The sequence below is a fragment of the Phaethon aethereus genome (genome assembly GCF_964289735.1).
Source record: "Phaethon aethereus genome assembly, chromosome: 8".
In the NCBI taxonomy this organism is placed as follows: domain Eukaryota; kingdom Metazoa; phylum Chordata; class Aves; order Phaethontiformes; family Phaethontidae; genus Phaethon; species Phaethon aethereus.
In genome coordinates, this window is record NC_138584.1 from 25,602,956 (window position 1) to 25,673,708 (window position 70,753).

The 70,753-nt window shown below is 47.4% G+C and overlaps 3 protein-coding genes and 1 pseudogene across 4 annotated transcripts in view; 2 read left to right on the forward strand and 2 right to left on the reverse strand.

The window, feature by feature from the left end:
* Nucleotides 1-12,906: 12,906 nt before the first annotated feature.
* ATPAF1 (ATP synthase mitochondrial F1 complex assembly factor 1) lies at nucleotides 12,907-21,678 on the reverse strand (the record flags this gene model as incomplete). Its single annotated transcript, XM_082003216.1, has 9 exons — nucleotides 12,907-13,338; nucleotides 13,887-13,994; nucleotides 14,550-14,645; nucleotides 16,373-16,420; nucleotides 18,189-18,239; nucleotides 19,627-19,689; nucleotides 20,434-20,484; nucleotides 21,014-21,122; nucleotides 21,488-21,678. The coding sequence occupies 9 exons, from the start codon at nucleotides 21,676-21,678 to the stop codon at nucleotides 13,144-13,146; spliced, it is 912 nt and encodes a 303-aa protein (XP_081859342.1). The 3' UTR covers nucleotides 12,907-13,143.
* Nucleotides 21,679-24,541: 2,863 nt separating this feature from the next.
* EFCAB14 (EF-hand calcium binding domain 14) lies at nucleotides 24,542-39,320 on the reverse strand (the record flags this gene model as incomplete). The annotated part of the gene is made up of 11 exons (XM_082002634.1): nucleotides 24,542-24,831; nucleotides 25,696-25,827; nucleotides 26,822-26,933; nucleotides 28,111-28,191; nucleotides 28,884-29,075; nucleotides 29,918-29,998; nucleotides 30,856-30,966; nucleotides 33,809-33,907; nucleotides 35,779-35,924; nucleotides 38,051-38,199; nucleotides 39,139-39,320. The coding sequence occupies 11 exons, from the start codon at nucleotides 39,318-39,320 to the stop codon at nucleotides 24,656-24,658; spliced, it is 1,461 nt and encodes a 486-aa protein (XP_081858760.1). The 3' UTR covers nucleotides 24,542-24,655.
* A 666-nt stretch (nucleotides 39,321-39,986) lies between these two features.
* Nucleotides 39,987-52,520, forward strand: LOC309407201 (cytochrome P450 4B1-like; the record flags this gene model as incomplete). The annotated part of the gene is made up of 12 exons (XM_082002668.1): nucleotides 39,987-40,924; nucleotides 44,870-45,014; nucleotides 45,683-45,727; nucleotides 46,264-46,391; nucleotides 47,942-48,066; nucleotides 48,184-48,335; nucleotides 48,916-49,022; nucleotides 49,373-49,563; nucleotides 50,148-50,285; nucleotides 50,914-50,974; nucleotides 51,510-51,592; nucleotides 52,352-52,520. Exons 1-12 carry the CDS (start codon nucleotides 40,745-40,747, stop codon nucleotides 52,518-52,520), a joined length of 1,524 nt encoding a protein of 507 aa, XP_081858794.1. The 5' UTR covers nucleotides 39,987-40,744.
* An 11,251-nt stretch (nucleotides 52,521-63,771) lies between these two features.
* LOC309407528 (cytochrome P450 4A25-like) overlaps nucleotides 63,772-70,753 on the forward strand; it is a 7,782-nt pseudogene continuing 800 nt past the window's right edge. Inside the window, exons 1-12 of the transcript in view lie at nucleotides 63,772-63,834; nucleotides 64,057-64,288; nucleotides 65,151-65,292; nucleotides 65,985-66,029; nucleotides 66,713-66,841; nucleotides 67,318-67,449; nucleotides 67,544-67,696; nucleotides 67,850-67,956; nucleotides 68,751-68,941; nucleotides 69,193-69,326; nucleotides 69,795-69,859; nucleotides 70,582-70,664. The product of the transcript in view is annotated as a cytochrome P450 4A25-like (transcript). The remainder of the gene's footprint in view (nucleotides 63,835-64,056; nucleotides 64,289-65,150; nucleotides 65,293-65,984; nucleotides 66,030-66,712; nucleotides 66,842-67,317; nucleotides 67,450-67,543; nucleotides 67,697-67,849; nucleotides 67,957-68,750; nucleotides 68,942-69,192; nucleotides 69,327-69,794; nucleotides 69,860-70,581; nucleotides 70,665-70,753) is intronic.

A 70,753-nucleotide genomic window follows, 5' to 3' on the forward strand; every position in this document is an offset into this window, starting at 1 on the left:
TGAGGCATCCAGCAGGGTCTGCCTGTATGGAGGCAGGTGTGATGGGGCTGAGCAGTGCCCAGCCCCGCAGCCAGCGTGGGAGGGAGGGGGCCAGCAGCACCTCTAGTGCTTTTGCCACCCACCCCCCACCCCCCCCGCCATCAAAGCGCTTTGTCACTAACTGGCTCTGCCACCAAGCCAGGACGTGGGACTGTCCCTGCCTTGCTGCTGTCCGTATCCTCATACATGGATTATTTTTCCTCTTTCTCCTGTCACCAGGCAGCAGCAGAGGGCTCTGGCTGAAACATAAAGGCCATTAAAATGAGCAAAAATAAACAATCATGCACCTAACGAGAAGTCAGGATTTCCCCATCGACACTTGGCAGCTTCCCAGGCTGGGGAAGATGCAGCACCCACTGATCCGCCCTGCAGCTCCCTCATCCCCAGCCAGCCCGTGACCTCCAACAAAGCTGAGCAGCCCCTTCGCCCAGCACCCAAATAAAGCCCAGCAAGTGCCACCCCGCAGGGCTGGACAGGCATCACACGCCCCATGCCAAGACTGTGTCCTCGGTCTCTTTGCCGGGTAGACAGAGGATGAACAACGCTGTTATCCCCGGGTTAGACCGGACCAATCTCGCCAGGCCAACGTCAATACAAGCAGGGACTGGGACCTAACCCAGGAGGTTTCCCTGGGATTTCAGCGAGGCAAGTTGTGCTGACAGACGTTTCTCTCTGTCACCATTTCTGCTGGCCTCAGCTCCATTGGCTCTGCTCCAAGAACTATTGCTGTTTGCAGGCTCTTCCATGCAGAGACCGGGTTGTTCCAGGGTGATGGCAGATATCTCAAACACATCGCTTGCAGGCCATCAGCAGTGAAATCTGTTCTCCATGAATGTGGGGCGGTTCCCGTGTTCCTGTGCCTCACACTGCAAGTCCTCTGCGGATATTGAGCCACTCACTGGGAAATAAACTCTGCATCTCATCTCCTGAAGCCATCCCGCTGCCCCGTAACTCATCCCACCACTGCATCTCTGCACCATCCACAACTGGATCTCTGTGTTACCCTGCAAGCTGCTCTCACTCATCAGGCAGGTGGGAATATGCTTCATGCTTTAGTACCACCCTAATAAACACCAATTAAAAAAAAAAAGGAAAAGAGCAATAAACCTGCTAAACATCTGCCAGATGTTTTCCTACCTTGCATCTATTAGATATTCCCAGGAAGGGAAGAGCAAAACCTGTTGCTGCCCAAGTGCTTGGAGCAGGTCTGTCCCCCAAACCCACGGGATGCCAGCACGGCACCGCAGCCTTTCTGCTTCCTGGGCAGCAGCGCATGCCGAGTAATGCAAGTGGTTTTGCTTTCGGGATCCTCGCCAGCATCGCTACCGAGTTACCAAGTCATTAAAAGGCCTTGTGAATCTTTACTGCAGAAAAACGTTCTCCAGAAGTTAAATTTAACACAAAGCCAAAAACACATCCTGGGATTTACAACCCAAAAAAGCAAGGAGAGGCACCAGGCCAAAAACCAGATTTGTTCTCCACCTCGCTCCAAGGCTTTCACTGCCCAGCGAGATCGATGTGCAGGGAAGGCCGTGAGCAGCGCAGGGAGGGAGCTGCACGGGGGCCGGGACCAGGGCTTTAAATACCGGCTGTGGTGCTTGCAGCTGGGGCGCCGAGGTGGGACATACCAGCTCGGAGCAAACAGTCTCTGCAAAGTCACCGATGCCTCAGTTTCTCCTTGGGCAGGGACCCAGCACCCACCCGCACTTTCTGGGAAGAAAGGCAAAGTCCTTTGGGAATGGACCCAGGCTCATCCCAAGTCTAAATGGCGGAAAAGGGCATCAGCAGCGAACGCAAGACCAGATTTTCCCAGTGTCCACCTTTATGCATCCAACTTGGCCGGTGCTCTTTCATGACCAGATGAGGATTTGGGACAGCTCCACATAAAGAGATGGAAAATGGAAGATCTTCCAAGGTTTAGCTGTGGTGCAGAGTTCAGCTGAGCCCAATGTTCAGGGCTGTCGTATTCCTGGAAATCAGGCTGTGGTCCACTGGGGCGTGGGGTGGGACAGTAGACCTGTTCAAGTCCAGACTGCCACTCGCAGTGCCCATATTGGGCAATCTGAAGGGCAAGCTGCCATTCAACAAGCTTAGACAGCAGCTTCCTACGACATGACCGTACACATCCCACCGCCGGCCCGTGCCGGTGGGGCCTGGACCGGCGCCATGGCAGCAGCCTGCAGCTCCCTGCCCTCAGTTCCCATGGGCAAAATCAAAGCTTGCCCGAGAGGAGCCGTGGCAAGGGCTGCAACCCCACTTCACCGCACCGCAGTTCCCATCGCGGGGTGGTGCCGGCACGCCGGGGGCTCACACATCCCTTTCTGAAGCATCTGCAAACCCCCAAAGGAAACCTCGTCCTGCTCCTGGGAGTGGACAGGGATTGAAACAGGCGGCCACGGAGCTGGAGACTTTCCTCGCTGTCACCCCGCGTCCCCACCGAGGACGGTCAGAGAAGAATGAACAAAACTGCCGGATGGAAAGAGTCCGCCGCTTCCCATGGGACGTCCACGCCATGGCATGCTCACCCCAGCCACCTGCCCAAAATAGCCTCAGCTTTGCAGAGGGCTGGCTTCAAACCCAGCTGAGCGGCCGCAAAACCCCGTCCATGGCTGCGAAGGCTGATGGCTTCAGTCCTGCTTCTGTTTTTACTGGCGGCAGCAGAAGCGAAACTCGGTTGGGTTTAGCAGGAACCAAATGAGCATGGGGTTAAGCTCTGCGAGGGCCAGGCAGAGCTGCTGCCAGGGATGTAGCAGGCAGAGACACGTGAAAAACTGATTCCTTAGATTGCTGGCAGGTCCAGAGATGAAAGGAAATGAACTGGATGGAGGGGATGTAAGTTCAGGGTCAAACTAAGCTGCTAATTTCAGGTTTGAGAGGTGTTTTGGATTTTTACTTAAGTTGGTTTTGTTTTGTTTCTTTTTTTATCATTTGAAAACCACAGAAGAACACAGCCAGGCAAAGGCTTTGTTGTAAATTAAAAACAACTCTGGAAGGTCTGTTTAGAAACTGGCAGTACAAAAGGGGAAAGCAGGCAGAGCAGCAGGAGGGAGGCTTCCTCCCCCCAGTCCTGCAGGCGCAAAGCAAGGTCATCAACAAAAACCTCAGGTTTTAACTCCAAATAAGCTTTAGTCAGAAACCCAGCAGGAAGGATCGGTCAGACACGCCGCCAGTCTCCAGGGTGATGGGCACCGGGGACGGTCCTGCCATCCCTGCCTCAGTTTCCCCAATTTCAAAACTCCTCTCCGCCCCCGGCCTGCCTTTACACGAAGGGCTGCAAGAGCAAAGGCTTCAGTGGGGAAGACTGCTTTGCAAGTGCGTCAGTGATAGCGCAGGGTAAGGAGAGAGGAACACCGGCAGCGCCTGTGGCTCCGGTGCCGAGCGCGTCCTCTCTGGATCTGGCCCGAGACGGTTACGCACTCGCACAAGCATCTGACTGGAAACCGCAGGCAGCCACGTCCAGCGCAGCACCGGGGAGCGCAAGGAGGGGTCCAACACCGCGGGCAATCCGCAGGGAGACTCCGGCTCCCAGCGCTTTGGGAAGAGGCTGCGGAGGGAGAGCGTTGATCCGTGCAGCTCCGAGCACCATAGAACAAAGTGTAGGTTAAATACTACCCGCTCTGCACATCCCCCTCGGGCTTCCCCGGGGCACGTTGCCTTCGGCCGCCCAGGTATTTACTTCTGCTTCCCTGCTTTAGGGGATTCCCTTCTCCCCACCACAGGCAGCGTGAAAGGCCCATCCTGCCCCAGCGCAGAGCAGGCACCAGCTCAGCCACGTCTGCCAGAGCCCCGACGCAGCCAGCCAGCCTCCAGATGGACAGTCTGACCAGAAACCAGCTGGCCCCGTGGCTGGGCTGGCTTTTCGCTGCTCTCGGAAGCGTTACCGTCTGGCTGCTGACTCAGCGGACCTGTCTCTGAGCTTCCCTTCAAGCCCTGGAGGAGTTTTGTTGCAAAGTTTGATCTTCAACCTGTCCTAGAGCATAGTTTCAGCTGGGGCGGCTTCTTGGTGGACTTGAAAGTGTATCAGAAACACCCCAAAGGCCAAAGCTGCCTCTCCTGAGCATCCCTTGCATGGCAGCCACCTCAGACCCCATCTAGCCCATGGGGCAGATGGGGCTGCTAGAGAGGGGAATGTATCCCCTCTTCTCCAGCCTTTGCAATAGCACCTCTGGTTTTAATTGTCCAAGGAAGGCGGTTGCAGAAGGATGACGCTGGGGAGCACAGTCTCGGGGTGCTGGCCCCACTCCCTCTGTGCTTCCTGCTGGAGCCAAGCCCCAGCTGGGCTGTCCGTGAGAAACGGGGTTATTGGCTGCCGATCCCAAATATAACCCAAACGATGGAAAATTCCAGGAAACAAGCCAAGACAAGATGCCAGAGGGGGATCAAGGCCCAGCACGCGGGCTGGGGGAGCCACAGAGAAACCCTGAGCTCACAGCAGGATCTCCCTGCCGCTGAACCCTCCTTGTGCGACCCCCCCCAGTGCCGCAGAGACCCGTGAGCGGTGTGAGCATCCTCCGAGGCAGCCCCCAAGCACCTGTCTCTGGAGCAGCCACCTCCAGAGCAGCAGCAGGAGTCAGCCCCCCGCGCCCCGGCTTCCCACCCTGGTGCCTCCCCTGGCTCACCTGGTGCTCAGAAATCCCCGGCTCGTGCGAAACGGACCCAGCATGGCTTCCAGGAATGGCACCGCATGCACCTTGGCTTGCCCCTCGGCCGGCCCCGCCGCCCCCAGCTCTGCCCCGCTCCTTGCCCTGCCTCCCTGCCATGCCAGCAGGCAAAGCAGCAGCTCCTGGGGACCACAGCCTGGCCCAGAGGCACTGAGAAGGCTTTTCCCAGAGTCCCCAAGATGCCTCCAAGCAGAAAAGCAAAGCCCCGTCTCTCCAGGCTGGAGGCAGCATATCCAGTTCATTTTGGGGGTGATGCCCTTGTGGGGCTGAGGGCTCTTTAGGGGTACCTCATTCCTGGGGGCTGGGATCTTGCTGCTGCTGCTGCCAGTGACTTGCTGGGAGCCCCACAAAGAGGTGTCCGACGGCCTCCACGGTGCCCGACTGCTCTGGGTCAGTCCCGAGGGTGATTACTCTGCCGTCAGAGCCGTAATCCCAAACGCCGGGAGCTTCGCGCCTGCGAGCTCAGGGAAGAAGACGAGAGGAGACAAGCCAGCTGCTGAAAACCCATCTCCACCGCCCGCTCTCACCCAGTTCCCCCCACCCACAACTTTCCGCCCTCCCTCTGACACCAGCAAAGCCGCTGCCGGGACTGTCCCATCCGGGAAACGGGTGTCTGCCCACACCGCGTGCTGCCGGCAGGGCTGCCCGTCCCCCGTTCCCCTGCCCGTGCCCCCTTCCCCTGCGCACCGCCGGCCATCTGCACTAATTCCCTGCCCTGCCGGCGGCTCCCGGGCCCTCCCGCATCCCCGCAACAGCCTCCCTCGGTATTTACACACTGGCAGCTGAGCCGAGACACGACGGAGGAAGGGGAAGAGCCTTCTGCAGGCGTCCATGCCCCAGCTGGGTGACGGATCGCTCCTTCCCAGGCTCAGACCAGGGTCTTGCGCCCAACCCATGCTTAGAAGCACCCCAGGAGCATCCCCGAGGAGGCAGAGGGGTGCAGCACCGACTTTTTCCACCCCCAGCACTCACCTCATCCCCCAGCACACCCAGCTTCCAGTCCCAGATCCCTCAGCTGCACTTTCCACTCTTACTGGGGCGGGGGGGGGGGGGGGGAGATGAAAAAAAAAAAAAATTAAGAAGAAAAAAAGTCCAAGCCAGGCTCCCTGTCGGGACTGTCGGCGATCTGGCGATCGCGGCAGCAGGGAGAGCTGCCACGCTCCGGCGCTCGCCGGGGTTTCGTTACTGAAACCCGGGGCCGAGGGTTTTTCTCCGGCCAGTGATGTCACATCCTGACCCTGCCGGCAGCTCCAGCTGTCCCTGGAAAACCCGCTGGGAAGCCGGCCTGCCGGCCCCCATGGCGGGCACCCACGCTCATGGGCGGGCACCCACACCCACGCACCATTCCCGGGCGCTGAGGTCCTCTTTGGCGCACGGTCCGAGCCGCTGGCTGGCTCCAGGCTTTTGCGGGCCAGCAGCGCACTGGGGGAAAGGAGATGAAATCGTGCAGTATTTCCCCCCCACCATCTTTTGCACCTCTCCCTTCTTCCTCCCCGCCTCTGCACGCACGGAGGTTTCAGTGCCAGGCCAAGCTGGATGCCATCCAAAACAGAAAAGCCAGAGAGAAGAAAAAAAAAAAAACCACCAGAAAAAAAACTTTCACTGCACAGAGCAGACTTACTTTTTGTCGGTCTCGGAGTTCTGAAGCGCGCTGCGGTATTTAAATACTGCTCGGCGAAAGCAAGCCTGCGCCAGCACGCTCGGCGCCGAGAGAAGCGGCCAGCCAGCGTGGGAAGATTTGGCGCGAGCCGGGACTCTGCTTTGGGGTCGGACTCCCGGGTGGGGATTTGAAACTCGTGGAGCACCCCACGTGTGATGCCTACAGGTGGTCCAGCAGGGTGGGCGGTGGCAGCGTGGCCCGGGCGCTCGGAGTCCCCGTCCTGGTGGTGCCTTTTTCCAAGGGGAGCAGCCCAGCTCAGCCACGGTGAGATGAGATGCCGGCACGGCTGGAAATGTCTGCAAATTGTTTGGCACCAGGACAGTTCTAGCAAGGGAAACATTTCTAGGCTTTGCTTAAATGCGTGTTAAACTCAGGTTCAGCCAAGCATTTGCAGGTGATGGGGCGAGGTGAGTGTAAGAAGCAGCTGGAGTGTTGAGAAAGGAAACCACAAACCCAGCAGCTCGAGACGACGGGAGGATCCGGCTGCCGCGTCGGTCTGCACAAAGCAGGAGGGTTTAGGACGAGACTTTGCCTCCCTGAACCCTGTCTGGCTTCATCTGCTGCTGCGGTCGGGGTCGCAGCCGGCTGGGGGGCACCAGCCATGGATTTACCTTCTGACCCCGTGCACTGTGCACCCAGGAGGATGCATCTCTGCAGGATCCATCCTACTTCCCCCATAACGGGGCTTCTCAGCTACCGATGATGCCAGGGCTTGCCCTTGAGGCACAATGTTCAGAGACAGTCTTTAAAAATAAAATTACCTGTCCAGCAATGGTAAATATTCTCAATTATCCAGCAGTCTCCCAGAGCAGACGGCTGCGATGGAGCTCAGCCCAGGCCCTACAAGGCATCTGCTCTCCTTTCCTCCCGCCTGTGCTGGTTTTCTGCAGGTGCAATAGAAACTACTTGTCACCTGCAGCATTTTATCAGGGGCAAAGACAGTATCAGAGGCACCGCAGCATCCGGCAGCAGCTGCTAGCGGATTGCTTTTGGACAGAGCCAGAGGGAATCGGGGCTGTGGCAGGGCTGAACGCCTGCTGATGGGGTCTCGCACACCCCTGCAGCCCCTTGCTGTCCTACCTGTCCCCATTTGGGATGTGGCTAAAGGGCAGGTCGTGAGCCAGGTGATGGGAGAAGGACGCACTGAGGACATGCAAGATTCACCCGTCCTGGTGCCCGTCGCAACGCAAGATGGCCAAGATGCCGCACAGCTGCGGCATGTTTCTGCAGAAAAGGTACAACCGGGGGGCGAAGCGCCCTGCACGCTCGGCTCCTGGGGCAGGAGGGAAGCACAGGGCACCGCACCCTTGCAAAAAAGAACACGTAGCCCTAACGGATTAAACCCAAAAGCTGTCAAATTCATCTGTCCAGCTGCTTCCCACCACAATCAACGAGTGCAACAGCCATAATGCTGAAAGCTCGGCTCTGCATGTACATCCACACCAGCACCAACAGGGTGGTTTAGAGAGGCAGAACCTTTTCCACACCAGCCTGGCCCTGCTCCTGAGCAAATCTCTTGTGATCATTGCAGATGGTCTCAGGTCGAAGCAACACGCTTAAGATCACGAGGGGAGGCGGAGGTCTGTGGAGCAGATGTAACTCCTGACAGCTAATGCCAAGCCAGGAGGAAACTTTCAACTGAAACACCAGCAAAAACTGGGCACAACTCCAAAACTAAGGGGGCTTGGCTGTATAGCAAAGATCCGGAAGGGAACTCATGGCCAGGATTTACATTGAGGCAAGATGGAGCCAAAATACTTAGGGCCGAGATGGGGTCCTCCCACCCTCAGCAGTCTGGAGCCAAAAGGAGAGGGGCCGGGGAAACAGCACAAGGGCTGAAGTTGCATCAGCTGCAGCCCTGCAAGTCCACTGGGGCGAGCAGCTTCTCCTGGTCAGGGAGCTACCCCCTCGCACGAGGCTTTGGCAACCTTGCAGAGCAGAGAGCCCATGGTCCCGGAGCCGCCCGGGGTCCCAGCTGCAGGGGGGGGGCAGGAGTCACTCGAGAGGGAGGAAAAGGCTGGAGGGGCAGGTTTGGGGCAGGAGGGATGTGTTATTGTGAAGAGGGCATTTGTCTGCCCAGGCGGAAGGAAGAGGCGGGGGATGGCCCCGCTCCCGAAGGCAGGTGCACGGCTGAATTTATCCGGGGGAAGGAAGCAGGGAAGGAAGTGAGCCCAGAGCGCTGGACGGCTCCATTGCAGCTCACGGGCAGTCGCGGAAAGAGGCCCAACAGCAATGTGGCTTCGCACGGCTCAGCAGGACACAGCTGCGGCACCAGGCCAGGCTCTCCCCGGCCACGCGATGCCCTGCACGGCATGCCCCCAGTGGCACAGCACCCCACCAGCACAGCACCCCGCCGGCCAGGGGGTGGAGGCTCTGCGTGCTTGTGCAGACCACAAGACACAGCGAAGGGAGCAGTAGGTTTGCTCCGGTTATTCCCAGAGAGGCAAAGGACATTCCCACAAAAGTTTGCCTCGGATATGCAGCATCAGGAACAGCCAGCTCCCCGTCCCCGCTCCACCGAGGCCTGCACAACCTCCGAGGTAGGGAGTAGGAACTTCCACAGCTGCGGATCAGAGGGGACTGGAGTCTTGCTGTTTTCTAAGGCACAGGGGAAAAAAAACAGGCACAGATGAAAAAGGACTAGAGTCAGCATTTTAAGTGAGGGTAAGAACATTATCCTTCAGTCAACACTTCCTTGATGGCTGCAACAGCCACCTTTCACAAGCCAGGGTGTCTTCCCAGGGAGCAGGACTGGCTCCCGGGTTTCCTGCTGACGCAGGGGTACATGTCCCTGGGGCGACAGGGTACATGGGCAAATTGGGTTTTGAGACGCTGCTAACAAGAGCCTCTGGCTGCAAAACTTGCTCCACCACTCCTAGCAGGAACTGCTGCCACATCCTTGGCCTTGGGGTCTCCTCCAGCCAGAGGCAGACAGCAGGCAGCACAGAGGGAAGGAGGCGGCTCCTACAGCACCAGGTTCAGTTGTGAAGACCCTGGCCCACAAAAACCTGGAAATCAGCAAAGCAACCTGGAAAATTATAGCAGGATGGTTGCCCTCCCCGAGGCAGCTATCTAGGACACCAGGGTAGGGGAATCACGGGTCTAACGCAGTGCAACCCACCATGTTATCGACCACATAGGAGCAGCCTGGGCATCTAAGTGTTTTTTAAGCACAAAACTCACCCCGAGTTCACAGAGCTGAGCAGACAGGCTCATGCGAGCTGTCTGTGTGCTGGTAGCTCAGAATAAGGAGACAAACCTTCCCTCTAGCGGCTGTACAGCACCCAAGTCTTACAGTTACACTTCTCTTCCCACACCAGGATTAACAGCCTTGTTTTCACCAGCTCTTAGGCTCAACACGGGTCCTAAGTGCACCAAATGTCTTCCAAACGTGCTGAGGCTACGCCAGGCAGCCAGCAGCATGGTTCATGCACAACTGCATCACGGGCAGCAGAGTAGCCACACAGCCACGAAACACCGCTGGCCTACTTCTGCAGCAGGGATGGTTTGTGGGGTCAATTCTTCAGCTGAGCTACTCCCCCTCACAGCAAGCATTTAGCAGAGGATCAGGCTGAGAGTTTCCAAGAGTTTCTCGAGGATGTTTTTATTATTGGTCTTTATCCCAGTTTCAGCCTCATCACCACCGCAACAGTCAGCGCAGATCCTAGACTGTGCTGCTGAACTCCTAACCATAGCACAAGCACACACACTAGCACATACGTTTCCAAAAGGACAAAGTTTCCACTTTTCCACTTACAAATTAGGAAGGTTATTTGCACCCTGTCAAACTTGCACCCTACAACTGGGCTGCCAAATATTGAACCAACTCAGTTGTCCATGACCAAGATGCTCTGACGGTACAGCATGTCAGACTGCAGGGCCATTTGCTGTCATAATCCGTATTAACATTAATCTGTATATATTATCTAATACATCTAATCATGATGTTATCATCTGTAGGAATACACATTATAATCTGTAAACAGATCATACAGGAATACAGCAGGAATTAGCTGTCTGAAGCTTCCCTGCTCACAACAGCGTTTCATGGCACAGTCCATCAGACTGGATTCCTGGAGAAAACACAGCGGGAACATTTTCTGGGGCTGCACCAAACCTCGTCCCCAGCAGCAGATCAGGGAACGCCTCCCAATGCAGCTTTCAGCCTCTGCTATAGCCCTGCCATTGCACACACATGCACGTACAAGAGCGGGGTAGCCTTTGCTCCTCTGCTCCTCAGGGAGATGCGGCCAGCACCAGATGATTGACACCAAGTCAGTCATTTCTGTGCCAAGTGGTCTCACCCTGACACAAGGAGGAAACATGTTACGACATGCACTTCAAGGCACATGAATACACCTGCAGGAAAAAAAAAGCGCTCTTGCTCCCTCCATCAGTCAGTTCTGCCTAAGCCAGGGACAGAAAATGCAGCCTCTTGCAAAACGGCTGCAAGGTGGCATGATCAACTTGGCCTTTTCGGTTTGGGCCTTATTTAAAAACCATTCCAATGCATGCAATGCAAGAAATGTTTCCTGTTCTTGATTTTGCCATTTCTGTCTGTCTTAAACCCTTAGAGAAGTTCTTAACTTGTGACTAATCACGATGGGTTGAAAAAAGCTACTTAAAATTACAGGTAGTGACTGCTACAGCCTTTACTAGAGACTTTAGTCTTTTAAGCTCAGAAAGAGGCTCAGGTGTAGATTTGGAAGCCTTGAATTTCACTCCTGTTGCCCATTACTCTTCCAGATATGTTGTATTATAGCTATATTAAAAATGAATACAGCAACTTTGACTTCTTCAAGTGAAGAAGGAAGTGAATAATGACTTATTTCAGCTAAGGAAAAATGATAAATGGAGCACGAATGCTGTAAAACAGAAGTAGAAAGGCTCCTTAATAAAGGTGATTTGCTGTTCAGATTATAACAGCCCTATCCACATCTCCTCTGCTTATTCCCCTGCTATGCAGGCTGCTATGCACACACTCACAGACCCAACGCAATCAGAAACAAGACGATGACATTACCGGGGAGCAAGACCACTTTCTTGCAGCAGAGCCCCAGGGGAAGATGCGCCTGTTGAGAAACACCTTAAAATTCCCTGAGTGGACAGTTCACATTCAACATATACAAGTCACTGCTAAAATAGACCCCAACAATAAAACCTTACAATCTACCTTTAGTGCTTAGCTGAACAATGTTCATGTCCAAAGAATGGGCTGAGTAAGAATAGGGTGACAGCGAGTCTTACAGCACCACAGTCCTACAATCACAGTAGCAAACAGGTTGTGCAAGAGCCCTGTGTAACTAACCAAACCTCCCTATCAGGTCACGGTTACAGGTAGCACAGAAAATCTGTTACCAGCCCTGCCCCCAAAAATTGCTCTTCCTCTGACAGACAAGTTGCCTGCCCTTCTTGCCCCCGTTTCTTTGGCAAAGGAGGGAATGCTTACCAGCCTCAGCAGGCTGATGGGAAGACGCTATGTGGCCTGGACATAACAGATAATTACTGCTAAGGGCAAGTTAGTGCCAGGGATTTGATGGGGATATGGGAAATATTTCAGCATTGCTCCTGGGAAGCTCCTGGCTGTCCTCTCTTTTATTTGCCCACCTGTGCAGTGGTGGTACGCTGGCGCTCCACACACAGACTGCGCATCACTTGGCACTGCTGCAGTATGCCCTTGTCCACAGATGCACTGGCTGCCTCTGCTGGGAATGAAAACAAGAAAACCTCAAAGCATGAATGCTTTGGGATTCTTCTGATGAAGGCAGGTTTAAAAAATTGAACCAGCTGTTGTCCTTAAAAGCCAGATTCTTACCAACGCTGCCGTGTTAAAGCTTCTGGGCATATTCACACCAATGCATTTTTTCATGCGTTGTCACTTACCAGTTGAGAAACCAGTTGGTGGTTCTAGCTCTGTTACTATGCAATTCCATCTTGCTTTTATTGGAGAAAGTGGCTTTCTTGAAATGGAACAAGGGCTATTTTTTGTCCCTCCAAATACCATTTGTAGAGTTACCTGACGAGCTACCAGTCTGAGAAAAATTAATTCTATAAAGCATGCAATAATTCCTCTACACTATTCAAAGCTATACAAAAATAAAACCATGTTTATAATATCCTATTCCTCAAGAAAATCATCTCTAAGACAGAAACACAGCAACAGGATAAAATTAATATATCAATTAAGAAGCATAAAATTCCCAGAACAAATCTAGTCACTCTAGTTTTTAGTCCTGAGAAAAACACAGGCCACACTACACATCTGTGTAAGGAACCCCCCACACAAAGTAACAGAGGAGTCTGTTTTAGAGAATCAGTCCTATTCTCTTTTCTTGACAGATAAATTCCACACAGATTAAAAAGCATTGGACCATGCAATTATAATGGTGGAGGGCATTTAAAATGCATTTACTGAGAAGAAACAATGACTGTTATCTGTCTCCTGATGTCAGTATAGTCCATCACAGAGCTCCCCTTCTCTCATTTTATTTCAGATTTCAAAAATAAAACATGCAGCAGTGAGTTACAGGACAGGAAAATGGCTCATTCTGATGAAGTTACACTGAAGCACAGGGCTCCATTTCAGCAATTAGTCATTGTCGTTCAAATGGCTGAAGTCCTCGTCTGGCATCAGTACCAGACATGCTTGACTATCACACTCCCAGGATGTCTCCAGATACTTTCTGCAGCTAAACCAATTCATAAAACAAAAGATGGGACCACTCCAGCTAGGAAACGCACTGCCTGCTGCTGGCTCTCTTCACCCCTATGACTTGTCAGACTCTATGACTTGTCAGAAACCTGAGCAGGTCTCAGTTCTTGTCCAAGTCCGCTTTGCTCAAGCTCTGCTATAACTGACATATATTTAAATTCACTAGATCTGTGGTTGAAAGTCTCCACTAATTCGTAGGTCTCGGAACGCTCCGTCGCATAGAAGAGCTGAACCTGATTCGCCAAGCACTGTGCTTCATGGACCACCTGCAAGTTAAAACAAAGCATCTGTTACCATTAGGTTTTGTTGTATTTGAGTATCCCATTGAAAAAGACTCTTCCGCAGCTGAAAGGCTGCAGTCCTACTCATCAAATGACTCAATTCCAAGTCACCTTAGTTTTGCAAACCTCTTAACAAACCACCTGTCTCTTGTTCTTGACCTACTTACAGACTTCAGCACTGTACCTACACTGAGCATACACCTCAGAGGTCAGAGATGTCTTTCGTGATGCCTGCCTACTCTAAGGCACTGGAGAGGCACCAAAGTCTCATCCTTCCCTTCTTCCAGTTGACCTGGGTGGGCGGGGGGCAGGGTGCGGAGCGGGGAGAAGAGTGAGCTGAAATCACCAGATAGCCAAAGACTGATGATTTCCTTCTAGCCTTCCCTAGTATTAAGTAGGTTATGTTTAAGAAATCTAGTGAGACCACTCTTTGGGAAAGGGTTTTTTAAAGACCTTAAATTTGGTTTTAATTCAAAACTATAGGAAGAGTTGCAGCATAAAATGAAGAAAGCCAATGAACAGATTTCTCTTACCAGGAACTTTGAGTCCATTTCTGCTGTCATTAGTACTATGCCTTTTTTCTCCTGCAGCTCAGGATAATGGTACAAGACCAACTGGCTAGGAGCGGTTTCACCCTGAGTCTGAAGGAGATAAATATCCCATAAGTATCCCATAAAGAACTTTAGCTCTATTGCAGATTTGGAGCCTTGATTACAAAACTTCTGAGTATTAACTGCTATGGAGACAGTGATTTTTCAGAGCTTAAGGGCAAGTTCTAATTAAAAGTTCATTATTCCTGGTATTTACAGAAAACAAGGGATTTGCAGAGTTAGGTTGAGTTTTTTCTTGACTAATGACTATTTTGCATTTAAAAGAACCTGTAACTTCCAGAAAGACATTTCATCTCATAGCATCTACTGGTATTTTAAGTAGCTTGCACAAACAGTTCTAAGAACTGGCCCTTGCTTCTATTTTCAAACTGTTTGACTTCTACCTCATTGTCCTTTAGAGACACTTAATACCCATAAATTTATTAAGTACACATAATTAATGGAAGTTTTTCCCTGACAATTTTCAAGTTAAGCTAGACAACCTGTTCACTAAACTATTTACAAAATATTATATATTGTAATATGCTGATATTATATATTTCTGGATCCTAAGTTATTTTTTTACTTTTTATTTCAACCACTCACCTGAATGTTTATTAGGGAAGTGAAGTGCAATTCTGTTCCTGACCACTGCCCCACAAAGAACTCATAGCCTTCTTTTCTTGGCAAAGCATATAGAAACTGCAGAGAAATGATTAAAAAAACCCCAAACAATTCTCCCTTTCATAGAATAAAGTGATGCCTCTGTCATAGTGGTCTCCAGCATAAATTCTTTAGCGAGAGCGCCACAACAGAAAAAGGAGTTTCTTTGCCCCACCAGGAGTGATAAGACAGCAGGAACCAGACTTCAACACAGACAATAAACCAGCATTACCTTATCAGTATTATTTCATTAGCAAGTATGTTGGCACATATTTTTATCAGTATTATGAGACAGTCAAAGGAAAGGAAAGGACGGGGAGAACATTCAGACTCTGACCTTTTCATTCACTTCTAGAAAATTAACAGCAGAAATGGTAAAATAGAAGATAAGAAGCATTTAGAGTTTTTAATCCTGTAATTTCACCAACTGTTCCAGAATTGGCAGCAAGTATTTTCTCTCTAGAGATTTGTGGTCTATTTGGCTCCATAAGGCTAAGGACTTGCTCATTTTCCCACAGCAAGGGAAAGGACAACATGGGAGCAGAAAAACAGGCAGGATACCTGACTAAATGCCAGTGCACTGTACAGAAATGCAGTTAAAGCTATAAATAACTTTCCAAGCTCTGAGTAGCTTGGGAAGTCAGATATATTTGATCTTGCTCTTGGCAACTGAAATATACAGGACCAATCCATCAATCCAGTAAAGTCTCCCATTCAGATCTACAAAAGTACTCAACGCAGCAAAGTCTAGCTACTTTGTTTTCATAAAGGAGTGAAGCATGTCATTTCTGTCTCAGCACAGTGAAATTTGCACAAAGTCCATGCCTCAGTGCACAAATTACTGTAAAAACACATTACTTCCAACAGAAAACAATACTAATCCAGCAGCATGTGGTACAAAACTGCAGAATATACTCTTTATCTTATTAGCTGTTCTGCTCTTTTGTAGTTTAATTTCTTCAAAGCAACAACCTGCTCATTCACACAGGAATCTTCTAATTGAAGCTTACAAGATACCCACCAACCCACCGGAGAAACAGTGAACCCAAATCTTGGGAATCCACTCATTCCTGAAATAACCATATTAAGCATTCTCAGTATTTTATGCTTTGTCATGCTGTCATACACCTAAGAAACAATCCACAGAGTATTTACTCTCTCTTTAATACAGGGTTCATCTACACCCAATTCCTTCCTTACTTCTCCTGTCACAGCTGTCAAATTACGATCTTCTGCAACAGAACTTAACACTACTCAATTTTGCAGTGCTATATAGTCTTTTTTGACAACTGACACTCCCACAGAGACAGAGATGCATTATTTACGCTGCCTGCCCAGTTTGGCTTCCATTACAAAGAGCTCATATTCGCTTACCAGTATTTACCTATCACAGATCACTAGTGTGGTGAAGAAAGCATAGCTATTTCAACACTGCACGGAAGAGAGTTAACCACAAGACATCAATTAATGGAAACTGGAGGCGTGTAGTTAAATCCATTCCCTGGGAGATTCTGCGCTCTCGCTACTAAACCCTGCATCTCTTCTATCTAGATATCTGATACCCAGATCAAACTGTTTAATACATATGAATAGCCACTGCTTTTATCTGAACACTAAAACAAGTATTTGAACACCTGGATTTTACTTATCGAGCTGATACAGTAAGTCTGAATACAGGAGGGTCGGAAGTTTATGAATTAGGCTTTAGAGAGAAGAAATGCATTACAGCTATACATCCATGCACTTCAAGTCTCTGCCATACGTACCGATGGACATTTCTGGGCTCTCTTCCATATTAAATCAAATTTTTCTGCCTTTGGGGAAGGAGAAAGAGAAATTTAATTTTCATAACACAAACATGGATGCACAGTTATCCAGAATCACCTCATTAACCTTTACAGGGTACAACTTCCATCTACAGAAGGTCTCACTGCAGGAACAGCTAACGATGAGTGCATGGAAAACTGCATTTAGCTATTAGTGTACCCTGTTTTAACAATGCCGACTCTAAGATGCAGCAGCAGACTCCTTGTATTCAAAGCTTTATTCCGTGGAGGTGGGGGGCTTACATTAAGTCCTGTTTCAGTAATAGCTCCACTACATCATGTGGTGTCAACACTTGAGCAAGATGACATATCCCTGGCCTCAAACTATAGATCTTACATCATGGTCATCTATTCTTCAGTATTAAAGAGCAGCCTAGATATTTACTCAAATAATATACTTATTGCTTAGATTTATATTAAACCCACAAACTTATTTGGTCATCGTTGATGAAACCTGGCAATCTCATTCATGTGTCCTCTGCATTCCCCCAAATCTTTTGCCTGTTCTTCTCTTTCCAGCACCATGTATTAATACCTACTCTAAGGTGTTCATGAAAGAAAACATATGCCATTCATCAACACAAAATTCCTCCGGGTGTGCTTTTGAGCACTCAAGAATTACATGAGGCCCTTCTTCCAGCCAACAAAAAGCTTCTGGCAAAAGACATAGGTTTCTCCCCTGACGACACCATGAACTACTTCCTAATGTGCCTATGATCTGGTTTGCATTAAAACCTTAAAAGCTTCCAAAGCTCCTCTAAAACGGTGCAAAGTGCAGCGCCAGCCCCACTAATGAAAGAGCTACGCCATCTTAACTGAAGTCCCTGGCTTTGGCCTTCTGCTGCAGTAAATGTGCAGTTCAAACTATTTTCACAACATCCACATATTGGGACAACTAGAACACAAAGCTGCTTGACTTCAAAGCCCATGTTGCCATTTTCAGAGCATACAGCACTTCATACATTTACAATACAGTCTCCCACTGACTTCAGCTGCAGCTTGAAGGGCCAAATACAATTGCAAATCAGACCCCAGATCTAAATGAGGTTTCAAGAACTGAAGGAACACACAGTTCGTGCCCAGCTGTGAAAAGACCGATTTAAGAGATCACGATCACATACAGACTCTGAAGAATAAAAAGAAATCCCAAAAGCGAAAAAAACCTCCTTCAGCCTAATGCAGATTAACAACAATTAACATCTGGTAAAGTTATCAGGAATAAGAAATATGACCTTATCACAGGAAGCACCATGCAATCTCAATGAAAAACAGTGCTGCCAATAATTTTAAATGTATAAAAGTAAGTCATAAGTGATTAGCCACGTGCCAAGTTATTAGCCAACTGCTCTAACACTGCCATATTAAACTTGAGTTAGCAGTCCATGCTGCAGGGAAGAGGGGAAAGAAATGAGCAACTCTGAGTAAAAATGATGTGAAAATACAAATGCTACCTTAAAAGATAGTACGGCCCTGTGAAGAGTATTAGATACTCATGAAAAGAATACCTGGAAATTCAAGCCAGGTGTGCAGAAAATAGTACTAGCTTTATTTAGACTGATGTAAGTGAGGAAAAAAAGATACACATTTTTGCAAACAAAAGTCCTTACTTGGGGCAATAAGACCACTCAATCTGGAAAGTTTGTTCTTGAAACTTCATTTTCCTTCAATGACTGCTTTTAAAAGCAACAGAATTGCAGAAAGTGGCAAGGTTTGCACACTGGCCTTTCAAGTGCATAACTACAGGGGAACTACTTACAGGAATAACAGCATAAACCGTATCTTTTGCAGAAAAATACTGATTCCAAATCTGTAGGAAACAAAGGAGATGAGCTACAGTTAACATCAAGCACCTAGCAGTCATACTAAATGCTTTAAAAAGAATTCCATTTGTCAATTAACCTTTGTAAGCACCTTAAGAAGTCATTTTTCCAATCAAGCCTGACTGACTTTCCTGCTAACGCAATACACTTCTCCTAAAGCTCCACAATACTTGTACCAAATGACAGATTTCAACAAGGTAACAGAAATAAGCAGTGGGCTCAGAGGTGGCTCAAGATTTACTAGCCATCAGAAGTGCTTCTTACATTTTTCCCAATAATCATGCTAATGGTTTCTACAGGGTTTGAGGTTTTCTGGAGCTTTTTTTAATAAAGAACAGGACAACACTTTGCATAATGCTCCTCTGCATTCACAATCTTTTTCTTCACCACAGCCAGATGGCAATACCTACATAAAAGCTCAGGGTCCTTAATAAACGGACAAGTACAAGCAAAAACCCAGAATCCAGGACTTTCAGTTGCTCTTCCCCAGTCCTACATAACTAAGGAGAATTAGAGTAAAATGTTTAAACAATGAAAGAGAGAGAGGAACTCAAAAGGAAACTCATTAGTCCAATCCACTCCCTAACTGGTCGCACACCATCCCCTACAAAGCACGTAATTACTTCTATAGTGTTCTCAAGCTATCAGGAAAGCAGCTAGATTTCTGCCAGAAATCATGCCAGAAGGCTCCTTCATATGTGTTTAAATGATCATGCCTACACAAAGTTTCTTGGCATACAGTCCAATTAGGAAAAAAAATACCAGATCCAACCCAAGCTACATCAGAAATGTGGAAGAGATGTGACTTGTAACTCGATAAAAGGCAATAAAGTGCAAAGCCAAGTAGATATTAGGGAGAATAACTTGATCCACACTGTTCTTCAAACAAACAGATCCACCCACCTCCTTCTTACCCTAACCAACTTTAGTGAGAGTACAGACTCCTGAGTGACAGATAACGCAAGTAAAGATAAAAGATGGCAAAGGCTTTTTTATTCCTGCAAACAGTCATAGCATAATCCACATGAGCTACTGCTAGCATTTCCCTTTATGTGGCTTCAAACCTGACAGGAGCATGCTGATGCCAATTCAACCGCTACGTGTTAAATAGCAACAATAAGAATTACAACAGAGACAGGTTTTGAGCGATAAAGTCTAGATGTATTATTTATCAAGTAGGTGCATCCTAGGTGGACTTACCTATACAAAGAAAACTTTATCTTGTATTATTGATATGTATGTGAATGTGCTTTTTATAAATACACATCCGTAGCCATGTTTTATTTTTCAGTCTAAGTAAAATTTCCAGCCTCATATGTAGATTACTATTAAGCACAGATGTGGAGGAAACTTTATTCCATTTAAATACATCACCTGTTTTACCTCCTCTGCTGATTTTTCTTTTACCATCTCAACATTAAGAATTGAATCAAGCGTCTGCAAGAGAAAGCATAAGGATTTTGGCATGATGACAGTTCTCTGATTCAAGTGAGAATCCAGAATGGATGAATGCAATTACAGAGACCAAAATCAAACTGGAGGAACTTGATTTAACTTACAATGTGACTTAAGTCCTTTGAATTGCCAAAGAAACTAGGAAATCATAAGCAGTAACACACCGAGAAGTGGATTCACACACAAAGGCAGAATAGAAGAGATTCTGTCAGGACACAGACTATCCTTTGCTCCAGTTGTGCAGCTCTCTACTGAGGCTGCAAGAGGAGCTGCAGCCTTTCCCTTTCAGCCATCTGAGACACATGCTCTGTTGGCAGATTTACACAGAAAGTTTGCCAAAATACAAGATACAAGAACATGAAAGAATAAAACCATTCTCCTGTCCCTCTGCTGGCTGATCTTTGGAAATGTATTTACATGCTGTAAAGACAACTTAACCCTTTCAACTTATTACTGTCAGCTGTCAGTACAGATCCCCTAACTTGTAGGAACTTCCAGGTTGTCAAGAGAGAAAGGACCAGGTGATAAAAACAGGCTGACATGAGTTTTAAGACTTGAATGTGATCCAAATAGAAAATTAGTATCTTATACCAAGTGCAGCACAAGGAACATTAGTTTTGTCTCAAGAAGTTCTTGGCTGAAGCACTGACTGTAGCAACACAAGTTAATCTACATCCTTCATTTGCCAGCATGTTCCCTCCTAACACTTAGGTTCATTTCCCTTACCTTATCTTTTGTGAATCCTCCCTTTGATGTCTTTGTGCCCAAGCCTTCTGCCTAGAAGAAAACATTCTTTAGTTTTTGTAGCTGATGCTTTAATACCATTTATTTGCCTTCCCTGCCACACATGACATGCCTGCTGACAAGATCTCCTCAGTATGAGCTCGAATTTAAGATCATTAGAGATTGCTGTGGTGCATTTTATTACAATAAAATATTGGTTAGGAGAATAAGAAGATTAAGTTACTTAATCTGAACTATGAATTTCAAGATCAGGAAGGATTAAAGCAAACTATTATGCATTTTGGATCCAATATTATTGAACAGCTTGCTTTCATTCACTACAAATGCATGATCATGCCACTCTATCGGGCCAAACTAATCTGGAACTAATTAAACACTTAAATAAGGCCTTGAGCACAGAATTTACTGTCTAAAAAACATTATAATATAGAACAATATTTTTAGCCACCAGTGACATTCTGGGGCTCCTTACTAACAGGAACACTGCATGTTTGTAGCATTATGATGATCTTTGATAAGTTACATTATAGCTTATGTTAATTACAAAATAAATTGGCCTTGCCTTTTCCTCCATACATTTGATAAACTCTCCTTGCTTGGAATATCCCACGGGCTGCTTTTTCACTTCATTTCTTTTTTCCAAACGGGACTCAAACACATCTGGACTGGATCTGAAGCAGAAAAGGGACTATTAACAGTACCGGATGATTAACACCATTTGGCCTTTTAAAACGTTTACTATGGCACTGATTCATGTTCTTAACTTAAATTTTTAAGTTGTTAGTAAAACAATCACTTATCAAACTGATCATGTTGGGAGACGACTCTCATTGACTTGGTCACTGCAACGTAAGTGAATTTCAAGGCTACATTTGGCCTCAACTAATTTATTTTCTCATGCGGGAGCAAAGCCAAAAATTACTTCCCTCCTCCCCCAAAAAACCCCAGTTCCCCAAGCACCCAATCTCCCCCAAAACCGGGCCTCCCCACCCACTCTGCTGCCCCCTCCTTCTCCTCAGGGCCCGGCCCCTCGCACCTCCGCAGCTCCTGGATCTTGTGTCGGTACTTCCCGTAGAAGGGGTTCTCCTCTAGGGTCGCCTCTCCCGACCCCGGCCCCGGCCCCGCTATCTCCCGGCACGGCGGGGCCAGCAGCCCCAGCGGGCGGAGAGCGGCGCGGCTCCGCAGGGCCGCCCCCATCCCCCAGGCCTGCAGCAGCGGCCCCGCCATGGCGCCCGGTCCGTCGCGGTCCGTCCGCCGCAACGCTCCGCCCGCTGCGTCGCCCCGCCCCGACGTTCCGCCCCCGGAATGAAACGGCCGGAGACGCAGGCTGAAAATGAACTTTTATTTAGCTAAAGTCGCGTTACATGATAAAAGGCGTGGAGTGCCGTAGCTCGAACCCAGCGGAGCAGAGAAGCGCCACGCACGCCCAGCACGGTGCTGCTCCGCTCCTCGTACAGGTCAGTAACTGAACTGAAAGATACACAGTGGTCCCTACACAGGGGTCACCCAAAAAACTCACGAATACAGCCTGAAAATGAACCCAAGAATCACAGTGTAACGGCAAGTCTCAGCTACAGCCTCAGCCACCGCCCACAGACCTATCAAGTCTCACTGTTTAATTTTATTTCAGAGATCACTTTTTTCCTCAGGACCCACCACCCGAAGAAGCACGCAACCTCCTCGGGCTGGCTTTCAACCACTCCTCTGGAAACCTGCGGTCTGTAGGCAGGAGCTACAGGAGAGAGCAGATCCAGACGAGTATTTACTACAGCCATGGCTTTTATGCCCTCTGCCACCTGCAGCATGAATAAAACACAGGGGAGGAAGCCTGCCAACACCCAGCATTGGGGCTTTGGAAAGCATGCGGGATGGAGGCCAGCGGCACAAGCAGAAGACTCGCACGGACAGGAGAGGCTGGCCAGGGACCGGCGCTCTCAGCCTGCAGCACACCGCTACTGGCTACCCTAGGCCAGACAAAAGCAACCACTGTACTCGGGGATGATTGGATTTTGCTAAGTTGACAGCACAAGTCCATCCTACAACAGCAGTGAGTACAGCGATTAGCAATCCACTATGCTCCTGACAAGCAAATTAAGAAGAACCACTGGACCACTGTGCCCCAGTGCCAATTACTGACCAGCTCAGCTCCTTGGCCACAGGCAGAGGACACGGGTGGCTGGAGCAGCACACAGTCTCTAGCTGACAGTTTCACTATTGCTGCTAAACAGCCTTCTAAAAGTAAAGCAGACTGCAACAAAACAAAACACTAACAGATACACATGGACATACAATAATCCCTTAAATTTTAAGGTAAGTTAAGTTCCATACAAATCAAACTTCCAAAAATATTTTGCAAACTCTGGCATATGGCTATGATACAGTATGTACAAATAAAATACCAGAATGGTCACATTTTATTGCTAGTTTGTTTGGTTTTTTTTTTAATTTGGTTAAGGAATTTTACAGTAGTGTATAAAAGGGCATGGGAAGCAGCAAGAAGCACGCGTTGTCTTCTTGTCCTCTCAAAAACCAAGGTTGATTGAGTTTGGTTTGTTTTTAAATACTGTGTTTTCAAATACTGTCACATTAAAAGCATCTCCATATTGGGTCATGTCTGCATTACCCAAACAGGACAGAAAAGCAATAGTGAAAGAAGCCTAGACAATGGCTAACAGGGCTCTATTGGTACATTCCTTCACTGATTCATACTTCCAGAACACAATTATTCATAAAACAGCCAGTCTAAATTTACATAAAAGTCAAGAATTATGAACTGACTTCCACATAAACTGATGTTTCACTCCCCAGCAAGGTGGGCAACTCAATTCACTAATCATGCAAAAAACTCCCAACAAGATCAGTGATACTAGTGAACAAAATTATCCGACTTGGCCCTGATCTAGCCTGCAAGAGAATCCCTTCTGCAGAAGTAATTTTCTATGTTCCAGAAATGCCCTGTGTTTGGAGCCCCTAGTATAAACAAACCCTTAAGTTCGTCCATAGTAAGTAAACCTCACTTACAAAGCATGCGCCGGTAGAGAATGCCGATGTGACTGCACACTCCCATCCTGCTTTTTACATCCTTCTGTTGGTGAGAACACAAAAGGTTAAGGTACCAAGAAGTAATCATGTTCACGTTAGCCAGGAAACAGCCCACAGGTCTACTCTGGGGTTTCCCCACTCGCTCACGCTCCTCACGACCAGGAGCTTTACTCAGGGCACTTCAGAGTGACCCCAACGCAACAGTGGGTGCTGCAACATCAGCAACCCTGTCCAAAAGATCTCCCGTGACCAGTCGGTGAGACCACTAGCACACCGCTGATGGTACCCGAGGCATGAACTATTCAGGTGCTACTCAGGCAGGCTGCATTGTAGACTTCTACCTCTTAAGCATCTGTTAAAAGTTCTTCAATACTTTATTTTTTAAAAATGGATGGGCTCATCTCACAAAATATAATCTGGACGCAATGTAGCAGAGCTAGAAGAATGCTGAAGTGAAAACCCAAGCACTTAGTAGGTAATTGCTCCTGTAGGCTCGTGATATAAAAACTTTCAACTCTTGCCTCTAAAAAGAAATCCTGCTATAGATGGGCATGATTTACCCCTCCTGCTTTCCTCTGACTGAGTCCAAACTAATTCATGGATATACTTAGTTAAAATTAGAAATTTAGCTGAAGCTCTTAACCACTCCTTTTAGGCTCAGTCTCTCATTACAAACAGCTTACTACCAACACAGCCCCTCACAAACTTCCCCTTAAATACGCATAATTTACTCTATCTCAAATATTTACAAGCAGAAGCAGCCCATCTTTACAAGACAGCTTTCTTTCTGCTCTACATAAAGTGCAGCGCTCTAATTTAAGGCAAATTTCAGTGAAATATAAAACGATAGTTTTATTTTAGTATGTACATATTTTAAATTAAAAGCAAGAACTCCCTTGAAAGGAAAGAACGTGAGGAAAATGTTTCCAAGCTTGGGAATTTTCTGGGTTTTACACAGTCCCAATATTATGTCCTATCGACATCTAAATTTGTAGATTTCTTTTCGATAAACACAAACGAAAAAAAGAGGTGGCAATGTGTACAGTAATTTAGCTCCAAGGATCAGTAAAACACTGGGAAAGTGCAGATGTAGTTTTTCCTGTCCCGTAGTTTCCTTTAGCTACAGTAGCATCCATCAATATCACATTTCTAAATATGTATCTTATACATCTAAAGCTAATCTCAGTTCTTGTAATGAGTATTTCTCATCTCCATCTGTGTCAAATTTCTTAAAGCTCTGTGACTCTTGGTCTGTAGAGCCTAGCAGCTTTTGAAGATCTTCATATGATAGTTTCCCATCAGCATCTTCAGTTGCTTTTTCAAACAAATTCCGAAGATCTGCAAAGAGAACAAGGATTTAAAAGTAGCTCCTTTAAGGACACAGGAATATCCATTAAGCTGCTCTTCTAGTTTTATTGCAGTATGAATTACTACCTAGTAATTAAATAAAGCATCCCCAAGTACGTAGCTTGCCTTCTGTGTAGTCACAAGCTGTCAGTAACAGTTTAGGAGAAAAAAAACATGCATGAACATTTCTGGATTAAGTTACATTAAATCTAAAAAAAAAAAAAAAAAAAAAAATCCCTATTCCTGGCCACAACTAATAGCCCATTCTACAACCACTAACTGCATACAGATGCAGTTGTCCTCCACAAAAGCAAGCTCTGGATGACTGTTGCTATACCAACAGCACAGATGATATAAAAGGAAAAGTGTCTATTCATTTCCTGATGCAAAGCATTGCCCTTTCAGTAGCTGAAGAGACTGAACAGCAAGATCCAGAAACCATTCATTTGACCAGGCAGCGTTCTCTTAAAAAGAAAAAAAGGAAAAAACCTCAAAACACACACTCACACCCACTTCATTTTCCTTCAGCACCCTAATCCTTCCCTTGACTTCTCTCCCAATCTCTGGGGCACTTGGTATAATACTTTGGCACTCAATACAATTCACTTATAATGCACACTCCTGTATAAATCACAGTTTCTTTTCTTTCACATGCTGTTATTCTTTTTTTTTTTAAATACATTTAATATATATATTATACATATTAAATCATATTATTATATCAATATCTATGATCCATAGATCTCAAGCTTTTAAAATTGACATCACTTCTCCCAGAATGCCCAGACACACTACCATAATTCCAGTTATACTTAGAAATACTCAGAAACTAAGGTCAGCCTAGAAAGGACATACCTTCGATGCTGGAAATTCCTGGTAGGGACAGGTGTCTCAGCTGTCCGTTACCCTCTGTGTTGTCATCAGCTGACCTTGAAGTCAGCCTTGAAACGTCTGTGGGCTTTGCTGTAGTACTCGGACTACTTTCGACTGTTACAAAACAATCTGTATTAGTCTTACTAATTCCACAACAATTACAGTTAGCATAAACAAAAAAGCCACAATAAAATTAATTAGTTTTATTTTTTTGTGCATCTCAGATGCTGTATGGGATACGAATGCTGCAAAATCATTTCAGAATACAGCATTGTTGTCCCCTTTTACCAGTAACTGGAAGAAGAGAAGGAAGAAAACTTTTTGGACAGTTATACAGCTTTAATCTTTCATGCTGTAATAGGAGATATGTATTTGTAAATGCCATATGATGAATTATGTGGAAGTGCTTTCTACTTCCCAGTCTGAAAATGCTGAACAAGCTTTATTAAGCAAATTACATTAGCCCACCTGGGTTGTTTTCACCTTGTCAATGGAGATATCTATCTTCCCCAACAGCAAGGTCTAAACTGCCAAGTTACTGCTTAGCATATTAACAAGCAGCATAGTTCTATGGTAAAGAAGTATTTCAAGTCTTTCCTCAGCAGCACTTGCACATATACAGCAAAAGTGCACAACTGAGACAAGTCAGCAGAGACACAGACCTTCCCTGTATGTTACACTTAAATTTTGAAAAAGCAAAAATAGATGTTACTGGGTATAAATGTGTACAAGTTAATCACTGTACGCTTTCAAATACAAGCTACCAATGCATGTCAATCCTGCCAGACACAAGGAAAGTCACCTTCAAACTTTTGTAGTCATCTATAGTTGACTGGTTTAGAGCCATCAGTTTCCTACCACTTTAGCTGAAATAACCTTCACCAAAAGTCTTAAGGAACAAATCTAAATCATCCACTTTAATTCTCTGAATTACACAGGGAACCTTCAGGTTTATGGATTACTATTATACATATTACATTCTATATACTATTCTATATTTTTATATATATATATAAATTTTTATTTAAAAGTATTTAATGTTATTTAATTTATATAAAAATATATATACACACACATTATTCTATTTTATATACTATTATATTCTTACCATTCTTTGATGTCTCAATGGGTCTGTCATTTTCTGGCTTGCCTGTGAGAGCACTGATCAGCTGAAGCTTCTCTCTTAGCTTTGATACCTGAGAATCTCTAGTCCCCGTTTCCTGAATATGTAGAAAAAAATGTTCTTATCGAATACCCCTTCAGTAGATAGAGATGATCAGGAAAAAAAAGTAATTTAAAATATGGAAGTACTTCTGAGTGACTTAGAGGTCTCCAGGTTAATCCAGTTTAAAATTATAAAAAAGATTTTAAAATTTTTCTAAAAAAATCAACCTATGGAAAGATGTAAGGAATAAATTCACATGATCTGTAATAAAGCAATAGAATCAGTATCTCAACCTGAAAAGTAAGCAGCTATTTTGCAGACACTGGTATCAAAAGAATCAGACATTTAATTCCGTATTTCTTACATAAATGAGCAAGACTCTGAAAAATCATAATATAAATCAGTCAAACATACTTGAAGCGAGCATTTATACATTCATTAAAATTGCATAATTGTTTTAGATGTTTGTCTGCAGTACTGACTACCTTAGTGGTGGAGTCAAATTGCCGTCAAAGTAAGACCACCACATTTTTTTAACCTTGTTCTTTTTATGAGCAGGTTCCAGATTATAGATTGAGTTCACATCAATCCAAGCCTAGAACTGATAGTGTAGCCAGTTCACTCACCTGTCTTCTTTCCAGAAGATGTAAACTATCCTCAGGAGCTCCACTTTTTATCCCCAGCCCACAATTTGGCCATTCAGTTGGTCTGTTAAACTCACTCACAGCCAGTCATCAGATCATTACCGAGAGGCTGCTTTCATAAATTCCTAGACTCCATCAGTGCAAAGTTTCTTTAAGTCAACCCAATAAAGTTTTTAAACACGAGTAAATGCTGTAACTCCCTTTGCAGTGTGAACCCACAGTAGTTGGGCTAGCTTTGCTGAGTGCATGGCAATGGGTATTCAAATGAGTTGGCTGCCAGAGTCCTCTGTTCCACTGGACCATGGTCTGAACATCCCAAGATTCTTTCAGCTGCACAGAAGGATATTACAGCAGCTCTGCTATGTCATCCCATATGTAGTCAGAATGGGAAGACTTCCAACTACTGCAACTTTTCTTCCATCTTAATTGACCTCCTGTTCCCAATATGGGGTGGGGATAAGCTGTCCTTCAACTCTGGACATCTGGATCAGATGAGCTTGCTTGCAGATCTTTCCTCAATTAAGTCTCATTTAAAGCATGATTATAAAGACAATGACATACAGTGTAATTTGTATTTCCTTACTTTACCTTCAGTTCTTTATTTGAATGAGTTTCATTATCTAGCTGATCTTCATTTTCCACTTTTAGAGAGGTAGTTGCATCATTCCCCTAAAGGAAAAATGGAAAAGAGCCAAGTTTATTCGTGTACTTAACTACTTTCTACAATAGTTTCTTTCCTTCGAATTTGGAACATAGGAAGCAGGAAAAAAAAAAAAACAGGACAAACACATGCTAGAATAAACATAAAAACAGTAGATTAAGTAATTTACCACAGCAACATTAGCATGTTCTTTATTGCTAAACATACAGAGCATGTTCTCAGAGACTGGCCCCAGTACGGCATACAGAAAGCGCTGGAAGGATTTATAACATATTTAGGTTTTGGAGGGAGGGGGCCTGGGGGTTAGCATTAAGCACCACTGAACAATCCAGAGGCACACCTAGCTCCTCAGTGGTCTTAACAGACCCCTTACATGCCAGAGTGCCTTCCTAAAACATAGTTAAAGGGGTTTGTGAACCCTGTCCCATTAAGCAGTCACCCAAGTCTTAAATGTCACAGCATTTCAGACATTTTTCTGTAGATTCTGCAGGGAAGAAACTACTATTTCAGAGATAGTCTTAATGTTGGTTATCTGTTCAGAAATAAGGAACAAATTGCATCCTTTTAAAATGAAATTCTAAGTGTCTCAGGTTTCATTCTGACGTGTTTTTTAGTTAGGTTTGATAAGCTGTACCCATAGCATATAGAAAGTATTGAAACTACTAGCCTAAGTAGACACCCTTAGTCATTAAATACTTACCACACCGGCAGACAAATTCTCTCTTTTGATCAGATTATTCACAGAAAGGGGAGAGTTTTCTAACAGCATGACTCTCTGGCTAAGGTTACCAATGACTGAATCCACATTTAGAAGCTTGATGTCATTGAACTTTTGGTACACCATTACAGTATTATTTAGCTCCTCCAAAGCTGCATGCAGCGACCGGCTTTCCTGAAATATAAAATGAGAACGTGTCCGTTTACTCAGCCTCTGCAACACTCTTGCTATTAACAAGATGGTGAATAACCCAGTTTAACCAGGCAGACTTCAGACTGCTTTCCACCGACACTGCTGAAAACATCCAGCTGGAAACTTCCAGAAAGTTATTCCAGCTTTCAAAGTTTCAAACTGAGATTTTCCTCAGGACTAACCTCTTTGTTGCTACTGTAATCACTTCAGCTGTGCCAGCAAACACAGAAAGCCTATTCATCTAATTTTCCAGGGCAAGCTTAGTAACTACACCAATGATTTTCCCAAGAAACTATGTACTAGGCATATTTATACAGAAGATTCATTTTTGAGGAAGACGTTGAATGTATTAAATGTAAATAAATGCAGTTATTCTATTGCAAGCCATTCAGCTAAACACCCACACATTATCTTTCTTTTGTTGCTGAATCCCTGCTTTCCACACCTCATTACATTGAGGGTGACTCAATACATGCCACTCCCAAATTTGCTCAGATTGGCAAGTACCATAAAAATCCATTTGATGAAAAGCCTTTAGCTCATTTCTGTTTATGTGAGCAAAGTACACCTATGTTTGATATGCTTCAGTCTTTTTACTCCTCACCCAGTTACAATATAAAAACTACTCTGAGTAGGATTTGCACATACACAGGAACAAAATACAGAAAAATTATCTTATATTTCATTTTGAAGGATGCTAGCTGTATTGTTTTGATTAAAAAAACATACTTTTTTGTACAGTACATTACTGCAAAACACACAAAAAAGTTAAATACCAGTGACACTTGTACCAATATTCCTTATGGGAGGGAGAGGAAAGATACCTGTCTGCAATTTTCTGTCTGGTTTTGCTCAATCCTTGGTACAACAGTGGAGGAAAGTGAAGGTATTTGTTTTAATTCCTTCTAAGGAAAGAAATAGAAAATTATGTTACCGAAAACCTGTAAAAACAATACTAAGCTGTTAATAACTGCAAGGCTGTAGCTAAGGTTGTTTTGCTACAGTTATAGTCACTCATGTCTGTTGTGCATGCAGTATTTTAACTAGGCTAACACAGAGTTTTCTCTTTCAAACACAAAGGTCCACATTTATTTTAATTAAACCCCCCAAGTTAGCTCTTCTCCCTTTAATGAAGTATTATGATACACATTTCACTGCTACCATATACAGTCATATCTGCATGTTTTCATTCACTGACTGAATCAAGTTTTTTTGTAAACATGTCTAATTAATAAGAATACTTGCAGATAAAATCTAAAAGTAATGCTGTATTGCCATTTAGCTAAAAAACTTTATTGTCTCAGCCCCAAGTCACAGGTCAGTATAAATACGGTGAGTAGTTTGTGGTAAAGACGGTCAGTAATTTCACCCTTATATGCAGCCTTAACTTAACCAACAAACAGTATTTCAATGTTTTCACCATACCCAGTCACTAAGACAGTGCCATGCAGTAACCTGCATCACACAGAGCAGAGATTCCCAAGGCTCCACATCTGTGTAGTAGGAAGCAAAAATCTGCAGGATAGGAAATATAAAAGCAACCAACAATTCTGGCTACAGAAAAAATACATGCTTGACACCATACAGGAGATGCCACAGAGGGATTACAAGATTAGCAGTATATTAATATACCAACCAGCACCTACTAAAACTTCAAAAGTATTTCAAAGGCTTAAGGCAAAACTCCACACAGTTCTTAAACTTGCTTCATGTTAGGCAGATAACTGTTAAAACATGGTGTCAAATCAGTACATTTTCTTACCACATCATTCTGGAGTATTTCTATCAATTTCTTGTATTCTTCAATAGCTGTCTGTATATTTTCAACATCATGAGAAACACTGGTAAGCGTGCTACCTATGTTTGCCACAGTCTGGAATAAAGAAAATGACAAACATCTCAGCCTTCCTCAAACTGCACTGTCCCAAAGTTTCAATCTGCTAAACACAATGTTTTGCTAATGAAACTGCAGGCAGACTGCCACAAAAATTTGTAAGATTCAGAACTTTAATTGCAGACAAAACTGCAAATTATACCCATCACATCTCCAGGCCAATAAACAAAGACACGCTCTACACCAGGAGAGCTTAAGCTACATAACCAAAATTATGGGTTTGCTACTCCCACTCTCAAAAAAATACAAATGTTCTGGCATTAATTAAAAAGAAATCCTGATATGAGGACATCTTACCTCCTCTCTACATGGAGTATTTGTATTGAATAACAGGATGCTGACACATCCTGCCTTAATTGTCTTTCAGGGCTACCCATCACACACATCATTCACTGCAAAACTAGTCTGACAAAGGTTGCAGATTAGATTTTCAAGCAAGTATTGCTTTTTTTTTTTTTAAATGAAAGAATAGCTCTGAAGCACCAGGAAAGCCCCTGCAAATTCTGCAGGTACAGCCAGTGTGCTGTGACAGCTACCTTTGCTGACTACCCCCAACTGATCCTTCCCATGCCTTCACCTATCTGAACTCCTCCTACCCCCAGCTCTAACTTCAGAAAGAAACTATTCTGTAAAGCTGCACTGGTGTTTTAGCAGCTGACAGCATAGCACCCATCAGACTCAAATTGTCAGCTAGGACATCCACAAACACTAGCAGAAGTTACGGGACAGAGCATGCCTCTATGCTTCTCATTACATTTTTAATACTTTCTTCAGTCATTAAAACAAACGGAACCCATGTAAAAATCCCCCTTTCCTATGACCCTGTTATGCTCATAAGGTCAATGGCACTGCAGTGACCCTGTAGCTACCCAGACTATATTCAAACAATATCCACACAAATCTTCCTCCAGCTCTTCATTTTGCAAGCCTGAACACAAGTTCCATAAGCAATCTCTCTGCCCTGAGGACCTCAGGACACCTTTAGCACCTTTCATCAGTCTGAACCAAAGCCCCTGTCCAAGAGGAACTCCCTCAGTAACCCTTCAGGAATCTACCAGCAGCAGGCAGGTCCCCATTTTCAGTACAACAGTATCTACAGGGGAAAAGGCTTAAGAAAACCAAAATCCTATTCTAAGAATAGCAGCCTTTTCTTCCAAGAAAGGCAGGTAATTCCAAAGACAGCTGAATGCAACGGACAGCTGAGCAGGAGATTTTTCACCAGGGCTATCAAAAGCCAGGCTACACCCACTGAAGTCCTCCTGTGTGACAGGAGGTAGTGCAGCATGTACACAGGGGTCAAAAAGAAGTCCAAGTCTTGAAACCTGTCGCTCTTCATTAACATGGCACTTACAAACCATTAAAACTATTGTATTTAAACCCCCAGACTGTTTTTCTACACTCACCACCTCACAACATACGTCCTTGAAGGATTCCAGCTGTTTTTATTGTATCAGCCTTCCAAAACAGAAATGCAAGGAAGATGGCATCAAGAGAGCAGCAGAAACAGACACCACATCTAACACCTTAATTAGGCTCAACAGCAGAGACCGAAAGAATTCAAATGTTCCCAAGATCCTTTATTTTCATGAAGCGTGACCAAGGATGGACTTATTTCAACATGAAAAAGCCTTGCTGTTCAGCAGATAGCAGCAGGCTGAAACCTGTTGGCCCTAACACTTTGTCATGTAGTGTACTGAAGGGAGTAAGATGACAACAAAGTTTTGTTATATTTACGAAGTAGGTGCAGGCTCCAGACTCTAGGTACTGCCTTAACACTTACTTCTGATATGACACAGTGAATGAAAATCCAACGTGCTCATAACAGCAAATTAGAAGCTTAGGAAGTAGCTTTGTACTCCTCCCAGAAAAAAGAAATCCTAGCAGTCTGATCAGCCAAACCACCCTAATTGCTTTGCATATGACTAGCTTGTTGATTATACATTAATTTTGTAGGGATAGGAAGTGAGAGGTGGAAACCCATAAAAGCCACAAAGACAACTGGACTGACATTAGGTGTTAGCCCAATATAAATGTCTATTGCTAAATAAACAAAACTGCCATGGAAAAGCCAGAGACATTTCAACAAGTCCTTTTTACCAAAACAAACAGAACAGTTCTTCATTAAAGAACGCTCAGCCAAGGCACATGGTAAGACACTGTATTAACAGAAGTCACTTTAGAAGTAAGCCTGTGTTACCCAGTAGGTCCCATCTTCCAAGGCATTGCCAGAAAACCATCCCAGTGCAATTCACATTTTGCTGTGCATGTACTGAACACCAAGAAAGCTCCCATGCTAATGTTCCATGAGTACTGCTCCCAAGTTAGACCCCTACCCACCCCAAAACTCTAAATGCAGAGCCAGATGTAGAACTATATACTGCTCAAGATGAGGAAGTTTTCCAGAAAGCAATCCATCCTCTTTTCCAATTAAAAAAAGCTAAACAAACCACCTATTTGCAAGCAGAGTTGTAAAACTGCAGACAGACTTTTGGCAAGTGTCTTAAATGATATCAAGATTAGCAACCTGGAGGAAAGCAACCAGAAAGATCATCTCCAAAGTAAAGAAGTGATAACATAATACAACCAGGAACAAAACGCTTCTCCAGAAAGGGGCAACCAAGGCCTTAGAATTTTTTATCTGCTATGCATTATCATAGGACCATACAAGATCAAGTATATGAAGAAAAACAAGATGGAGAAGCAAATATTCCTCACATGGAATTAAGGCAGTAACTCCTGTTGTCACTCCTGTCCCCAAGAGCTCAGCTGCAGCTTAGTTGCACAGAACGCGTTTAGCAATAGTCACATTTACAGTACTTGCCTTCTGAAGTTTCTCTACTGTGAGAGGAAGAGAAATCAGATCAGAAGCAGACTTTATGTTGTTTTTGAGATGATTTACTGTTGAGGTCAATAGTGATATCTAAAAACAAATATTTAGAATTAGCCAACATAATCCTGATTCTGACCTTCCCCAATACTAATGACTTAATTTATAACATTAAAATACAAGACAAAAATATATACATACACACAAAAAAACCCTGGCTCTAGGTTTTAAGTCCTGCCTAGGCTACATGAAAAATGTTCTGCCTCTTGCAACAGACACAAGATTTTTTTTTTTTTTTAAACTGAATGAAAGACATAGAAGCCCCTTCTTTTCAATAATGTACCCTCTGCCCATTTTACATTAATCCCCTGTTGCCCAAAAAAGATTTTAAAATTTAAAAAATTGTGCAAGAAGCCTTCACATGGAGAAAACAGTCATCTATTTCTGTATTTAGCAATCAAACCTGCCTGGCAAAACCCAGCAAAGCCATGCAACCTCTCTAGCGGAGTGACAGGCAAAGAAGTTGCACGTATCACCCAAACCTTCTGCTACAGAACAGTGACAATCTAGGTACAGCAGGTTAGATCCCTTTCTGTCAAATGTTTGAACCAGAAGGCAAGTTATTCAATGGGTCTTCACGATTATTTATTCATTCCAATTGAGAGGCTGTCAAATAAATTAAAAACAACCACATGCTGGTCATTCATTTCTAATGCTATCACTTTAAGATCAATTGGTAGCCATCAGTAGTCAAAATGAAGAAAAGTAATTTCTTCTCACATTTGACAACATAAAAGCAGAGCTGATAAAACCCACTTTCTTCTGGTTAAAAACAAAAAGTTGTTTCACAAGCTCCTAATTTTACATTAGGCCAACACTGATCAGCTGGTGTGCAGAGTCTCTGGTTCCACAGCTGTGAATATTGGCTGAAGTAATTCCCAGCAGTGCATCCTAACAATTTATGGGGAAAAAAAAATAACAGTAACTAAATTTTGATCTCCAGAATAGCTGGCTCAGACTGTAACAAGACCCTGAAGTAACTTGAGGGCCTGCAAGAACCATGTGCAAGTTTATTTAACATCCAGGTGCAGATGATAGTATATTAAAAGTCCAATGAAGCACCTAAATACCTGTGGATAATGCATACTATCAGATGCCAAGGAAAGCATGTCAAATTTTCAAATATATTTATGTGCCCCATTAAGCACTTAACCACTGCACAGGACTGAAGAAAAACCAACCTGAGCAGGCACCTCAGTACTCTTAAATTCAATGCAAAGCACCAGTGTCAGGGAGGGTCCCCACACACACATCTTGATACCACTAACTGTGAGCAGCTCTGAACTTTTACCCTCCCAGGTAAGAATTTCAGTACGAGCCTTGCTGGATGCTTTGTTTTAAAGCATGAGCCAATACATCAGCTGAGGAAAGAGCTTTCTGTTAAGTGGCTTAGTTCTAGCCATGTAAACAGAGATAAGATTTACACCAGCTCAGATTCCGAGTGTGTAGTAGCAGATTTTATATTCACAAGACTCCAGTACTTCACTTGTAACAACATCGACTTGCACCGATTCAGGTAACCTCTTTCCATGCTCGTGAAGTCTTTGCAGACACTCTCAGAAACTTGAAATGTCAAATCTCTCATCATAAACATCACAATTATTTGGCAGGAAAAAGAAGAACCGCACAGTTCTCAGGTTCTTTTAAATTCTGCCTGAAGTCTTTCCACCAATTCTGTAATTTCTCCTCTTTGAGCATCCAGTTGGACTGATCGTAACCTTTTTTTGCTTGTTTAATAATGAGGCTTATACTCCATTTTAACATCAAGAATAAAAGTTTAAGCATATGGTTATGGAAGTCCCTAGAGAAAAAGCTCAGTACTGCACTTGAAATTAATTTCTGTAAAAATAGATTTGAATTGAATATTTTGTTATTTTTCAAAACCAAGCACTGATTCTCCTCACCTGTTTATTGATCTCTGTGATATTTATCCAAATTTTGTTTAGTCCCAGTTCTCCAGTTTCAATTTGTTCTAGTTGCTTTTGTTTCTGCACTAAATCTTCATTCAGTTTAGGAATTTCTTGGAATGATGTCTTTTGATTAGATTCCACTAAAAAAAAAATAATTAAATTTGTTTTCAAAAAAACCCACAAAAGTCCACGTAAACAATGCTGAAAGGTAAAAGACAAATTACAAGCAGCAACATCTACAGCAGTGAGAGGCAGCAATAACAGTTTCTACATACGGGTTTATTGCCAGTTCAGAATTAAGTGTTTGTTCAGAATCACAGCTCTTCTTTGTTTTAAGAGTACTAATGTCTGCAGAGAGAACCCAGAGAGACCATACTAAATTTAACACTTTGCAACAGCACTGTCATTCTGGCAAGCCTCGTCAGGTCTTTATTTAGTGCATTTATTTTACATTACTTTCACAGGGGGACATGAAATAGTAATGGGACTGTAAATAAGAACTGCCAACAGCCAGGGCAAAGGAGGCATGTGAAATGAACCTCAGTGTCCTTTTCAAGCCTGCAAAGGGGCTGCTGACGATGAAGTGAATTCCAAAGAGATTAACGTGATTACAGTTGTTCCATGTGACGGAAAGACAACTGAAAAAAAAATACATAAGCTTACACACTAACATCTCTTGGTAAACAAATCAGTAAACAAGGTCCTTGGAAATAAAGTCAGTTATTACTGCAATTAATACTACAGGAAGGAGGAAGCATGCAGCTCAAACCAATTCAAGTGAGGCTCAGAAATGCTGCTCTTCCAGGTCTGCAGTGACTAAGCTGTTCAGCTGCAAGTGCTATTAGGCAATCCTAAATCCCTAGCTTTGGGAAACAAGTAAGTAAAGGTTTTGAGATGAAGATGACGGAGTTCTCCAAAACCTGCACCTCCACCCTGTAACGAAGCACTGGAATGCTCCAGAACAAATCACCATCATTCAGACCACAGACTGCCAAGACCAGTGGGACCTACAAGGTATGTAGCTGGCAGCTCCCACAATAAATTTCCTTGTGTGACTCATCCAGTCAAAAGGAGAAACCTTCAGGACTGCTTCATGCCCATGGTGTGGATGCCCAAAACCACACACCTGGAAAGCTGTGCATCTTCAAAAACCCACTTCGCTTTTCTTGAAGCAAGTCCTAAAAGTAATTTCTAGGTACAGGGCAATCTGCACTGATCACTCAAGATGCAAACAACACTTTTGGTTAAGTAAGACCTTGAAAGGCATATTTTAGCCAAAACAGACTGAGCGCTGTACGTTTGACACAAGCAGTTCACGCTGAATCTGATGTTTCAGAGGCTCTCGTAGAAAAATTATTTTCTGTTTTGCCATTCTCACCATGTACAGTGAGACTGCACTTAAGAGCTTTTTGCAGTGCTAGGAAGGTTAAGTACAATATGCATTCGTAGCATCATTACTAACAACTGAAGGGAAACACCACAATGACTTCCCCTTACTCTCTACGTACTAGAGATGCAAAGAGGTCTTGTTTTTAAAAAGCTCCCATACCATGCTCAGTTTGGTCAAAGGGTCGATGAACATTAACAAATACTGCCAAGGGAATTTGCTCTTATGGGGAAAAAAGTCTGGATGAAGCTTCAGAGGAGGAAGATTCTTTTTCCAAACCTGCTGCAGGACAGACTAAGCCCATGCCTTTGTTTCTCCATCCACCCACCCATATGCAAACGACAAAATTTGAGCAAGAACAGGTCAATGTAAGCAAGACAAAACAATCAGAAGATATGAAGAAAAAACACAATACTGAAGCAACATTTAACTTGCAGTAACACCACAAAGTATTAGAGGTTTTTAAAAGAGCTCGAGACAAGAATGTTGTTTCCCATTTATTTTTGGGGAGAGAAGCATCAGAATCCCTTAGACTGCTTTTATGGGGCTGATCAGAACTTTTTCTTTTTGAAAAGCAGCTTCTTTTGGAAGAGCAGACTCTCAAGCCTGAAGTCAGGAATTTTAGGAATGTATGTACAAGCAACTACAGGCCCACCTAGTCCAGCATCCCTGCTCCTCAGGAGATACAGAGCAGGCAAGAATATACAACACTTGCCTTAGGTTCGCCCAGCCTGCGTGTGGTTCTGGCTCAGAGGACTCCTCAAGTCAAGGGCAGTTTGTCTACTCAGCGCTTTCATGTTTCGAATAAGCAGGTAGGCAACTAAAGCTCTTCATACTGCCCAAAGCAAATCTGAAATATATAGTTACATTTACACTTACTAGTTCGAAACTTCTCCTTTATTGCATCCAGATCCTCCTTGAGAGCCACCTGCATCCAGACTAAGCCAACGCACGCTACCACGCAAGCGGCAAGAATGACAAACGCACATAACGGGTAACAGAATTTGCAGCATCGTAGATAGTCTCCCCTGTGTAAAAGATAAAGAACAGGTTGTGACTATTCAACAGTACCTAAAAAAGTTTTATTTTAAATGCCAATCTATCAAAGGGACAGCGCTGGAACAGCGTATATGTGTTTTAGCTTATAATTGCTAATGAAGAGCTTTTCCATGAATAAATAAGAATATACAGCGAGATCAGGGCTATTACTTTCTCTTCAGTTCGTCATCCTCAGGAGGCACATTTAGTGTATTTAAGAGCAGCTGTCAGTTTTCCCTTAGTAAAATTCCCTGCTCTGCTCACAGACTTACGTTACGAACATCTGCTCGATAGCTTGGAAAGCAGGTTTCCAGAAAGGGCATTAACCGTAATGCTACAACAAGAACTTCTAGATTATCCTAAACTGCGAAAGCCTAAACTTCTCTGCGACACGCCTACTTTTAGTTATCCTTAGAAGCCCATTCATAACGCAGTTACCTAACTGAGAAGTTTATTTACTGGAAAAAGAACATTGTGTCCACAACAAACCCAGCACTGTGTCAGCTTGCAGATACGGGACTGTGCCACGCTGAAAACACGGGGATAACTGTGCTCAGCATTTCACCCAGCTGCTCCCGAGCTGCTCTACAGACTTGGGCTGCAGTGAGCATAGAAGAAAAAAAAAACAAGAAGAATAAAGCCAGAAAACGGGCCAGATCTACTTCTACCCCGAGCCAGGCGACCTGTTGGGCTAGACACACTCAGAACAGCTTCGGGTCTTTCCAGGAAGCCCCCCGCGCCCCACATGCCCGACACCTGCGAAGCTGACCGGCTGAGAGCAACGCAGCCGCCTCCAGCGCCGCCCCGGGACCGGTGCTGAGGCGAGGGGCTCCCGCCGCCACCGGAGCGGGGCCGGAGGCAAGGGGCAGACCCCCAGGCGGGCCGAGGAGGACCGGGCCGGGGGAGCAGCGCCAGCCCCGGGGACTCACTTGCCGCAGCGGCCCCGCGTCCCCGCCGCCGCGAACTCGTCCTCCTCGGAGCTGGACTCGGAGTCGGAGGCAGGCGGCTCGGTGCGCAGCAGCCGGTGGCCCGAGCCCTTCTTGGCGGGCTTCTTCCTGCGACCGTCGGCGGCCAGGCCGATGAGGGCGTTCAGCTCCTTCCGCTTCTTCATCCTCTTATGGGGCGTCGGCGGCGGCGCGGCCGGCGGCTGGCTCCCGCCTCCCTCTTCGGCGGCCGCCGCCAGCGCGCCCCGGCTCGCCAGCCTGCGGCCCGGCCGCGGCTACAGGCGCTCCGCGGAGCCGCGGCCGCTGCTCCCCCGCCGGTCCCGCGGCGGCACGCCCGGCCCCGCTACCGTCGCCCGCCCCGCCCGCGCCATGGCTGCTCCCCGCGCCGCCGCGTCCCGCCCCCCCCACCTGCCAGCAAGCCGCACTCCCATTGGGCGGCGCGGGACCGCCCCGCTCGGCGCTTAAAGGCCCAGGCGCGCCCCCCACGGGGGCTGGGAAACACGAGGAGGGTATGCGGGTTCGAGCCCCGCCCCGGCGGGCGGGGGACGAGCGGTGGACGCGGCCGAGCGGAGGGGCACGGCCCCGCTGGCGCCTCCGTCCCCTCGCCCGCCAGGCTCGGCAGGGGCCATTGCTCCCGGAGATAACGGTGGTAGGGAAGCGGTGTTGCCTGGCAGCTGCCTACCACAAAGCGGTGCCAAAGCTGCCGCGTTACCCAGCCTCTCGGCTTCACCCAGAGCCAGAGAACCAGCCCCGTGGACTCGCCGCGCTCACTGTGGAGGAGATGCTGTCCCGGGGGTTTTTAAGACGTGACTTAAAGTGATAGCTCGCTCGGGGTGCCGGCAGCGGGGAGGGAGGGAGCTGTCAGCCGGGGTGGAGGTGAGGGTGAAGCCTTGGGCGGCAGGAATAGGTGATGAAGACCTCGGAGGAAGGAGGCCCAGGCTATGCCTGTTTTCTCCTTCAGGCTTGTGTGCACTAAAAGCCTAAAGAACTGCATGTAAAGGAGCGATATTCCCAAATGCCGGCTTCACACGCCCGCTGGGTTGTCACACACCCTCACCCAACCGGGGTCTTTTTTTTTTTTTTTTCCCCCTCCCTTTTTCTTCCCTAAAAGCCCCGACCGCGCAGGCGTTTGCAGGTTTCCCCGGTGTCAGTGCACAGGCACGCAGCCGGGGTTTGGGGGGTGAAGCCTCCCCAGCTGTGGGTACAGCCGCTCTGCCGGCGGTGCTTGCCGTGCCGCCCGCCCTCGGCAGGCTGCAGCCCGGCCCCTGGCACGGCCCGCCGGCTCCTTCCCTCCCTCCTCAGCCCACAGCGGTCTCGGGCCAGGCGCACGGCGGGGCCGGCAGCGGGGAAGCGGGGCAGGCAATGCCTCCGAGCACGTTTTGCGGGCAAGCTGCGCGCTGCCCGAGGCGGCGGCGGGACGCGACCCTCCCAACAAGCGCTGCCGTGATTCGGCAGCCGCTCGGACTCTGAACCTGCCCCTCCGCCCTGCGTTGGCTGAAGGCGGCCGGGGCCGCCGGGCGCTGCGAGCGGCCCCGCCTGAGGCAGCCGGCAGCGGCAGCCGGCAGGTCGCTGCCTTCGCCCGGGGGTGGGGATGAGGCTCTCGTGGCTGGGCGTGGATGTCTCCCGGGTGCTGCATTTGGTCGCTGTCTTCTGCCTGACCTGCGTGCTGCTGAAGGCCGTCCAGCTGTACCACCGACGGCGGGAGCTGCTCAGGGCGCTGGCCGACTTCCCCGGCCACCCGACCCACTGGCTTTTCGGCCACGTCCACGAGGTAAGGTGTGCTGCCGCCGGGGGAAGGGAGAGAGTGCGGGGAGCACTTTCCCCCAGCAGCCGTGAGGAATGATGCTGGAGGCACTTGCCGCTGTGGTCCCGGAGAATTGCTTCTCCTAGTCCCCGGGGTCAGGGAAAGATGGGCATTCTTTTCCTCAGCCGTACAAACTGCTTTTTCTGCTTGCGATGCCTGGAGAACGGCGCACGCAGGCTGCTGCAAAATGCGCGGCGGAGGGAGGTGGTAGCTGGCTAGCGAGTGCAGAAAGCAATGCTACAGCGTGGCGTGGGCAAGGGCATGGCGGGGTGTAGCCCAGCGTTGGTGCTGGAGGCAGCACAGCCGCGCTGCTCTGTGCCGGCGCAGGCCCCGCTGCCACCTCTCCGCTCCTGTGAAGTCGGGGTGCGGCCGCTGCAGCGGTCCCGGGGTGCTGTGCAGATGCACGCCGCTCCCAGCGTCCGCAGGCGCCTTCTCTCCCTTGCCAGCCTGCATCGGCCGCGTGGCCAGGGGAGCCAGGCAGGCCGCGGGTCGTTTTCAGTCAGGTTTCAGCCACAAAACACATCCCAGGGATAGCATCTGGCGCAGGGACCGCGGATCTCTGTAAGGTTGCATGAAAGCCATGACTAACTAAATCCACGTACATAAGCAAGCCTTGTTGTGGGCGCTCGTGGCGTGGATGACTATTCCCCGAGGTATGCGCTTGCCGGGGCAAACAGATTTCCACGACTCATCGGCAGCTTTGCAAGGAGTAACTGAGCTGCCTGGTGCAAAAGGCTTCTCCGTACATGCTAAAGGCTGCTTAAAATCGCCCTGACCTCCCCTGGGCTCCACTGATGCCCTGCCCTGGCCAAATCTGTGGCACATTAAATAACTGTCACCCTGAAAAGTAGCTGGGAAATCTGGAGGAGACCTCCTAGGGCTTGTCTCTGTGCCGTGGCAGCCCCAGTTTTGCTGCGCTGGACAGGACAGTCAGTCTTCTGGCAACGTAAGCAGCAAGATGGGCCAGTTCAGGGCTTTGTTGCGCTGCCAGTTAGACTTTAAAACTGCAGTTAAATAAAGTATGCTTGCCAGTTGCGACTATTTATCCTGGAATGGGACTTAACCGTTTGTGCTGATCATTCGCTGCCACCATGGCTAAGTTGCTCATGGCTCGACTTTTACCTCGGACCGTTATTTTTGGAAGGATTCCTGTTTTGCAAATTTAATCATTTGCTGATTAAATGCTGCTGAATTCCCCAGAGCCCAACAATTCATTGAACCAGTGAGGAAACTGGCAATGCTCTGGGCACATGCTGAATGCAAAGTTTACACAGACCTCGGAGGAGGACCTGAGAGCTGCATTCAGGGAGAGCACTGACATTTCCTGTTCTGTTGATTTAAAGTGATTAATTGCCATTTTTGATTCAGGTCAGTTTAGTATCTCAAATACATTTGACATGCTTTGAGTGGGTCTCCTGGGAATACATCATTGTTTTAAAGCATTCTTAGGTATTAGTCTCTGCTTATCCAAATCACTGGGTAGAAATGACATTAAAATATTAGGAGAGGTTGTGTAGGGGTTGTGTACAGCTGTTCAGTCTCACTGCAGGAGAATGACTTAGTTAAAACCCAGTGCCAGCCTCGAGCTGGCCAAACCGAATTCCCAAGGCTGCAGTTGGTGGGAAGCAGAGGAGAGCAGGGAACTGCCCCGCGGGCACAGGAGGGCTCCCACTCCCTTTGCCTGCATCCGCCTTGTGCGGGCGGCTGGTGGTGGGGAGACAGCCTGCTTTTGACTGAGCACAGAGCAGCTTCGTGCTCAGATTTCAGCTCCTGTGTTTTCTGTTTCATTTGCTATCGGTGCGTAGTCATTAAAAGCAACTTTAAGTGCCTCTTCCCAGATGCTTTTAATGTTGGATCCATTTCAAAACTTGCATTTCTTCATGAGATCAGGCTTTTACCTTTCTTCCTTAGACCTGAGTGGGGCTTATATGTTTCTTTTCAAGCCCCCAAGGAATGAAGAAGTAGAAATGATGGGCTTCCTTCCAGAGTCTGGTAGCTGGAGCCCTGATTAAGAAGCAGGAGCTTTCCATTCCTGTTCCTTCGCAGCCTGCAGGACTTTACACCCTCTGCCCCCAGGAGTGCTGGGCACAGCAGGTGGAGTTTACTCACCTTGGGGTAACCTCTCCCCTCAAATAAACCCGTCCCACCCTCTGCCAGCTCAGGGATGGTTTTTGATAGCACAAACCAAGGCCAGTGCTCCAAAACCAAGGTTGGATGCAAAGGCTTGTAGCGTTAGGACTTCTGCCAGCGAGGCTTGCTTAGCATCTCCCAATTACTTCCATTTATGCTTTCTGTCATTTCGTGACGGGAGGAAGGACAAGCAGCCATATCAAAGGGACTTCCACATGTTCAAATATCACCCAGCTAAAAGCCCCGTGCCAAGCCCTGCTTCTGCTGGCATTGTCGAAGGGGTGGGCACTGGTGACAGCTGTCTCCTTTTACCCCAAAACTTGTTCCCTGCAAGAACTGATGGTTCTCTTTAATAAGTCCAAAATCTTGAACTTGAGCAAGAGAAGTTAAACCATAACTTTCTACCATAAATGATAACCGTAGATGTAGTTCGTCATTCTGATGAATGCAGGAGACACACGGGACATGCTGCAGGGACCCCCCGGCTCGCAGGGAAGGGGGCTCAGCCTCGGTGCACGGAGCCTGGCCATGCCCCCACACAGCCTGCCCAGTCCCCTGGCAGATGCCCTGTGGCTCCTGAGCATCCTCTCCTGACGTGGGTGATTATTTGAGTACAAGCCATTTGCCAGATTGAGAAACACTAGCCAAACTAAAAGCTGAGCTGAGCTAACTCAGCACCGAGGCAACTGAGCAAATAGTCACTTGACTCAGTCAATAGCGTGACTTTGTGGCTGATTTCTACACCAATATGCAGATGTAATTGAACTTCAAGCTTCAAATCAAAGCAGCAGCAGCTATGTCAGTCCTAGCTCACCAAAATCCTTCCCCCTGCCTATTGTGGCAGAGTGGTTTCTGTTCAAAGACAAAGAAATTCATACACCGTTTTGTTCTGTCATCTTTTTTTCTCTGTCTCTGACTTCGGATCTTTTTACCAGTCTTTCCACTTGTTCTTTGGCTATTGCCTGTTTAATATGCAGCAACACTGGCTATAAAAGCAACAAAACGGTGATCACTTTTGACAAGTGAACCCACCAGTGTCACTGATACGAATGCTGGTGCTCACGTTACTCCTCAGCGTGCAGCTTCCAAGGACCAGAGATGAACCCTTCTGGGAGCACCAGCTCTTCATCACCTATCAAATTCAGTTCCTGGAAATAAATGGAATCTTAATCTGATTTTATTAACCAGCGTCCCCTCCTCTGTACACTCCGCCGGTGACTGTGGACTCATTCTGTTGAATTCTACGTGGACACTGGCCTTCTCCACCTAAACAGCTGGAGGAAGCTGTGGCCCAGGTTTCCCAGTCAGGAGGCATCATTGCACTGGGGCAGACACAGCAGCGGTGACATTGGCTCCTGTCAAAGTGCTGCTGTATTTTCTCACAACCACGGGGTGCTAATTGCTCAGCCATGTGCAAGTGAGAACATATTTGCACGCCACAAAACGCAGGTGCTGTCTGGGGCAAATCTGAGTCTTCTTTGGGGTAGCCATGGAAAAAGAGCAGATAACGTACCTGCACCGATAGGCACCACCACTGTCCCTAAGGATGTTCTCCATGGTAAGTGTCAATTGATAAGGAAGATTTATTTTATATGACATTTAAAAGTAACAAGCACCTCTATTTCTGATGCTCTGCAAACCCAGAGGGTCAACACCTTGTTTGCCATTACCTGGTTTTACGATACAGAAAGACCTCAAGCTCTTTAAGGCAGTGATTTGGGAGGTTATTTAGTTTTTCCTTTGAATCTAAGTACTCTTTCTCTTTTTACTTCCCCACTACAGTTTCTCAAGGAGGAAGAGGTGCTGGACAAGGTGGAGATCTGGGCACAGAAGTACCTACACGCTCATCCTCTCTGGTTCGGGAGTTTCTTGGCATTCCTGGTTGTCACTGATCCTGACTATGCCAAGGCTGTGTTGGCCAGGGGAGGTGAGGAGATGATGCCTTCACCTGTGGAGCAACAACCACAGCCTGCAGATTTCCCATGCCAGCCTAAAAATTCACAGCAGGGCAAGGGTTTCACAGAGAGGTTGTCTTGCAGAAATCATCTAAAGGCACGGAGAGATACCCCTCCTTCATGCCAAGCCCTGGGTGCTTCAGGCACAGGGCTTTGGGGCTTCTGACTGGGACCCCCTCAAATCAATTGCTGGCAAATCAAACTTCCTCAAGGGCTCCTTGAGAAGTTGTCTTCTCGGTGCCTGACCCCAGCAAGGAGAAGACAGCTGGGAGCTTTTTTCTTAGCTCAGAGGCCTGGCTCCTACAGCAGAGAAGTATCTTTAGTGCATCAAGGGAGAAAGGTGCTAAACATGGCTGTCTGGGAGGGTCAATCTTTCATCACACAGTACAGACTTTGGACTACCAATATTCTTGTTTATTCCAGTCTGGGCATCTGCTTTTATACGTGGTTCTCGCAGCTGGGCCAGACAGTGTTGTTTTATTGTGAAATACCAATGAGTTCTGCAGGGATGCCACCTATTCTGCTTCATACCCAACCAAAAGTGAAAGCCCAGAGAGAGCCTTAAGGAGCATACCAGTAGACTGGTGCTAGTGCAACATTTACCAATTTCTTTTTTCTTTCTTGATGATTTTTTTTATAGATCCCAAGGATAACATCAGCTATAAACACCTTGTCCCATGGATCGGTATGTATTCCCAGGGCTTTGCCTACCAGGCATGATTCTGATGTTAGTCAAGAGCATGCCATGAATAAACAGCATTGTGCCTGTTCCTTGATGCAGTTAGAGCTAAAAGCTTCCTGAAATTATTATGTTTATTGAAAAAGGTACTAAATAATGCTATTTTTTGTGGTTCAAGGAAAGAAAGTTAAGGCATAGTCATAAATACAACCACTTAACATGTCCGTAGTTAGCAAAGGATTGTGATAGGAAAAGCTCAGATTCAGTGGAGCACTGGTGAAAAATGCATCTGCTGATCTGAATTCCTCAGCTCCAGCAGTGCTGGTGTTTCCCTTCAGAGGCAGCGCTGCGCGGTTTCAGTGAGCAGGGCTTTGCTCAGCCCAGAGAACCCTGGAGCTGACAGCAATGTTTGGAAACACTCTCTCGTAGCAGCTCAGACAGCAGATTTAATCATGCTCCTTGCAGGCGGAGACTGTGTCCTCAGGCAGGTGAAAGCAGCATGCTTGTGCCCAGCAAAACATGCCTTGCCTGTGTTTCCCCAGGGAATGGGTTGCTGATCTTACACGGGCCAAAATGGCACCAACATCGAAAACTCTTGACTCCGGGGTTTCATTACGATGTCTTGAAGCCGTACGTGGCCCTGATGGCAGAGTCTACTAACGTGATGCTGGTAGGACTCATATCTGATGCTCCTCTCTCTGCCCTGTTTTCTTTTCCCTGATCCTGAGTGGTTAGGAGGTGGATGCTGGAGCAGGGTTTTCTTGCAGTGCCCTTAGTCACAGCCTCATAAGTGTAAGGACAGGCTGTAGTGGTTGAGGTTTCTGAGCCACCACAAATCTCTTCCTATGGGCTGGAAGGAATGAGCAGGTTGAGCCTCACAGTGGGGACTATGTCTCTGGTACTGCTTTGGGCTCTGTGGCTAAGGTTTGAGGATTAATGTTACTGCCATCCCCAAACTGTGCATGATCTCAATCCTAAATGCAACTGCTTATAAGGTTTTTTTGTAGATGAAAAATTGAAGTAAAGAAAGGTTCATAATAAATCCCGAAAATACAAAGGTTGGAGCAGAGCTACACTGTGACCTAAGGTTAAAGGCTATCATTTGCTGTCAACATACCCATGACTGGACTGCAATCTCTGCCTTGCTTAATACACAGTGAAACTGTACTGTTCTTCCATCCATCCGTGCTGGGCATGATGGAAACCAGTGTGAATTGCAGGTGAGGGGCACCAGGCTTTGTGTATGTGGACCAGCAGGAGTCTGGGTGCCAGATCTATTCCTTCTCCTTTGCTTCCCTCTATCCAACCTCCCCAGCAGCTCCACATGGATCCTGGCTGTCCTCCCTTCCATCAGCCTAGGGAGCAGCCAGGAGCCAGGGGCTGGAGAGCTTTTGCAACGCACACAAGTGCCTGGCAGTTTATAATTCCTTGCAGACAATGCAAGTGCCTATTGTGGGAGCCCATGCCACCAGGTGGCAATCTTTGTATGTGCTAAGGATGTAAGTCTGTCCATATAAGCCCTGTTCCCCAGCCTGGTTTCATGCTGTGGGAGCTCAGATGTGACTGTGCTCCTCCATCTCCTCCCTTTCTCAGCTTTTGAGTCTACTGGTTCCTTACAGCTGTGAAAGGACAGAGAGTCTTATGAGATATCTCATGTCCGTTATCTCATGTCTGTCAGGCAAGAGAAACACTCTAGTTTCTCTAGGGATCCCCTGTGGGAAGAGTTGAGGAAGAGCTCCTATATTATATGCTGGAAAAATACAGTGGGAGAGAGATCGTGAGATGGAAGCTTGCATCTTGGACACCAAAGGCACCAAAGTCTTATGTGCTTTTAAGAGAGAGACAGAAAACACAGACTCAGGGAAGCCCAATGCTGACATACTCCGCTCTTGTGCAGGAAACACACTGCACCCTAAGAAAGACTTCGGTAACATGCCACCTCACCTAGCAATGCACCCATCCTGGGCTTCTCCAGGGTGCCTTTGCCCCAGGATAGGGTGTACCAGGGCTCAGTGCTGCAAGGATCTGACAGTGAGGCAAATCTTGTGTTAACCATCCCGCTCTTGGCTTCTGGGGTTTTGATGGCAACTAAGAGATCCTCTTCTTTTTTCCATTTCTCTGGGATGTATCCCTAGCTGAGCACTCGTTTAACCAAAGGGTCACTGCAGATCATGCAGAACTGTCCCTTGCCTTCTCATTTGTGTCTCCTTTGCACCCTAGGATAAATGGGAACAGCTGATCACAGACGGGAAACCAGTGGAGCTTTTTGAGCACGTCAGCTTGATGACGCTCGATAGCATCATGAAGTGTGCCTTCAGTTGTCACAGCAACTGCCAGACCACCAGGTCAGTGCTGGCTGCCCCAAACTCTGGCAGAAAGTTTGCACATCTGAAGGGAGTTGGGCAAATTGCTTGTTCCGATGGTCCCAAATTTACAAACTTCCACCATTCCCCTCTCCCCAGGAAAAACACCTACATCCAGGCTGTCTATGACCTATGCCACATGGTACACCAGCGCCTCCGCATCTTCCCGTACCACAACGACATCATTTACTGGCTCAGCCCCCACGGATATCGGTTCAGGAAGGTCTGCCAGCTCGCTCACGACCACACAGGTATTCCCTGCCTTCATCCTCTCCCAAAGCTTTCAAGCAGGGTGGATGATGGCTGACCAGAGGCAGTTGAGTTACCTCTTTGTCCATGCAGTAATCCTGCCTGGAGGCTCGGAGCCGGGATCCGAGCAGAGCGTCAGCTTGCAGCGGTGGTCTGATGTAGGCATGAAGCAAGGGGATCTCACAGCTCCTGGGTTATTAAACTGGGCTAATGGAAGAATTCCCCTCTGGGAATGCTCCTGTTAAATCACCAGAGGCTGGTGAGACAAGGGATAGGTGCTTCAGGCAACACCAATGCAAGGAAAGATTTTCCTTTCCAGGCTAAGCCATGATTTTAATTGAGGAGGGGTCAGTGAAATAGGCTGAGGAGTCTGTGGTGGACAAAGAAGTTAGCAGAAAAGGTTGGTAATGTGCACAGCATTTGCTGCTGAAAAAGCCAAACTGCCTGGGGTGCAGAAGCACACATCAAATGCATCATGAACTGAGCGGTGGTCACCCCTTTGGGTGAGCTCTGCATTGGCAGGACAATTTTGCAGCCCAGCATCTGCTGCCGCTGACGAACCTTTAACAATTTCTTCCCCAGACAAGGTGATCCATGAGCGAAAGGAGTCCCTTAAAGATGAACGGGAATTTGAAAAGATACAGAAGAAGAGACATTTGGACTTCTTGGACATTCTGCTGTGTGCCAAAGTGAGTGGCAGGGAGTGACGTGGGTAGCCTCTGTTGGGGAATACAACACACAGAGGGATTTCATAGTCTTGCTCGTTTAGTATGGGGTGGATAAAGGGATTTATAAGCAAAGGAGAAGAGGCCCTGAATTCAGTCTAAACAGAGATTGATTTTGTTTATATGTATCCCAGGGGCATCACCACCCCCCTTTGCAATAGCTGAAAGAAAATAATGTCCCCTCCTGGGACATTATAATATATATATAATTATATATATATAATTTTATATATATTTATCTGGACCACTATAATAAAAATATTTTTTTATATATATATATCTGTGGGCCACTGAAAGTGTCTCTGGTCTGTTAGGATGAGAACGGAGCTGGATTGTCTGATGAGGACCTGCGTGCCGAGGTGGACACTTTCATGTTTGAGGGCCATGATACGACGGCCAGCGGGATCTCCTGGCTCTTGTACTGCCTGGCATCACACCCTGAGCACCAGGCACGGTGCCGGGAAGAAATCCAGGGGATCCTGGGGGACCGGGAGACGCTTCAGTGGTAAGGTTGCACATTTCCTCACCTGGTAACTTCTTTTGTCATCACCAGTATTTCTAAGTGAGCAATGTCTTCAAGGCTCGAAAGCTGGGGTGCTGAAGGACTGATTTGTAAGGTTGCTGCATGCATGGACACTTCGTAGGATGGAGCAGATACTGCATCTTTCAGATAAATCTGCCTCCCTGCCCTGAAGGGCTTCAGGGCTCCTATTGCCAGGGCAGACACGAGAAAAAACCATCCCAGACCAGGAGGACATGCTGGATGCTGTGCCAAGACCTGGGCCATCAACATTGCCCTTTGCTCTCTCCTGTTTTCTTGCCACAGGACGTTATAGTTGCGGCTTTTCAGGCTTTTCACCTTTCACTGTCACTTTGCACTTGAGCTTGTTCAGAGGTTGTCAAGGTTGTTCAGAGGTGTCTTGGGGTCCCCAGCTTGCAGCAGCCCGTGGTGGGACGTTGTGGGTCCCTCCATACACCCCACCTGTTGCAAGGGGATCTGCCCAGGGGCCTGATGGCCGTGGGGCAAGGGGCCTCCTGGCACAGTGCAGCAGGGGGAGCGTGCGGCTCAGCCTGCCTCTGTCCCGGCAGGGAGGACCTGGGCAAGATGACTTACAGCACCATGTGCATCAGGGAGAGCCTTCGCCTTTACCCGCCAGTGCCCGGCGTGTCCCGGCAGCTCAGCAAACCCATCACCTTCCCCGATGGACGCACCTTGCCAGAAGGTCTGTAAATCCCATTCCCCTTCACAAAATCGTGCTCTTGGACGTCTCGCTGCCTGCTGCAGAGCAAAGGCGACAGCCCTGCCTCTGTGAACTGGTCTTCACCGGCACAGACGTTCAGATAGGACTGGGCAGATGTTGGCATCCCGTTGACAGGCTGAGGTCTGGGCTGTAGAGCGGCATCTCCATGCCATCCTTCCTGCCACCACCACTATAGGGCAGCTGTGCTCGTGCCCAAAGCCCTTTCTCTTCCTGCCCAAGCACGAGCCCATGGTTCACCCATTTTGGCAAACTGCAGGTATGGGGGGATGGGGACCAGTCCCATCCTGACCTGCAGCATGAGAATTGCCCTGTGCTGCTGCTTTCCTTCTCTGATTTAGCACACAAGCAGGCAGTGTTGGTGGGGGGATGCTGTGCCTATGGTGCCGGTGCCTTCCACTGTTTGCTGCTTACAACTAAACAAATAGAAAATGTTTCATTTTCTCTGAAGCCAATGAGAAAACCCTCATTGGTTTCCAGTTGACAGATAAAACCATGAGGATTTAAGACAGACCTTTGTGTGAGCAGGCTGCAACTTCTCCTTTAGTTTCTTTGTCACTGAGCCCTTTTCTCCTTCTCGATTGCTTTACAGGGAGCATTGCTGCTATAAGCATTTATCTCATTCACAGAAACCCTGCGGTATGGAAAGACCCTTTGGTAAGTTTTCTTTTGCCCTTCTAATAATTTTTCCCCTTTGTGCTATGCCTGTTCGAATGCCCTCTTCATCTGTTAGCGGGAGAGCAGAGGCCCCCCCTTGCTGCTGAGCATATTTGGCCATGGGAATCACCCTGAGCCATGACCACCTTCCATTAGTCTTGGCCAGCTGCGGCACAGGGTGGTCAGACAGCAGCATTAGGGCTGGGTGCTGCCCAAACAGTAAGACGAAGTGCTCCAAAGAGCTTGTTGTATTAACTGGCAAAAGGATGATTTTTTGTTCAGCCTACAGGTGGAGAATCGAACACTGGCTCCACAGTTTTCATCATACCTATGTCTGGTTTGTCTTGGCAACACCATTGCAAGGCTCAGTGGAAGGCAAGGGAGCCCGGTGTATGAGTTGCCGTCCACCTCAAAATGAATTCTCTCTCCAATGGGGTTGTTCAGGAATTATGGGGTGTCACGTTTCTGAAGATACCGGTCAGTACTGTGTTCCTTAAATAATTGCTTTTTCTTGCTGCGTACTCTTCATTTCCAGGTGTTTGACCCGTTGCGGTTTTCCCCGGAGAACATCTCTGGCAGACACTCTCATGCCTTTCTGCCTTTTTCTGCTGGAATGAGGTAAAGTGTATTGAATGCTGAAGGAGTAGTGGGGAGAGAAAACATGCATCCCTGGAAACTGCTCAGCCCGAGAAGTGTGTGCTGCTGTTGTAATTGCTATCGGGGAAGCACTCGCAGAGCGCTTTCAGAGACTGCTGCCTGAAATCCTGCCCCTGCAGCGTTGAATGGTTCACGAGCATATAACAAGTGTTTGTGCCACAGAGGGGTTCTGATACCAGCAGGCAAAACGGGAAGGAAACATTGCCAGACCCCTCTTGGGGGTGGGAAACGGGGTACCGAAGATGCTGAGCATCCTGCTGGCATCTGGAGCCTGCAGCATGCTGGGCTCACCTGCTCTCCTCTTCTCCTTGATGCAAAGACCCCATCCCGCTCCCTCATCCTTTGATTCCCCCTTGTCACCTCCTCCCAATCCTTCCCTTCGCGCTGTGCTCACCCCAAGAAGGCACGTGCATTGCCGACCCTCCTGCTAGGATACCCACCACCACGGCTCTTCTGGGCTCTCCTTTGGCTTCCCCATCTCCCCTCCCTCTGTGTGCTCGTGGAACACACATCCAGGAGCCCCTCTCCGCCAACGCTGCCCCGGATTTCCCCTGCTCAGCCCATGCCCCTGCTTTTGCCACCCAAAACACTGCCTGGGGCCCCCAGAGCTGCAGAGGGAAGGGGTTGTGCGCTGGTGTGAGAGGGCTGGGATCCAGCCACGGCGGGTTGTCTGTGCCCAGCGCTGAGATGGGGTGGCTGAGCTGCTATGTTTTACCCCAGGAACTGCATCGGGCAGCAGTTTGCCATGAACGAGATGAAGGTGGCTTTGGCCCTGACCCTGCTCCGCTTTGAGCTCTCACCTGATCCCACCAAGCCTCCCTGCAAAATACCTCAGATCATTCTTCGCTCCAAGAACGGGATTCACCTGAATCTAAAGAAAATCCACTGATGCTGGAAAACATCCTGCCTTTGCCAGAGGGAGGGACCAAGCAGGTGACGGGACAATGTTTCTCTGGGGCAAAAGGTGCAGGGCAGGATTTGGGAGTAAGGATTCCTGATTTATATGCTTATTCCATCAGCGGAAAGCCCTTTTTTGACCTGGGCCCAGGTAGCCTAGAACTGAGAGCAGCCAGGCATGGCCATGCCTCTTTGCTGACTCTGCCATCACCCCACCACAGAGCCCAACCGAAGCTGCCGTGAGGGTTGTCCTCCCACTGCAAGGGGCCTGGGAACATCTGCAGGTCCCACCAGCTTCTCCCTCACCAAATCCTGCCTTCTCCCTCATGTCCTGGACAAATCCATGACCATTCCCAGCCCTGCTCCATCATCAGCACCTTCCTCAGTGCCTAGAGGTCAGCCCTCTCCTCCTGCAGCAGGGGCAGCCTGCGGCAGACCTGTCTCTCTTCTCGCACTCAATGTGTCATTCTGTTTTGCTGAAAGCACTGATTCCTGTTTGGACTCTGAAATTCTGCCTAGATGGCAAAATATTAATTAATGTTAATTAAATTAATTAAAAATATTAATGCAATTTGTGTTAATAAACCAATAATTATTCCTGTAACAGCAGCTGCATCGTTTTTTATTGCTGATGCTTGCCCGATTCGTCACAAATACAGCATAAAACCCCTTTAGAAATGGGAAGTGGAGAGGAAATCCATGAGCAGCAAGAGACAACCCTGAGGGTGTCCAGCCAGGCTCCTGCTCACGGCCGCAGCCAACGCAGCATCTTCCATGGGCAACCCCTTAACGGGTCCAATGCACAATCTTCACTTAAAGCTGCAAGGGAGGAGTTCTGATATTTAGAAAGGGTGGGGTTTTTTGTGGGGGTTTTTTTTTCCTAAGATGATAAATTTATGAGAGTTGTATGCTCGAGCTACGCTGGAAGACACTAGTGAGCTGTCCTCTGCCTCTGCAGGAGTTATTATTGGGGTAGAAAGTGTCAAACTGGGAATTCCCAAAAGCTGCTGTTGCAATTAGCGTCGCAGTGACATCGACTGCTGCTCCAGCATCGTGAGCAGGCTGCTGTGCAGTAAGACAGCAGCTGACTTCATACAGCTCTCATCTGCAGAGATAAGGCAGATACATAGAAGGCAGTGGGGGAAACAGGAGGCCCTTTTTGTGAGATACATTATCAACACCGTGAGCGCAGTCACTGGTGAGGCCCATTAATGGAAGGTTATATCAAGTATAAGATTTTGTCCAATTTTAATTTTAAATACACAAAGGGAGCTCATAATGAATAATGGAGATAATACAAATAATTTGTGTCGTCTCTGAGCATATTACCAACCCACTGCAAATGTCACACCAAAGGCGTCCTCAGAACATCTGTAATTGAGAAGCTGCAAAAACCAGGCCAGTATATTGTGCAAACAGGGTTGCCTGTGCACCTCCTCTGCCATGTCACCTGTACTTCCTCCAACCACAGCTGTATCCACAGCTACCGCCAAGCCCCCCCAAACCCCTCCGGTGTCCTCCCCACTTACCTCTGTGCCAGCACATCCAGCCACCATCGAGGAAACCTGCCTGCCGTGGGGTGCTGGCTTAGCCAAGCGGCCTCGAGAAGATACGTCCATCAGCCAGCATCACCTCCGATCCCTGTCCCTCATGGTGCTGCAGGCTCCCAAGCCACAGATTAATCCCTGCTATAAGCAAAACCTCCAGGTTGCCCTGAAGCAACTGCTATGATTCAGTAACATCCCATTTCAGAAGAAATGGTAAAAGAAGGAAATCACCTGCGTACATGGGTAACACGAAGGACATGACTGCATCATCCAGCTTCACCCTGAATTCAGTTAGTTACAACTTTTTTAAGCCTGAGTATGCAAAAAAATACGAAAAGATTCCCAGCCTGCCATGGCTTTGCATCCATAGCTTGTGAGGAAAAAAACCTGGGTCGCTCCATATCCTGGAATACGTTAAAGGAAAGCAATGATTCGTCTCTTCCTGATGAGGCTCTGGTGCTGGGGGAAAGCAGGAAAGCCACTAGTGACATGGCAAGCAATAAGCTGATAAAAGCCAGCTTCTTCAGTTACATTCAGTCATATTTCAAGGTCACTGGGTAAAAGCTCATTGGGTAAAAGCTGCAAACCCACCTCACCTCGGTTACCAAACCAGGGCTGTTCCAGCTACGGCATCTGAGGAGCTACATATTTGGGGTGATGGCAATATTCCCATGCAAACGCAGTCATCCTTGGACGTTGAACAGACCCAGCGTGGTGGAGCTTAGCACAACAGAGCTGCACAGAGACCCATCACGGCGACAGCAGGAGTGCTGTGCATGAAGCATGCCTGGAAATGGCTGCCTACCAACGCACTAGAAGCCAAGATTGCAAAAATGGCATGTACCGATGACCAAGGACGCAAGTGACAGCAGCAAAACTGGTGAATGCTGAGGAAAGCGTTTACACCAAGGCAGGTGGCACCCGTGCCAAGAAGGCCACAGTGCAGATGACTCACCAGCAGAAGACCTGTGCTGTGATGGTAGGAGGATGGAGCAAGGTTGCACCACCTTGTACCTGCCATTCCTCTCCTGGTCTTGAAGGGATTGTAACACCTTAGCTTACCATTGCAAGTGAGACCTGAGCCACAGGTTACCGCCTGGTGAGCTGAGACCGCCTGGGTCTGAGTACAGACCCTCCGGGGACGACAACGTGCCAACCAAGCCCCTTTCCCCTCCCCTCCTGTGCTGAGACCTGAAGCAGTTTGTGATCAGACCACCACAGCCAGAGACTGAATGAAGGAAACGGGCCGCAAATGGAGGCGACCCTGGGCTGTGACCCACCAGAAACTCCTTTCCTCCTTATGCCCACGGAAAACGTACCCACGGGAACTGTTTTGCAGGGCCATGGAAATGCATAGAGGTTCCACCAGTGGGAACGGGAGCAAATTACAAGTGCAATTTAAAATTCACAGTTAGAATTTGCAAAGGGCAAATGATTTAAAGCTAAAGAAAGTCTTAGCGGCATCAGCTACCTGGATTCAGCACCTAAGTCTGATGTGCAGGACCATGCAGAGCACAAGCTAACTAGGAGAGAGGACAAGCTTTCGCTGTTATCGTCACCTTGCGAAAGCAGCAGGGAGAGCATCTGCCAGACCAGGCACTTCATGCATTCTCGGCACCAGGACCCATCAGCAGTGCTGGAAGCATCCCCCAGCCTCGTCCCTCCTGCTCGCACCTTCACGAGTCCGTCCTACTTATTGAGAGCACTACGTGTGCCTGAAAAGGCTTTGCAGGAAGACCTACTAATTTTTAGGCAAAAGACTTGAAAATCTGTGATATCGAATTGATAATTTAAAAAATAATAAGAAAACAATTAATAATAAATAAATAAATAAATAAATAAATTTTAAAAATTAAGCTTACAGCAACTTCTCATGGAAGAACATGAATGGAGCTTATGAAAGTGGGGAGCTCAGGGGCCAGCCTGAGCCATTGGGGTTACCCCAATTCCCCTAGCTGGTCCGGGTGGGTTAGCAGGGATTTCAGAATATGGCAGATTATTTTATGCCAAAAAAAGCACATGAAAAAACAAGCATCAGGCCAGACTTCAGTCTAACCTGGACTCAAGAGCAGAAGAGATTCAAAATGCAATTTCTGTTTTCAAACATCTTGTTCCTTTGAAAAACCAGGACTTTTCAGAGGTAAAGTCTCCCAGGAAGAAAAATATTTACTGAATAAAAATCAGAAGCTTGTTAAACCCCACATTATAATCTGAATGATGATTCTACTCCCTTTCTTTGTAATGGATTCCACCAAAAGAACAAATCTGAACTTATAGTGAGAAAGATAATTTAAGCTTATCTGTAAAGGTAGTCCTTGTCAGATGGCAGCTCAATCAGCATGCAGGCTTAGCAGTTGCTCTCACTTATATACATAAGGATCAGAACTCTAGAAAGTAAAATGAAAATAAGATTTGTCAGTAAATGTGCTTTTTCATGTGCTTTTTCATCTCTATTTCCTACCCTTCAGCAATGTTGGCTTTCCACCTATGCCAGGAAAACTGAATCCCAGTTCAACTTATTTTCGCTTCCGAGTTAATCCAATTCCTTTCGGCCTGAGCCAGCTCCTGTCAAAGCAGCGGGGACGTCGGCACGACGGTGCAGCGCCCGCGTTGCAGGGGATGCTCGCTGCGGCTGCAGCCCGGGCGACCGCCCGCGCGCTCCAGCTGCCCGTTCCCTCTTCGGATGTGGAAGCGCAGCAGCTCTTGAGTTATAATCAGAGCTATCCCTGCAACGGACAGAGTATCCTTATTAAAACGTAAAATGTTATAGAACTCTGAGAAGCTGCAAGTACTCTGGAGGGCGGTATTAGGATTCAAAATTCTCTTGATAAATTGAAAAAAGTGAACAGGACGTGAATCCGTAAGCGCAGGCACAAAGCACAAGAGCAGGCACAGCCGTTGCACAAAACCGAGCGGGGAAATGACTGATAGGCAGCAATCTCTCCAAAAGGTACTTTGTAGATATAGAGGCTCACAAAGGGAATGCGAATCAATAATATCCTGCTGTTGTAATCAAAGCAAACATCATACTTGGATACATAAAAATACAAATATTTCTCAGAGATTTTTCACTTGCATCTCCTTTCACTGGGTGAAATGCGACAAGTGTCCTTCAACCCTGTTTGGAGATTTAAGTGTAAAGGCAACTGCATTTACTCCAAAATGTACCTTGCCTACATATTCTAAAGTGTAAAACGAAAAAAAATTTAATCAAAATAGCTGAAGTCACTAGAAGCAAATGATATGCTTCTCTATATTGGATTAAATTTTCTTTTAAAGATAAGATCTGAAAAAAATACCATCTAAAACAGAGTGGCTGAACCTTGGTATGGAAATGTGAAAGATTAAAGCAAGAGCATCTGATGAGCAAGGGCACAAGGCTGAAATCATGGTGTACCCACTGAAAGAGAGTAGGTAAAAGGGGATCAAAGGAAACTAGGGAACCTAGCGAAACTAAGCATAACAGTTCCCATGTAAATTAATGGCAGCTCCTAAACTGCATTTAGGTAGATACAGATTACATAGCATAAAGCACTCCCTGAGGTTTCTTAAGATCTGACGTAGGTTGCCTGGGGAATCTGCATTTTCAGAGGTTTTAAGAGCAGGTCACCATTTTTGCTGCATAAGCCAAAAGCCCAAAGGTGGCCATGGATTGGGTGTAAGGCTACAGCAGGGTACCTCTGGTCTGGTTTTTGGGAGCAGACTGAATCAAGGGTAGAGGGAAGGTTGCACTGCTGCTTTCCCAACTGGATCATCCAACACATGAATGTTCCTGGCCCTGGGATGGAAAAGCCAGGCTGCTCCCACCTTCACCCTGCTCAGTCGTTGTCCCCCCCCATGACTTTTAGGATTCACTAAAAATCTGCCTCTTCGTATCTGAAGAGGAAAAGGAAAAGTGCTCTCCAGCTTTCCCATCCTGTGCTCCTGGCTTCTTGGCACAGGAAGGGAGCAGAGCCCAGGTCCCCCTGCAGTCACGTACCCAAACCCAACATCAGATCTGCTCACAAAGCTCTCCTTGGTGCTAACACCCTCCGCGGCCGGGAGCTAGAGTCACACTCTTCTAAATAATGCCACGCATGGCAGCCCAGCTCCTAGTCGCCAGGAGCCACGTGGGCCAGCACTGCGCGCCAGGCCAGCCAGCCTGCGTCCCACATCCCGCATCCCGTATCCTGCATCCTGCATCTCACATCCTGCATCATCCCACATCCCGCATCTTGCATCCCATATCTCATATCCTGCATCCCGCATCCTGCATCACCCCCACATCCTGCATAACACATCTTCCATGGCTGCTCTGCTTTTGAACTGGAGAGCTGGGCTGAGGCTGCAACAAGGGCTACCGAGGCAACTGTGTCCCAGTGCCAGAGCAAGCCAGATCTTTCCAGAATGTAATTTCTGAGACCACCTCCCACCAGTTACCTTTCCCCTCCTAGATATTAGAGACATGGTAGTAATCAGAAGACCTAGTCACATGGGATGTATAACCAGGAGCAATAAAGACAGTCAGGGACTAGACACAGAGGGGTTCTTTAATCCTTCCCTACTTTCTGCAGAAAGGGTAATTGCAAAGATGATGAACTGACCTTGGGCTGCCTGAATCAGACCTTCAGATAACTAATTTAATAAGAAATTGTGAGAAGGGCTATGCGGGGTGCAACAGGATAAGTCTTTGTTTCGGTTGAAGAGAGCTTGGATTTTTCTCGTTGCTGCGGCTTGGTCTTTCAGTGACGGCAGAGCGAAGACGCAATCTACTCACGCAACGCTTCCTTTCCCCACAGAGATTGTCGTAATAGCTGTGCAGCCACATCGCGTGCAGGGTACCCGTCCACCGCGGGCTGGTGGCGGTACTTCCTCGCGCGCTGCCAAGCACGACGGGAGCAGCAGAACCAGCGGCGAGAGCAGCTTGCTCGCACCTCTGGGGGACGCGGTCCCTGCACAGGACCCACACCGCTCTCCAGGCAAATCCATTAGCACATGGTACCAGCAATTTCCGTCTAAAGCCCGCTGGGATTTTATACTGGAAGCAGCCTGTAAATTAAATAAGTATTGCAACATATTTGTAAGACAGCTGTATTAAATGCTTCCAGATATAAATTCATCCTCGAGACATGTGTGGTCAGATGGGATCCAGGCAGCTCGCATTACTCTGCAACACTTGCTGGGCGCTTGCTGTGATTTCCCCATATATCATGTGTTTGGAAGCCTGAAATGTTATTATTTTTTTTGGCATCACAGCTACATTTCATCTGTCAGCACTAAGTACTGCAGGAACACACAGGGACAGATGGGCCTGGACTCTTCTTCCTATCTGAGTAAACACAGGCGCGCTGAGGAAAGCAGCTGCTGCAAGGTCACGCTCTGGGGCAAAGTACCCGTTTGCCACCTACATTTCACCTGCTCAGTAAACCGGTTCTCCTGCAACGAATGCCAACAGAATGAGTGAAGTCAGCGAGGAAGATCCTCTCCTCCTTCTGTTTAGGTGTCTAAATTAAGCGGAGAAATTTCCAAGTCCCTGAAAGCAACTTCCACCGCCGGAGGTGTCCACGGTTGCGGTACAGGACCGAATTCTTCAGTGCAACACTGTTGTTAACATTTATGGCACGACCTGTCGCGGCGTACACTGCCATCATGTGGACATCCACAGAGGCTCTGCAAATATTTCATGACCTTCTAAGTGTCCTTGGACACCCAACTGTAGTTTTGCCAGCCTTAGATGTCCCGAAGGTCAAGCCAATACTCTGTTCACTCTGCAAACTTCTCCAGACCACTCTGGCTATCAGCAGACTCTTGCATATGCTTCTTCATGCCGACACCTTCTTTTGGAGGCTCCTTATTTCAGTTGGGATGCCAGGGAGCAACAGGGCTATAGGTTCTCCTCATGCTAAACAGACTGTTTCTGACTTTGTCCCAATCCCTCACGATGACAAAACTAGTGCTGTCTCCTTTCACTTCTCTCCACTCGTGGCTCTGTAGCCACTTCACTTTCTCTTTTGAACTCCCGCAGTTTCTTCCCCTGCAAAAACCCCTGAGTTATCATCCCCAGGCTGTGCTAAAGAGTGTCAGACCAAACTTTCATAGTCCCTCTTGCCATGAAATCTCTGAAATATAAGAAAGACGTTTCTCTCCCCACCAGTGAAACAGAAAATGCAGAGGCTGGAGGCTGGATTAAGCACCCAGTTTTGCTGTCACCCAAGCTCAGAGTCTTGTTCCAAATCCCCATAAATGTGGGTTTAGCCACTCTGTCCCCTATGTCCTCTCCCTATCAGCTCAATGCTTGACATCTTTCTTGACCTTCAAGACAACCCATATCCCCTTGCCTCCATGCTCAACAGTTGTTACTGGTTATTAAATAACTATAAGGGAGCTAAATGGGTAAACATCCACCCTGCTCAGTAACCCATGGTCAAACCCATTGTCCAGGGACTTTGTCACCAATGAGAATTTCTGTGTTGTTATAAAAGTTTCATCGAATGACATGCCAGTGATTTCACTAGCCTGGCCCCTCCACCTCTGGTCTTGGGGGATTTCTGAGTTATTTTGTAGGTGATTGCTGAAAGGTGCTGGCCAGATCCAGATCAGACGGTCTCTAATTGGGTAAGTGCCACAGGACACCCCAAAACAGCTCCACAGGTGCTAACCAAAGCCTCAACCTCCATCTCTCCCTGTGTTCCTTACGTGAACCTTGTAAGGCACCCAACTACACGACATTGCTGGATTTATGAGCGTGCTGCATGTCTTCACTCAAGGGATCCGCAATAGCAATCCCATCTTCCAATGTCCTCAGCTCCATGGACCTCCCCTTCTCCTCCCTGCCATCCATAGCCAAGGGCAAGGCCAGACAAGAAGCTAGCTGCTCATGGACTGTTTCCTAGAGAGGAGGTCTCTGAAAGAGCCTAAAGGCCATTTTAGAGATGGTTGAGAGGAAAAAAGCCTGGGGGAGGGACAGCTTTGGACCAGAGGCCATGATGCATTGCAGATGGGGCATGGGGTCTCTGGTAGCATCCACCACGGGAACATAACTTCAAGGTTAATCCCAAGTATCCTGGCAGACCAGTCCAAACCATCTCTGTGACCTGATCTGATAACAAGATGAAGCACAGGGTAACATCACTGTCCTCACACCCTTTGCCTGCCCAATCTATTCAGGTCGGCCCCACATTTTCAAGGCAGCTTGGAAAGCCATAGATCTGTCTCAGGCAGCCCAAAAGTGACTCCTTGTGCTGCATGTTCATCCTTCTCCATCTCCTCAGATAGGCAACAAGACTCAGCAGGAGCCTCCCAAACAACTGCAACCCACATGCTTCCCAGCCACCTGGCCAACCAGCCTGCACTGCCTCCTCTCCTGATGGGAAGCCTATTAATCACGGTGTGGCAGGAGAGGGGGCAGATCACAAGAAGTGCTAGAGGTACTAGATATGTCTCCTACACCTTCCATGGCTGTGAGATCCCTTGAGTCAGGTGCTCCTGCTCAGGAGCGTGAAGTTGTCAGAGCAGATTGTGTCCCTCTTGCCCTGGCTGCAGCCAAAGCCTTCCCCAAGAAATGCCTAACCTGACAGACTGCAACCTTCTGCCCCCTGAAGAGCAACCTTTACCTCTCCTCTGAACTTTCACACAGATCCAGCTGAGTTGGCACACACTTAGTCTCATGAAGATGGCCAAGTGTGTGAAAAGCTAACGCTGTTCAGTGCCTGCCAGGGATGTTCTCCAAGGCAAGACAAGAAGAATCAGCATGTTCTTTGAATTTTAAAATTGTTGATGGATGTGGCTGTAATGACTTACCAAGTTCTGGCCCAAAGGATGCAGCGTGTCAGCGATGGTGATGGGGAGAAAGCAGGATGACAATCAGAGCATGTAACTCCTCCTTCCTTTTCTTCTCAGTCTGAAGAACAAGAGGCACCATCTTAAATAGGTTACAGGGGTTCAGTTCAGGGGACAGTCATGCTGAGGAGCTGAAGAAATGTGCTCATGCAGCCAAAGTACCTGAGTCTGAGGAGAGAGAAGAGATTTTCAGCTGTTGTCATCAGCTTTTTGCAATACATCTTCCTGCCATGCTAACAAAAGCCCAGTGCCATGCAGACAGCTGTAGCGTTGACTGGGTCACCTTATCCTAGCTGAGGAACTTATGCAATCATTATTTCTAGAGAAATGCTGAAGAAACTTGTTGTTATAGACAACACTGGCAGACTAGAAAAAGGGTATTTGTAGCCCAGGAACAGACTAAAAGTAGTCATAAAGTTGATGTCTTTCAAGAGCAAAGTGTGTTTCTAGAGCAGACTTCTACTACCAGCATGCAGAAGCAATGAACAGAACCTCTCTCCAGCCCAAACTTCAGCAGGTATCTGGATATGCATGGTAGGAGCTGGCTGTTAGCTAGCTGACATGCCCAGTGCCTTTTGTGCCATGGGTACCCGCAATGGCTGGTGTCTCAATGTCAGCATTCTCATCTCATCTTATGTGGAAATGTCCAGGTCACCAACCTCAGGATGCAAACCCAGAAATGAGTGAGGAGCTCCAGAAACATTGTCACTGATGGAGCTGGAGGTCATTGTTAGCAGCTGCCATTTCCAACACATTGTGCCTGAGTGTTTGCAAAATTTCTTATCACCACCTGAGAACTAGGTGATGTACATGACAGACACCACATACCACACTAGCTAACCTTAGCAGGGGTATCAATGTTCAACCAGAAAATGCACAGATGAACTTCCAAGAGGAGACAGAAGCAGTGGGGTGCAGTGTCAAACATCCCTCTCAGGGATGCGAAGGTGGAGCCACCTGAACCCTCCAGGTCCCTCTGTGAACCGTTCAGCTGCAAGGTTGAGTCTTTGTACAGCACTCGGCATCCTCTAGCTGCATGGCAGAGAGGACAAATGACTCATTTGATCCTCTTAATACCCCAACACCCAAGTGGGAAATTATTTCAGCCCATCTGAAGATCCTCCTCTTTGCAATATGCCTGGAGGTCCCCCTACAGCCCAAGTCCTCCACCAAACATGCAATTCCTTCCAAGCCATTCCAGGCTTCTGTTCCTATGGGATGTGAGCCCAAGTAACCAGCAGGATCTGCTCAGGGATTGCTAGAAGGCGTCCTACCTGGGGCCCAGCTAAGCATTGTGCTGGAGAGGTAAATGTGGTGATACAGAGCCTTCTTTGGAGGATGGTTTGATGCCGTGTAGACAGGGGAAGGAGGACTCACCAGAACTGCAGAGGAAACATGACCTTACCATGATGTCTCCCTATCGGGTTAGGCATGCACTCAATCTTGCCGCAGCTCATTTTACTGCTCTGTTGCTCTTCCTCTCCTTGTCTTATCTATTGACCATGGTAATTCTTGTGGGCAGCAGTTTTGTCTCCCGACTTGTCTATGGCAGGACCTCTTGAAGAACAGGACAACAGTCCCTTGTGTGCTGATCGGGTCATGTCCGTTCTCTCATGGAGAGACATTATACGGACACATGTGGTGCCTCACGGTGCTGTGTGATGTTGCAGTCCCTCAGAGCACTGTTTTTACAGCTGGAGGCAGATGGATCCGTCCGGCCCGTGTGTTTGGCAGAGGTGGCCTCTTTGTTCCTCAGTTCACGCAAGCAGATGAGCAGCTTCCAGACCTGAATTTGGCCGAGGACAGCACAGAGCTCAACTAGAGCCTGAGCCTGGCTACCTCTTACCTCCTCCCTCCTACGGCTTCATCCACCTGGGCATGGATGACTTCGAGCACTTTCCCTTGCTGGAGGACTTCAGAGAAAGTCACAAATACATTCAGGTTGTTTGTTAACAAGCCACCTCCAGCCGCAGGTTGCTGGACACAGGTCGAAGGGTGAGCAGGAGCAACAGGCAAGCTGCCAGCCAAGCTGACGCATTGCTGACCGTGATGTTCCGGCTGCTATAAATTGCTGCCGGCCGTGCTTCACCAGGCTCAGCTCCAGCAGAGCAGAAGGGAGAGGGTTTTTACCTGCACCTACCTCCCAGTCAGCTGCAGGCCTAGGAGGAGCAGGCAGGAGAAGGCAGTGCCAGGCAACCTGGATGCAGGGCCAACACGGTGTCTCTGCTGGACAACATAGCCAGCTGCGGTGGTTTTGCAGCTGTCTGTGGTGCTCGGTGTCATGTTCGTGCTGCTGAAGGTGGCCCAGTTCTACGATGAGAGGAAGAAACTCATCAAAGCTCTGTAGGCATTCCCTGGTCCTCCAAAACACTGGCTCTATGGCCACAATCACCTGGTAAGGAGGGAGCTGGGCTCAGTCAGGGTGGGTTTGTCCCAACAACTGTGGAGCAGAGCAGTCAGGATGAGAGGAAGCTGTGGGTGGGGTGTGCATGTCCCCTGCTCGTGTCCCTTCCTACAGGAGAGGACCTCTGCACAGGGAGTGCCAAGACTTCTGCCTGGATATGAAACGTGCATCATTTTGGTAAAAACCAGAGCCACGTTGTTTGCAGTTGTGTGCTTAAATATGCATTTGGACAATTTCTGTGACTTTCATTGAAGTTATTTAAATATGAGCAAACATAAGATGCCTTTCTTCTGCATTAAATCTTCTACTAAGAGTCTCTTCCCCTACAGCCACATGGCCACAAAAAGCAGGGCATTTTATTGCAGCCATTTTCATCCTTCTGTAGCGAAGATATTTTTGCTTTCACGTTGTATGCCCAGTTCACACTGCTGAATTTAGAGACCAGGGGTGTAACAGCCTTGGTCCCCCTGGCCTGTTCATCAGGCATCCTGGCATTGCCTATATCAGCTGTAGCTCCTGAGTGCAACACCAAGTCGCTCCAAGCCCAGGCTGTCCTAACGCGGCTCAACTGCAGCCATGAACCAGCTAGGGACTTTCCATGGAGCTGCCTTGTGCTGCAGGGATGCAGCGGCTCAGGCACCTTTGCCCCCTGTGCACGGTCCCTTTGCCCTGCCCAGCATCGCCTCCAGCTGCAGGATGGAAAGCCCCCCACGGCAAGTCTGCCCACTCTCTTCTTCTTTCCCAGCAGAGGATGTCTTGTACGTGCTTTCAACGGAAGCGCAAGTTTAACCTCTGCTCTCCCTGGCACGTCTCTTTCTGCCTGAGTTCAGTCCCTGCTTAATTGTCATTGCAGATAACTACCGATAAAATATTAAATCAGATGGTGTCATGGGGAGAAGAATACCCCTATGCCTTTCCCAGATGGTTTGGACCAGTCCTGCCTTCTCTAATAATCCACCATCCTGAGTATGCCAAAAGCATACTTGGCCGAACGGGTAAGTGTCTACGTCTGGTTTTGGGAAGTCATGTCCTTGACACATCCCTACTGAGAAAATCATGGGAACCTTGCCTGGAGTCATCCCTCTGCCAGCTTCCTTCACAGCTATTGCAATTCCTCCTTTGCTCCCCTTTGCAAACTCCCAACCCACCCCAAGTTTCATGGAGTAGTTTGTATTCTTATGCAAAACGGTGACAACATGCATGTTCCTCCTAGTCCACCATCTCCATTTTCATTGGTCTTACTGTCTTCTATGGCATCTACCACCACAGCGTCTGTGTTTCCCAGTAAACCGGGTGAGCTGGCATGGCAACGGCTTTCACAAGACATCTCAAGTTTCCTCTGCTGCTTTCTGTAAGGCATGATCCCTGTGAGTGGTACACATATAGGCATCTCCAGTAACTCACATCCATTGCTCTCAACTTTGAGACTTGCCATGGCCATTTCTGCTCCACACACAATTTTCATTATGCTTTTCTCTGGTTTTCTCAAGTCCACTAAGGTCATATTTGTAGACCACTTTTAAACTCTACCTCTAATGTTAGAGTATTTTACATATTGAAATGAGACTAATTCTACACTCTGATTTAGAGGACAAAAATCTAATATAAATTTATCCTGAATTTTCTTTTATGTTATGTTGAATTGAGCAGCCATTCATATTGTTCTGGCATCTATTTTGTTTTACAGATCCTAAGCCAAATATACCCTACAAATTCTTAATTCCCTGGATTGGTAAGTCATTCCCTTCCATTATTCCTTTCATCCGCATTGCACATTTCAGTGGCTTCTCTCTTGTCTTCCTTTATTTTGCTCTCTTCCATTCTAAAACCAGAGCTTGCAAATGAGAGGGTTTGTTTGAGTGTGAGCATTAGTACCAGTGGTGCCCACCTAGTCATCGAGCACATCAGGTGGCTTTGCCTTGGATCACACGCCTTGGCCTTCACAAAGGAACTTCAGTTTGCTCAGGGACTGAATGCTACCGTGGATAGCCGGGGTGAGACACACCAAGGCCAGGGAGGTTCATGGCTTGCACACAGCTTTGAGGTAGCCCTCCAGAGTTCTGCTAACAACTGTCAGCATAGGCTGCAAAGGGCACCCAAGTATTTCATTTAGGGTAGAAAAACCCATCTGAGAGAGCAAGTCCTTTGTCTCTGCCATCAAGGCTTTGGTTTCAGGGTAGATTAAGCTTGCGGAGTCCATTGCAGTAAAGGACACGTGGGCATCCTTCTCCTCCATCCAAAGAGCACTGCTGTGAATGGCCTCAGAGAGGCTGCAGAAAAGGCTCCACCACCAACTCTTCTTCCCCCCAGACCCTCCACATTAGCCTGCACTTGGCCAGAAGCAGTACTGAGGCTGTCAGAGCCGTGATCAGAGTCCGGAGGACCTGATTGCACCTTTGCTGATTGTGTCTCCAGAGCAGGGGCTGTTGATCTTGGATGGAACCAAATGGTTCCAGCATCGGAAGCTGCTCACCCCAGCCTTTCATTACAAAAATGCTGAAATCTTACGTGACCCTGATGTCAGACTCGGTCAAAGTGATGCTGGTGAGAGTGATCTCTCCTGCTACATTTACCTTGCGGCTGCGCACCAGCAAAAAAAAAAATCAGGCCTGGGAATGACCAAGGGAAAGAGACTTGACATAGATGGTTCGTAGAGTTTTGCTGAACTTTTTGGGTAGTTTTGAAGTTCTTAAATTACTCCGCTCACCTTCCTCTGGCCAATCCACTTATTCTCTCTGTCATCTGCTTCCAATAAAACAAACTACTGCTAGAATATCCCTTCCTAGCCCGGTAATGCCAAACATGCATGGAAAAAGAAATTCACAGAATAGTTTTAAGAGATTCACAGAATAGTTTTAAGAGATTCACAGAATGTATAGTGAACTAGGATCTCTGCTTGCAGAAAAGAAAGTAATTAGCAGCGTGGATCAGAAAAGAGGGACAGGAAAATATGACCTGATCATACATGGCCAAGTCCGTTCTGGTAGTCTGTCCCTCTTTACCTCCATCTCCATCACTAGGATAAATGGGAAAAGAAGAGCACAGAGAGGAAGCCAGTGGAGCTCTTTCAAGACATCAGCTTGATGACACTAGACAGCATCATGAAATGTGCCTTCAGTTATAATATATAATATAGACTGTCAGACTCAGAGATCAGTGCCTGAACTTTCAAATCCTGGGAAAACAAGCGCTCCTGTTTCCCCACTCATGCTGCTAACACCAGCTTTAACCTTGGTCTCCTTACAGCAACTCAGACCATTATATCAGAGCTGTTTATGACCTGAGCTACCTCGTGAGCAATAAGACTCCAGACTTTTTCTTACAAGGATGTCTTCTATGACTTGACTCGCAAAGGCCGTGAGTTTCAGGATGCATGCAAGCTGGCCCATACCCACACAGGTATTCATCCCCCTTTCTCCTGCGGGGTTGCAGCACGCGCTGACTAGAGGGTTACACATTAAACGGCGTCCAAGCTGCTGACCGAGCGGACAAGTACATGAGCTCTCTGGAGGGGCAGAACACATCTAACAGATTGGTCATTCTCCTATGCAGATAAGGTAATAAAAGAAAGAAAGATATTGCTCTCCAGTGAGAAGGAGCTTGACAAGATCCAGAAGATGACACACCTGGATTTTCTGGACATTCTTCTTTGTACCAAGGTGAGTGTTTGAAATAATTGTATTGAATGCCAAAGAACATACCTGTGCGGCACCAAGGATGCGTCAGCAGGGAGCTCACCACCTCTAGCTGGAGCTGCTGGCAAGACCTTCCCCACCGCAGATTTCCTAGCTCAGGGAAAGGTGGTTTGAAAGGGAAGGAAATACAAATGTGTGAGATCAGTGATTGAACATAAAAAGCTCAGACAGATTTTCATCTTCCTTATTCATTTTCATTGAGCACATTAATAGTTTAAACTAAGTGAGCTGTCAGAAATCAAAGAATGAGGTCTTCGGAAAGGTTACAAGGAAGCCACCTTGGCCGTAGTCCTCTTAAGAGGTTTTCTTTCTTACCGTCTGTAGTTTTACCTTCAGAGACATCTTCAGATACTGTGGACAGAAGCTGCCATTTGGCGTTCAGGAAGGCGATACCCTCTGTGCTCACTCTGTCCTTCTAGAGCCGCTGCTTTCTTTCGTGTCTCAGTCTGAAACAAAAGTTGCCCAAACCAAACTACTGAAAAACATAACAGGGACCTTCCTTCTGAAGGACTGGGACCTGGTATCCCACCAAAGCCCAACACTGTAGCTCTGTTGACTGCAGAGTCGGCAGTCAGCGGGTCTGACTGTTCTCACATGTATTGGATATATTTTCTACTGGCTTACTTGCTGATGTACCCAGAGATACAAGAGACACCAAACTGGGCCCTTCTTCATTAGCATCTGGGGTTATTTTTATGCCCAAAGGAGCAAGTCCAATTAATGTGCGCTTGAGAATGATACACTGTTCCTTCCATCAGGATGCAAATGGAGCTGGGCTATCTGATGAGGACCTGCGTTCCGAGGTGGACACATTCATGTTTGTGGGTCATGATACCACAGCCAGTGGGATCTCCTGGCTCTTGTACTGCCTGTCGTTATATCCAGAGTACCAGCAACGGCGCTGGGAGGAGATCCAGGGGATCCTGGGGGACCAAGATACCATTGAGTGGTGAGCTAGGACTTTTTATTCCTTTACTCTGAACTCTTTTCACTCAACTTGAGAAGGAAATTTCATCCACCATTTACTGCCTCTGCACTGGGGAATTCTGCTTTTCATGTAGCAATGCTGGCAGCAAAGGAAGGACTGGGAGAAGGAGAAAACCCAACAGGAGACCCTGTAGTCCAGCCCACCCAGTCCCCATTGCTGGTGTCCTCATTGCTGCCACTCAAATACAGCCTGACCCCCCAGTCTGCTTTCAGGGAAGACCTTGGGAAGATGATTTACACCACAATGTGCATCAAAGAGAGCTTGTGCCTGTTCCCACCAATTCCTTCCGTGTCCCGATACGTTTCTAAACCCATCACATTTTCTGATGGATGCAGCTTGCCAGCAGGTCTATTGAGTTTGTTCATCCTTCGTGCTGCTGTCTGTGACAAGTGGGGCATCCTCGCTAGAGCTGCTGTGTGGAGGGGCTGGTGGGTCTTCCAGCCTCTCGTCTCTCTTCAAAGGGCTGTACAGGGCCACCACAGCTCAGCATCACAGCTCTCCCAGAAGGGTGGCTAGAAAGAGTCCAAGGACATGCTCCAGGACACTGGGGTGTTCACAGAGCTCAAAGGGGACTTGCAGCGTGTTGATCCTGGCCAAGAGTAAAAGCTCATCCACTGGTACCAAAATGGGGCCCCTCTCTGAGGACACTGTTTCTTCCATGTGAGAGTTTCAGGAGGTGATCTGCCTGGACAGGCTGGGCAGATCTCCTGCAAACAGCCCCTGCAGAGCCCAGGGAGGTAGAGCCTCCCACAAACACCTCTCCTGGGTCTTCACTCTGAGGTGTCACGAGCGTTTTCTCATTTTTCTTTTCCAGGCTGCCAGGTTGGACTGAACATACTTGCTATTCACAGGAACCGGGATGTGTGGGAGGACCCCGAGGTATTTTGCCTTTGTTATAAACAAGAAGGGCAGATGATCTCTGAGCCCAAACATTCACCCCCTTGAACAAGGCAGCCTGTGCCTCCCTGCCATGTTTGGGGTTTTTTTCCCCCTCTTATTCCAACAGTCCATATCTGAATGCAATGAAGTTACCAAAAAACTCAAAGGCTTTGAACGTTACAAAGTGCTGGGAAAGGGTGCTGAATAGTCTGTCTTCATGCATGGTGACACAGAGATACTCAGGTTGCTTTCAGCTGCCCCGGATAGACTTACGTCCCGGTGTGGCATGAGAAGTCCCAAGCCCTCCAGGCAGTGTGTGATTCGAAGCTGATGTCGTAGAGGCTGCAAGGAAAGAATTATCTGGGAAATTTGAAGGAGGGTCCACAGCTGCTGCTCTCCAGTGCCTCTCTGGAGAGGCAGGATCAGGCATCTCTGGGCACGAGGGAATCTGACTTGATCATTGCTGCCATGGATGAGAAAATGCTTGCAGGCATCCTGGGTGCTGTAGTGGATGATCTGGATCTCTCCAAGGGGAATATCCACATGGCCACCAGTGCCCTCTTCTCATTTACCTGGTTGGCTTTGCAGAGGGACAAATGTCAGCTGCAGCTCCTCTGGGGCAGCAGGGGCCACATCCAGCCCTAACTTGGGGACCGAGGAAGAATCTGGTGCTGCTCATAGCAGAGCCAACACTGACTAAACAGCCTTTGTTGCTCTCACAGATGTATGATCCCCTGAGGTTTTCTCCAGGGAACTCAGCACAGAGGCACTCCCATGCTTTCCTGCCTTTCTCTGCTGGATCCAGGTGGGAGATCCTTCCTCCCTCTCCTTCCCTTTAGGCTGCCTTGCATGGGAAACCTAGCTCAGAGCCGAGCTCCTGAGGCTGATCGCCCC